Below are 72,089 nucleotides of genomic sequence, written 5' to 3' on the forward strand. Positions count from 1 at the left end.
GCAGCTCCTGCGTTGAGCGTCTGCCCCCTGGTGGTCAGTGCATGTCATGGCGATCGGTCGTTTGCAGTTCAGTTGATTTGCATATTAGCTTTTTATTATATAGGAAGGATGGGGAGGGAAGGGAAGCACTGTCTGGGGTGATGGCTGGGTAGTTAGAATAAAATTGGATTTGGCTGCCTCCAATTGAGTCCTGAAAGGGGTTTTAGTCCCATGTGTTAGAATTCACTCTAGAATTTTTAAAGATATCTTTTTACCTTTCATATCTTTGAATCCTCCAGAGCAACAAAAGTGCCACTGTACAACTTATAGCTCATGAATAATACCCAATGGTTGAACTTATGGTGTGCATCCCTGAAATCTGCTGCCACAGACTCACAGATACAGAGAACAAACTGATGGTTGCCTGGGGTGGGGGGGTGGGGTGGGGGGTGGGATGGCTGCGTGAAAAAGGTGAAGGGGAATGAAAAGTACAAATTTCCAGTTATAAAATAAGTAAGTCATGGGGATATAATGGACAGCACAGGGAATATAGTCAATAATATTGTAATAACTAGAGGCCTGGTGCAGGAAAATTCGTGTGTGTGTGTGGGGGGTCCCTCAGCCCGGCCTGTGCCATCTCGCAGTTCAGGACCCCTTGGAGGAAGTCTGACGGCTTAGGCTCGCTCCCCAGGGGATCGGGCCTAAGCTGGCAGTCAGACATCCCTCTGGCAGCCCGAGAGTCCTCAGGGGATGTCCAATTAACAGCTTAGTTGGACATCCTTAGCGCTGCTGCGGAGGCAGGATAGGCTCCCGCCACCGCCGCTGTGCTGGCCAGCCATAAGCCAGCTTCTGGCTGAGTGGCACTCCCCCTATGGAAGCTCACTGACCACCAGGGCGAAGCTCCTGCATTGAGTGTCTGCGTTGAGCATCTGCTCCCTGGTGGTCAGTGCACGTCATAGCGACCAGTTGCTCCCAGTCATTCAGCCATTAGGGTCAATTTGCATATTACCCTTTTATTATATAGGATTGTATATGGTGACAGATGGTTACTAGACTTATCACAGTGATCACATCGTAAGTTATATATAAACTAGAGGCCCGGTGCACGAAATTCATGCACGGTGTGTGTGTGTGTGTGTGTGTGTGTGTGTGTGTGTGTGTGTTCCTCAGCTCAGCCTGCACCCTCTCCAACCCTGGACCCCTTGAGCGATGTCTGACTGCCCATTTAAGACTGATTGCTGGCTCCCAACTGCTTGCCTGCCTGCCTGCCTGATTGCCCCTAACCGCCCTCCCCTGCAGGCCTGGTCACCCCTAACTGCCCTCCGCTGCTGGCCTGGTCACCCCTAACTGCCCTCCCCTGCCAGCCTGGTCCTCTCCAACTGCTCTCCCCTGCAGACCTGGTCCCCCCGAACTGCCCTCCCTTGCAGGCCTGGTCCCTCCCAACTGCCCTCCCCTGCAGGCCCAGTCTCCCCACAACTGCCCTCCCCTGCAGGCCTGGTTGCTCCCAACTGCCCTCTCCTTCAGGCTTGGTCCTTCCCCCCCCTCCCCCGCAACTATCCTCCCCTTCAGGCCTGGTTGTCCCCAACTGCCCTCCTTTGCCAGCCTGGTCACCCCTAACTGCCCTCCCTTGCAGGCCTGGTCCCTCCCAACTGCCCTGCCCTGCTGGCCTGATTGCCCACAACTTCCCTCCCCTGCCAGCCATCTTGTTTCCACATGGGGGCAGCCATCTTTGACCACATGGGGGTGGCCATCTTGTCATCATGTGTTGGAGTGACGGTCAATTTGCATATTACTCTTTTATTAGATAGGATGTTGAATCACTATGTTGTACACCTGAAACTACTATTTTATGTCAACTATAATTTCTAAAAAATTAATCATCCAAATCAAATTGCATGTGGAAGTAGTTGATTTCAGGTACCTGAGAACAAGCCACAGGAATCCAGGTTCCTCTCATCCCCTCAATGGAGCTGAATCCAATTAAAACAGGATAAAGACAGATTTTTGATGCAGCTCATCTTGAATAATCAACTGATACTTAGCAAAACTATCAAAAGACCCAAAATCCCACACTTGTACGGTCCTGTTTGAGAAAAAGGATAAAAACACAAGCTTTAAAAAAAGATAAAAGCACAACCTTTAGCAAGTTTGACTAAAAATCCCTGTAATTAAGCTGTCTGTTTTGAAATGAACCTTAAGTAGAAACTAGACTAGCACCAGCCCCGGCTCTAATCCCTGTGGGTGTGTAGCCACATGACAAACCACCACAGCTCCAATCCCTGCATTTACTAGAGCCTGACCACACAGGCCAGGCAAAGGCCAGCCCCTCCCTGTGTGCTGTCTCAGCCTCTGCATTATAAAACCCAACATTTATTGAGCTCTTCCGTTTCAGGATCTGTGTACCTTTTTATTTAACCCTCACAATAACCTATCAAGGCAGGTATTGATTATCTCATTTTCTATGTCCACTCTCAGGAAATTTCTGGCTTGTGTAGAGGTTTATGTCAATCACTTATGCTTCTGTCCTTACTGGTTCTAACCAAAAGAGTAGGAATGCAATGAACCGATAACCAGTCAGGGATCAACGTTTTCATGTACTTTATGGAGGCTAATCACACCAGCTATAGGGTCCCTGCAAGTGCTGGATTAGAGAAAGTAATTTGGAATTGAAGCCAAAACAAACAAGGCTTCCTATTCCCTTCTGCCAAATCTGAACCTTCAGACCAGCCACTAGAGTGTACTGGGTCTGTAGGTAGACTCTTTTTTTTTTTTTTTTTTTTTTTTTTTAATTTCTTTATTGATTAAGGTGTCACATATTTGTCCTCATCCCCCCATTCCCATCCCACCCCTCTCCCCACGCATGCCCCAATCCCCTGTTGAACTTAACCGTTGGATAGGCTTATATGCATGCATACAGGTCCTTTGGTTGAACTCTCCCCCTCCCCCCACCCTCCCCTACCCTCCCCTATCCTCCCTCTGAGGCCCGATAGTCCGATCGGCCTCCTTGCTTCTGGTTCTGTTCTTGTTCCTCAGTCTATGTTGTTCATCATTTCCTCTAGATGAACGAGATCATATCTCACTAGATATATACTAATAAGAACTGAATGTGAGACGAGCAATAATATTTATGCTGACAGGCAAATGAATCAATCTGTAGCGAGCTTCCCCCTGGACCAACAGTTCTTTTGAGACCCAATTTCGATGTCCAGTAGTTCCTTATGTGTACATGTCAGCACTGACCCCTCAGCTCTGGATGGTGGACAAATGGTGGTAACGGAGGTCCGACTCCCTCTGGTTTGGTCTCGGCCGAACCCAGGGGCACGGCGTCACCTAGACTAAGGGGCACGTGGCCTCACCCATACCCAAGGGGCGCGTGGTCTCACCCGGGCCTGGGACCCAGCCTCACCCGGATGGATCCAGGGGCGCACGGCCTCACCCAGATCCAGGGACACATGGTCTCACCCGGACCCAGGGACGCTTGGCCGCTCCCAGACCCAGGGCCACTTGGGCTCACCCGGGCCTAGGTGCACGAAGCCTCACCCGGATCATGGGACACATGGTCTCACCCGGACCCAGGGACGCTTGGCCTCTCCCAGACCCAGGGCCACTTGGGCTCACCCGGGCCTAGGTGCACGAGGCCTCACCCGGATCCAGGGACACATGGTCTCACCCGGACCCAGGGACGCTTGGCCTCTCCCAGACCCAGGGCCACTTGGGCTCACCCGGGCCTAGGTGCACGAGGCCTCACCCGAATCCAGGGACACATGGTCTCACCCAGACCCAGGAACGTTTGGCCACTCCCAGACCCAGGGCCACTTGGGCTCACCCGGGCCTAGGTGCACGAGGCCTCACCCGGATCCAGGGACACATGGTCTCACCCGGACCCAGGGACGCTTAGCCTCTCCCAGACCCAGGGGCACGTGGCCTCACCCGGGCCTAGGTGCACGGGGCCTCATCCGGATCCAGGGACACATGGTCTCACCCGGACCCAGGGACGCTTGGCCTCTCCCAGACCCAGGGCCACTTGTAGGTAGACTCTTCAACACATCTCCAGCCAGCAGGGTGTGATGGATGGGGCCGACTCACACAACCAGTCATCAGCAGGAGAGAGTGCTGGGAAGCACAGGAGAGATATGGCTCCTAGAAAGGAGGCACTGTGCTGGGTCTATCTACTTGACAGAGCCCACTGTCTCCTCTAACAATCTGCCTGGGAGAGAAACTATAAAGCAATTCTGATTTTAAACATAGCTTTCATGCATATTTTTCAAACATAACTATCCCACTGGCATCATTTAGATAGGTTTAAAAAATTGCAGTGATCTGGCCACACCCCAGACCAACAAGATCAGAATCTCTAGAGCACAAGTATTTTTAAACATTCTCCAGGCAATTGCAATGTGTGGCCTAGGCTGAGAACCACAGCTTCCTAGGCTTGGTAACCTATTCCCTCTTTATGCCTCCAGTCATAAGTAGCATTTTTTGAGTGGCTACTTTTAGCTGAGCTATTGACAAAATCCTCATCATAACTCAAGAGGCAGATATGATAGCATTTCACAGATGGGAAGAGTGGGGCTCTGAAAAGCTAAGTGACAGACCTGGGATTGCAAATTTAGTATTGTCTCCTGAGCTGGATACTTAACCACTATACAGTTTTTTGACACTTTTTGTGAATGCCCTGATCCCAGCAATCTCTCCAATCAGATCATACAATTTCTCCTTTTGTAGGGAGGAGCAAGTGAGATTTGGAGAAACTGGAACAGTTTATTCCAATACTCCCTCATTACAGAATACACTCTTTTTGTGGAAGTTAAGGAAGAAGAATTCTAGATTCTACTAGCAATTTTGGAAAATGTGTGGTAGGGAGTAATAATCAATAGTCAGAGATGGTTACAATTGTCAAGCAGCTAACACCAAACAGCACAATCTTTTAACAGAATTGCTTTATAGTTTTCAACAGGCATTCTTGATATCTTGAGACTGAAAATAAGAAAACTGGATAGCACATATGAAGATAAGGCTAAAAATCCTGAAGAAAGAGGCCAAGGGAGATTATGGGGATAAAAGAATCAAAGTCCCTTGTGAACTACCAATGACCTTACAAGCTGAGTTGAGAAAACCAACAACAGAAGCCTAGAAGACTGGGAGGGGCTGAAAGGCTGCGAAAAGGTAAGGTAAAGTTCACATTCTGGGGTAGAGTCAGAAGAGGAAAGGTCATGCATTATCCAATAACTCAGATATTTTAAAAGGCAGAGACAAAACAAGATCTTTCTCTCCTTATTTCACATTTTTAAACTCAGCAAAAATAAACATATAAATTGGATCTCGCTTTATACGGTAACTTCTATATTGCAAACAATCATTCTTATTTATTCTTTTAGCAAGTAGGAATTTTCACATAGTGAATTTGCAGGACATTGGCATGTCACGTGATCCAAGGGAAAACTGTGTGGTAGGGGGTATCTCATGACAACAGTGTATTAGAACAGTTGATGAGCAACAGACAACAGAATTCCTGTCCATAGATGTGCCTCCTTGTTTTAATTCTTTCTTTCCAAGCTATGAATCCTTATTCCTGAATGAGTAGAAAGCTGAAAGGAGGACAAGACTCCACCCATCTGTGCCAGGACAAAGCTGCATCCAGCTTGGGAAATCATCTGCATCTGCAGAACTGCACCCATTACCTGCTCCTTTCGCTGCTAGGAAACGCTGGGAAGTGTTGCAACTGGAAAATCAGGTTAATTCAACAGGCTGTTTTCATTTCTGATGAAAGGCAACACACAGAGTTACATTTTAAAATGCCCTCACGTTATGTATTTTATAGTCAATTGAAGATAACTGGATCTATATTTTAAGTTTTAACTGCCAGTCTACAATTTGATGTCATCTTTGGGATAGGAAAACAAACTCCAAATTGATTTGTTGTATGATCATATCATTCTTCTCATTTGTGTGACTAAATCAGGTCACCTATAAATGACTTATCAAGTCTATCCTTCCCCCAACAAACACACACACCAGACATACACTAATATTTATAGCAGGTAAAACTTTAACACATTACTATAAATTCTTGAGACTCTGGTGTATCATGACATGGATAGCAAGCACAGAGTTAATTGAACAAATAAATTCTTCTAAAATAATGCCATTTTGTAGTTTTAACTTTTACTATTTTTATGGCTATCCCTAAGACATTTTGAAATGAGTCTTTTGCTAAAAAGCATATAGAACATATTCACATCATTTAGTTATTAGGTTAGAAACCGTAAAATTAAGATTTTAAAACAGGTTTCTTAAGTTGCCATAAAGCTCATGTTCTGAAAAATCTGAAAATTATTTTTTTACTTTGGGGGTTACTTTCAAAAGTTAGATGAAAAGAGATTAATAAGACTTTATTTGCCACTCACTTTATGTATTAGTTTAACTTTAAAAGTAGCCAAATATCAGTAATTCATATGATTCTACCTCTTTAGAATCATGGGGCAGCTGAAAAACTGTAGTTCTCATATCAAATGAAACAACATGGCACGATGTATTCCACAGAAAAAAGTCCTCACAGGAGAGGATGGCCTCAGCTACTCTGCAATGTGCTTCAAGTATCAACTACAACACACATTTAGCACTAGGGCTTATGGGCTAGCTTTCCATTTTACAGGATGCTACTGGTGAGGCTGTGACACAGAAGGCCAGTTCTGACTGAGTTTCCAGACTACAATGACAGTCACAGATAACTTTGGAGTGACAAGAAGCAGGGACCACTGTTTGAACTTATAAAAAACTAGCCACATTAAGTATGATAGAGATCACAATACAACTTTGAAAACATGTTTTAAAGCTGTGAAACACAAACCAAGAGCTGGTTCTTTTGAAAGGATAAACAAGAATGATGAACCTCTAGCCAGGCTCACCAAGAAGCAAAGAGAGAGGACCCAAATAAACAAAATCAGAAACAAAAAGAGGTGAAATAACAACAGACCCCACAGAAATACGAAGAATCGTAAAAAAATACTATGAGCAACTCTACTCCAACAAACTGGTCAACCTAGATAAAATGGACATATACCTAAAAAAATATGACCTTCCAAAACTCAACCAGGAGGAATAAAAAAATCTGATAGGCCAATAACTATGGAGGAAATTGAAGCAGTAATAAAAAAACCTCCAACAAACAAAAGCCCTGGACCAGAAGAAATAAAACCATCTTCCTCACACTATTCCAAAAAATTCAAGAGGAAGGAGCACTTCCAAGCTCGTTCTACGAAGCCAGCATTACCCTAATCCCATAACCAGATCAAGACAATACAAAGAAAATTACAGGCCAACATCCCTCATGAACACAGACGCCAAAATCCTCAACAAAATTCTAGCAAATCGATTCCAGCATTACATTAAAAAGATCATACACCAATAAGTGGGATTTATTCTGGGGATGCAAGGATCGTACAATATCCACAAATCAATAAATATGATACACCATATAAACAAACTGAGAGATAAAAATCATATAATCATATCCATTGATGCAGAAAAAGCATTTGACAAAATCCAATACCCTTTCTTGATAAAAACACTCAGCAAGGTGGGAATAGAGGGATCATACCTCAACATAATAAAAGCCATATATGACAAACCCACAGCCAACATCATACTCAATGGGCAAAAACTAAAACCATTTCCCCTAAGAAAAGGAACAAGACAGGAATGCCCGCTCTCACCACTCCTGTTCGACATAGTACTGGAAGTACTAGCCATTGCTATCAGACAAGAAGAAGAAATAAAAGGCATCCAAATAGGAAAAGAATTAAAACTGTCCTTATTCGCAGATGACATGATATTGTACATAGAAAACCCCAAAGACTCCATCAAAAAAAACTATTAGACTTAATAAATGAATTTGGCAATGTAGCAGGATACAAAATTAACACCCAGAAGTCTATAGCTTTTCTATACACCAATAATGAACTCACAGAAAGAGAAATTTAAAAAGCAATCCCATTTACCATTGCAATAAAAAATTAAGATACTTAGGAATAAACTTAACCAAGGAGATAAAGGGCCTGTACTCAGAAAATTTCAGAATACTGAAAAGAGAGATAGAGGAAGACATAAACAAATGGAAGAATATACCATGTTCATGGATTGGTAGAATCAACATCATTAAAATGTCCATACTATCCAAAGCAATCTATAGATTCAATGCACTCCTCATTAAAATACCAACAGCATACTTCAAAGACCTAGAACAAATTCTCCAAAAATTCATCTGGAATAAAAAAAGACCCCGAATAGCTACAGCAATCTTGAGAAAGAAGAACAACGATGGAGGGATCACAATACCAGATATCAAGCTATACTACAAAGCCACTGTTCTCAAAACTGCCTAGTACTGGCACAAGGACATATAGACCAGTGGAACAGAACAGAGAACCCAGAAATCGACACAAGCCATTATGCTCAATTAATATTTGGCAAAGGAGGGAAGACCATACATTGCAGTCAAGACAGTCTCTTCAATAAATGGTGTTGGGAAAACTGGACAGATACTTGCAAACTAGACTACCAACTTACCCCATACACAAAAATAAACTCAAAATGGATAAAGGACTTAAACATAAAATGGGAAACCATAAAAATCTTAGAAGAAGCTATAGGCAGCAAAATAGCAGACATTTGTCATAGCAATATATTTAATGATACACTCCTAAGGCAATGGAAACTAAGGAGAAAATAAACAAATGGGACTACATCAAAATAAAAAGCTTCTGCATAGCAAAAGAAACCACCAACAAAACAACAAGAAAGCCCACTGCATGGGAGAACATATTTGCCAATGTTATCTCAGATAAGTGTTTAATCTCCAACATTTACAGAAAACTCATGCAACTTAACAAAACAAAGATAAACAACCCAATCAAAAAATGGGCAAAGGACCTAAATAGACACTTTTGAAAGACTTTCAGAAAGCCAAGAGACATATGAAAACATGCTCAAAGTCACTAATCATCCAAGATGCAAATCAAAACAACAATGAGGTACCACCTCACACCTGCCAGAATGGCTATCGTCAACAAATCAACAAATGACAAGTGCTGGAGAGGATGCGGAGAAAAAAAAACCCTTCTGCACTGCTGGTGGGAATGCAGACTGGTGCAGCCACTGTGGAGAACAGTGTGGCGTTTCCTCAAAAAATTAATAATGGAACTTCCATTTGACCCAGTAATCCCACTTCTATGAATATATCCCAAGAAAACAGAAACACCAATCAGAAAGGATATATGCACCCCTATGTTCATAGCAGCACAATTTACAATAGCTAAGATTTGGAAACAGCCTAAATGCCCATCAGCAGATGAGTAGATTAGAAAACTGTGGTATATCTACACAGTGGAATACTATCCTACCTAATAATAGACAGATATGCAAATTGACCGTACTTTCGCTATGCCCATGATTGGCCAGGAGGCGCGGAGGGGCGGGACTTGGGGTCGCAGGGGTGGCTGATTGGGCCAGTGGGACGCTGAGCTCGCGTCGCCAGCGGCGGCTCTAGCTCAGCATCTGCGCCATGGCTGTGCTGTGGCACAGAAGGGGCCTCTGGGGCAGCGAGCCCACGTCCCGCCGTGGACCATCAAAAGCGGGGGAGCTGGGTGCCTGTCTGCTCCGGCACCAGGCCTTTCAGAAGCCTCCGCCACACAGGAGGCTTCTGAAAGGCCTGGTGTACCAGAGGACAGGTACCCAGCTCCCCCGAGATCGAAATCGGGGAGCTGTGTGTCCGCTCTGGCACCAGCAGACCCCCTGCCATCAAAAGCGGGGAGCAGGCTGCTAGCAGTGTCCGTGGAGCGTGCTAGGCTTTGTGGGGCAGTGGATATGGCCTGGATGGCAGGTTAGGCCTAGGGGACCCTACACGTGCATGATTTAATCATGCACTGGGCCTCTAGTGCTACTATAAAAAAGAAGGAATTCTTACCATTTGCAACAGCATGGGTGGAACTGGAGAGCATTATGCTAAGTGAAATAAGCCAGTCAGTGAAAGAAAAATACTACATGATCTCACTCATTTATGGATAATAAAGAACATTATAACCTGATGAACAAAAAGATCGATACGGAGGCAGAGAAGCATCGAACAAACTGTCAAACTACAGTGGGAAGGCTGGGGGGCAGGGTAAGAGATCAACTGAAGGACTTGTATGCATGCATATAAGCATAACCAATGGATGCAAGACACTAGGAGGGGGGTGAGGGCATGTGCTGGGGGGTGGGGGAGGCTGGGGGAAGGTCAATTGGAAAAAAAAGGAGACATATGTACTACTATTTGTAATACTTTAAACAATAAAAAAAATAAAACTGTGAAACATATGACATAGAGTCTCTTATTTTCTAGTAGGTGTTAAGAGGTTCACACAGTTCTTGGAAGATAAAACAGAGACCCAAACACTGGGCATAAAGATAGACCTATAAAGCAACAAAGCGTTTTCCACAGAAATGCTCATTCAGAATCTTTTATTTCTTTATCCGAACGTATTGAGATTTAAATCAACTGAGTCTCTTCTCATTTTTAAGTTTATTTTATATAAAAGACAGATTTAGGATATTGTAAGAAATCACTAAGTTACATTTTTAAAAAAAATCTGTCAAGTGCTACAGTAATGAAATAAATAAATAAGATTTTTAAAAGTTCAATGCTTATAGACATATTTATAAAAAAATGACGAATTAGAAGACATTAAATAATGCTGATACACACCAGGAAGGGACTTAGGCAAGGAAAGGCACATCATTTCACCACAAGAAATAAAGACCATGTTTGGAAGTTAATAACCAGCTGGTTGTGGTAGTTTTCCTAACTCCAGAGGGTCTTTATGGTGGAACGTTCTTTATGGTACTTAGTTGAAATAAAGAGATAGCAGTTGAAGAATTTTACTCTGTGAACCCAATGTAGTATTAAAAAGAAAGCATTCTTGTAATAAGTCTGGTGTATTAAGGGGGAAAAAGCAAAAATCCAAATGTTTTGGTGGTACTGAAAATCCTATGACACACTAAGGAGATTAAAAAAAAAAGTAAAATAAGGTTAATCTTCTTATCTGGCTGAATTGGAATTCCTGTAGTTCCAAAGTTAAAACTTCAAGTAAGATTATTTTCCCCTCTTTTCTTGTAGACAGACACTGTGTAGATCAACAGCTGCCATATTTCATCTTAATGAAGTTATATGCCAATATTTAGGAAAAAGGATCTTAGATAATTTCCCTATATATGTAGCTTAAGTTTTTGAAAACAGCATTAATAACTCTGGCTGACTGGCTAACTATAACAGCAAAGTGAACATAAGTTTTGACAATGATGAGGTTTCCAAATGAAAATAAAATTTCCAGTTGAGTAAATATAATTACTTTACTGAAAAGTCTAACAGACATCAGCAGAACTTGTTCTGGGTCAATTTCCCACTATCAGTTATCTTTCACAAAATTGTGCCAAGTATCTACCCATTTCTTTCTGTCTAGACTCTGACCCTAGATTAGTTTGTTTGAAATATGGAATCACTCAGAGTAATGCATATAAATTTTAGTTGTATTAAAAAACAACTGTGTTTTTTCATCTGCAAAAAAATAATTAAAACAAAATGGGGGAGGGAAAATATTACTCTTAAAAAATAATAAAAATGGCAATTGTACAGCAGCTAGCTTCCCACTCATGCCACACGATATGCCTTCATTAAGGTGTACTCTTTCTGGTTGGTATGAGCTGCCCAGATGAAGAGAGCAGAAGCCATGAACTGTAAGGGAGCTGAGACGCAAGCCAGGCAGAAGGACCATCCAAATTCACCGGATACATTCTCAGGCAGCTTCAGTTTCTGGTGGAGTAGCTCAATTCCAGCAACAAAGCAACTCACTGAGCCCAGTGTGCACAAACCTTGGAGGAAAATGTAGAAAACAAAACAAAACATTGCTAGATAAGAGCACTGTAAGAGTTTTTCAGGCAGTGTGACAGAGCATGAATGTTTAAGAATTATAACTCTTTGGTCTCTAAGGAGACAGAAAGAAGATAAAATGTTAAGTCTGATGACAAGACCTACCTGCAAGGAGATGGAGAATGCCTGTGGCAATGGCGGGGTACAAACTTCGGCAGATACAAGCACAAAGTCCAATCAAAGCCCCAAAGCACATCAAACCTAGACTAACAAAAGGCAAAAGGAACTGGCAACGCCAAAGATCTGGAAGAAAAGAAGAGAGGAAAAACATGTTACCATGATTCCAGACAGTTTTCAATGGAAATTTCTTTCCTCTTCTATGTAGATCTTTTCTCAAAAATGAGAAAGGAATATTGAAATTTGTTTTGTAAAGCACTGTTCAAAAATAAAATGCTCACTTTGTCCTGATAAATGTAAAAGTAAAAAGACACTAAAAGTTAACAACTACTGACCTCAGCAGGACAGGTCTTACCAAGTGTCAGGTACTGTTCCATAGATGCTTTGTGCATTAACCCTCCCAACATCCCTACAAACTAGTAGAGCCAGCATTTGAGGCAAAGCATTCTGGCTCTACATACAAGCAAATCTAAGTCCTTAGAGGATCTATGGCAGTTATAACAAGTCAAGGAATGGTGAGGATAAAAAACAAACAAAAACCTGTTGAAAGAGTATACATAAAGTGCAAAGTAGAGGATCTGGTATATACCAGGCACGCAATAAAATGGGAGATTTGTTGTTGTTGTTTGTTTGTTTCTAAAATCCTCACCCAAGGATATTTTTTCCACTGATTTTTAGAGAGAGTAAAAGGAAGGGAAGGGGGAGGTGGAGAGAGAGAGAAACAATTGATGCCAGAGAGACACATCAACTGAGAGAAACATTGATGTGAGAGAGACACATCGAATGGCTGCCTCTTGCACGTGCCCTGACCAGGGCCAGGGATCCAACCTGCAACCAAGGCATATGCCTTAACCGGAAATCAAACCTATGACCCTTCAGTCCTCTGGCAGATGCTCCAACCACTGAGCCAAACTGGTCAGGGTGATAAATGGCAGTTTTAATTATCATAAATCCCTTCAACTACATGGGAAGAAAGCTGGTGACTTTACAAAGCATTCTATTCCATTTTTTAATTATTTTAATTATTAGCAATGTATCAATATCAATACTAAACCACATCTACCTTCTAATCTAGCTTTACTTCTAGAACTACATAAAAGTCTTTTCTCTTTCCTTCAAACTGTTAGTAATAAATAAACTTCTTCCTATGCATTTGCAGGGCAAAATTAAATACTTGCCATTTTATTCAATGTTTCTTCTCATGACATGGTCATTCTTCCAGGCAAGCTCTAGTAAGTCTTTATAGGTTGGAAACTAGGTTCAAATCTAAAGACAGTATTTCCTGGGTAGTCTGACCCTCAAGGAATAATAAATACTCCTAATAAATACTTTCATTTATTTTTGACATCTACAGTTCTGTTACTATCACCTAAGACTGGATTAACACTTGGGGCAGGCCTGACATTCAATTGACTCATATAGAACTTGCAGTCAACTGTGTTCACACATCCCTAACTGAACTCAGGTAGCTGAAGTGTTTAACTCAAATACAGGAATCTATTATTTATCCCTATTAAATTTCCTCTTTAAATGGGCTCACTAAAAATACCTTTTGAAGGGTCTGGATTTTGTCATCCAATGTGTTATTTTGCCTCTCTCAACTTCCTATTTGCAATTTGGTAAGTATGCACCTAACGCCTAAAATATGTCATGAACGGATCAGAGTTTGTTGAGATACTGTTAGAGGTCTTATTTCAAGTTGACACAATATAATAACTCATCTTGTTCCAAAATCAGAGTTCATAAAAAGGCAAAGTTATTTTCTATTTTTCCCTAATTGTCCTGCTGATATCAAAGTACTCACAGGTTCGAAGCAGATCAATCCCAGTATTGTGGTTTCCAGGATCAACAAATTTTGCCATGAACTGCTCATTTAGCGTGAAACTCGTGCATCTTGTGATCACATCAAATGATTCTGGAACAAGAATAACCATGATTGCTTGCTGTTTTAATACTAAGCATTTAACAAAAAATCTCTTTCGAGTAACTATTCTCTGAAATAAAAAGTGATACAGAGATATGTTCCCAGGGGAGATAACAAATCTTTAGCTGTGACATGTAGGATCAATGCCCAATAGATACCAATAGTTCTCAGTGGCAGGCTTAAGACCTGGGCACAAGAAAGGCGGGGGGGAGGAATAAGAGCAGTGAAATGAATGAGAATAGATATGTAAGAAGACTAGGAAGGAGAAGGGGACAAGAACAAATAGGAACTTTGATCTTGTTCCCTCCTTTACTCCGCCAGCCATCTTCCCCATTTCAGGTAATGACAATTCTACCCTTCCAGTTCCTCAGCCTAGAGATTTTAGTCATTCTTGTCTACATGTATTCCATCAGGAACTCCTAGAGGCTCTACCTTCAAAATATATCTAGAATCCAACCAATACTCAGTACTATCACCCTGGTCTGAGTCACAATCATCTCTCACCTGAATTAGTGCATAAGCCTGACTTGTCTCCTGGCTTCCACCTTTGCCTGACCTATGTATTCAACCTATCAGCCTAGGTGAGCAGATCATCTCTCCTCTGCTCAAAGCTCCCCAATGACTCCATCACATTCTGAGTAAAAGCCAAAGTCCTCTTCATGCCTAGAGAATCCTGCATGATTTACTCTACTCTCATCCCAAGAGTACATGTCTCTGATAGAATACCCACTCTCCCTCTCCCTCCATTCCAGTCAAGTGGCTTCCTCACTGGTCCTTGACTATTTTAGGTATGCTCCCAACGTAGGGCTTTTGCAGTAGTTGTTTCTTCCAACCTAAATGATCTCCTCTGTCTCCCAATGACCTATTTGGCCAACACCTTCACCTATATCAAGACTTTACTCAAGTGGTGTCTTTCATTGGAGCCTATATTACTGAATATCGTAACTTACTCCCAGCAACATCATGTTTTTCCAACTCCCCTTTATTTTGCTATATTTTAGCATGTGTCATCTTCTAACATTTTATATAATTATTTATTGCTTATATTGTTATACCTATGTTTATTGCCTGTCACACCTTATTAGAATATAGGTAGTTTCTCCAGAGTAAGAATTGTTATTTTTATTTTTCCTGATGTACTCCTAGCTTCTAGGCCCTGGAATATGGAGGCATATAATAAATATTTGTTGAATGAAGGATAAATAGTTGCTAAGATTCAAATATCAAGTACTATGCTCTCCTAGTTAAATGTTTTACAATAAATTTTAACCTACTTTCCCCTCTTACAAACTACTTTTTTTTCCCATATAAAAGCACAACCACCATCTTCGGATGTATGGCAACTCAAATCTGTGCTGGGATCTGAATACAGTGATTCCCACCAACAGGCCAACAGAAGTAGTCACAAATTAAAAAAAAAACCACAACACAAAATGTAAAGCTGTTCCTTACAAAGAGCTCTAAAGTTTCCATTTTAATAACTGGAAATTAAAATTTTTAAATGTTAAGGATGCTTGCAAAATAAACGCGAGAGACAATTTCTTAGGTTATTTTTCTTCTGTACATCTTTAATCTATAAGCTCTATTAAGATTGTTGTAAAACAGTCCTGACTGGTGTGGTTCAGTTGGTTGGGCGTTGTCCAAGGCACAGAAGTGTTGCTGGTTTAATTCCTGGTCAGAGCACCTGACCAGGTTTCGGGCTTGATCCCTGGTAGGGGATGTGCAGGAGGCAGCTGATTGATGTTCCACTCTCATGTTGATGATTCTCTCTCCCTCCCTTCCCTTCCCCTCTCACTAAATATCAATTAAAAAATCTTTTTTTTTTTTTTTTAAAAAAAGGTTGTTGTAAAATAGTCTCAAATATGCACAGATATAAATGTAGAGTTGGTCAAATTATACCCTCTAAGATTTAGGGGGCAAATGATAATATCTACTAAAACACAACCAACATATAAAAGAACTATCAAGTCATATTTGTTGGCCTGATTTTGGATACTAGTCCTTTTTACCAGTTACCAAGTATTTAAAGTCTTATCTGTACTTTTCCATTTATTTCCTCATGATGTGTGAGATGAATAAAAAGGCTTTTAATAAATAGGTAAATAAGTACAAAGATTTAAAATGTCTTTCTCAAGATAAGGACAGTTACTCACCCAACCAATATTTATGAGTACAATGGTAACTCATGAAAGGTGGGGGGTAGAAGGTGGTATGGAGAGAAGAAACACAGATTTATTTCTTTGAGGAGAGAAAGAACTCACAAACCAGTTTATACATAATTGGGTCATCATCATATCACCTTGTTCCTATTTGAATAGGTAAAGGAGACAGAAGTTAAAAAGAGAAATACCTGTCCTTTCTTGGTTATTCCAATATACGTTTTGGGGTATATTGATACACCGTCTCCACAATCCCATGGTGCCATTATATCGAAAAAGTACATCATTGTAAGTCTTTTCATCTGCTTCATCACTAGCAAAGTCGCTCCAGAGGCTTTTGTTCAAATCACTGGAATTTTCTTGAACGGGACTTCGATATTCATACCAGAAGTCTGTGCCAATTGAGGCTGCCATGTAGATGGTGGAAATGAGGCTAAGCACACAGGCAATTACAAATGCTGTAGCAAAACGGTTATCCATTCTGGCATTCACACTGCTCTGTATAAAAATTGAAGAAAAGTTAGACTCCATCAAGGACAAAGATCATTTTGAAAGAAATTATCTCAAAAATCGCCCATTACTCTATTTCCCATCCCTTGGCTATTTAAAGTAATGTGTAATCACGAAGAAGTTTTTTTTTTTTTTTTAAAGCATGTTTTAAATTAAGTTCAAAACGAAAGTCATCACGAAAGTACTTATTGAAAGTTCACATACCCAGGACGCTATGGAGACAGAGGTCTTGTTCTCTAGTCTACCACCTGCACACTAAAACAGACAACACTGAAAAGGACATACACATTACAGATACAGACAACAGACATACCCAGAGTCAGCAATGTGCCATGCGCAGCAAATGTGTAATTACAGACTGAGCTTTTACACGGGCTGCGGGGCAGTAAGTGTCCCGGGTCTGAGTGTGAGAAGGGCACAGGAAAAGGAAGCGGAGGGAATCCGCTCCTCCCAGTTTCCTCTGAAGAGGGAAAACCTAAAAACGACGTTTAGTTGGGAGATATTTGTGAGCCCACAGAGAAGGGTTGTTGAGGCGCGGAGAATAGCAAGGAGACCAAAATTGCACATAATGCTGGACATCAAGCTGCCCTAATCCATTCAAACGCTAAGCCAAGCTCCCTTCCCCTGGCAAATGCTTCGCTCCCAGGTACTCTCTCCGTTCCTGATACTTTTGAACCTCCTCATCTGCAAACGAAGTGAACTCTCCTCAGCCACAAAGAAAAGTATGAATAAGGCGAAATAAGAACACTCCGGAGGCGTGGACGCGGGCTGCACGGCAGTAGTAAAAGGCCGCAGTAAAAGGACTCGAGGCGGATCCAGCTGAGTCAACACTGGCCCTGTAACACCGTGACCCCACCAAGCGCCTCACACAAAGGAGCTCGGGGACAGGCTCGCCAGCCGCGGGTGCCGAGTCTGGAAGCTGGGGAGTGACTCAGGAGAGATCAGGGCAATTGCAATAATGCACGGCAACGCCGGGAGTCGGGTTTGTATCTGCATTCTGTGGATGGAACCCTCTTCCATCCTGGGGCTCTCCGGTGACCTTACAAGGTCCCGGCACCGGGAGGGCGCTTCTCCCAGGCCGGACGCCTGGCGCGGGCCCCTCGCAGGGCGCACCTGGGGGGTTCGGGGGAGGTCGACGCGGGTTGGGTAGGGATGGGGAATCCCTGCGCGGACCCGGCCAGGGGCCCCGGGTACCCCAGCAGGCCCCTCCCCAGACGCCCCCGGCCGAGGGACAACCCCCGCCCAGCTTCGACGCTCAGAACCCGCCCACCCCAGCGGCGCGAGGGGAGGGGACCCTCCCTAAGCCGCTGGCAACGTCGCACGGCTACGCGACCCCCGCCCGGCGACGCCGGCCCCGCTCACTCACCGCCCATCCTCCTGCTCCGCCAGCTTCACCCTTAAGCTCTGACCACAGCACCCTACTCTCCCCGCGCCTCCTCTGACGCACTTCCCTGCAGAGCCCGCCCCCTCCATAACTCCCGCGCCTCCGCCTCCACCGCGGGCCTGGTCCAGGCCCGGAGCCGAGGGGGCTTGTGGGAGTTGTAGGAGGGACGGAGGGAGAGCTGAGAGAGGAGGAGGACGGCATTCACAGCGCAGCGCGCGGCGCCTTGTGGGGGATGTAGTTCAGCTCCCGAGGGACAGCAGCACGCAAACGGAAGGTCTGTCTGGACTGATGGATTCTTATATTTGACAAGGAAAGGTCTAGGGTCCACAGAACAAGGCGAACTGTCTCCGGTCACTGCTAGTCATCGATTATGACCTGTATAACTGAGGTTTTACCATTTAAAGAGGAAGATACCGCCTCAAATTCAAAGACAAGGGAACGGAGCTCAGGGTGAATAACTGACTTATCAAACTTGAATGTTGGAGTGAGCCGACTCGTTTTGTGACATTAGACAATTTACTTCTTTAATTTTTAGTTTTATTTTCTCCAAAATATGGGTGTTCTCCAAAATATGGATGTTGAGAATAGCCCCTATCCAAAGTGATCATTGTAAGGACTGAATGAGAAAAAATACATATAAAACGCCCAGCACAGGGACTGAGGCATAGTAAACAATTAAGTTATTAGTACTGGAAAATATGTGTTGTGGAACATCTAAAATGTTTAAGTAGGGTCATTATATACAGCTTTTAAAAGTTCCTGATTCCAAAAATAAGCCATTTATAGAGGTAGGAGTCTGTTCAGTTCAGTAGGTTTTATGAACCTCTGGCCTAACTGTCAGATGACTAGGAAAGACTTACCAAGACCGGATTTCGGGCATCCTTATTTAGCTCTGTTCAAGGAGACACAAGTCTTCATGATTCAGGGTGGTTGTTTTTGGGGAGACCTGCCAAGGAGGATGTCGCTTTCATCCATCAAGTCTGCAGAAACCTTAGAAAACACACAAAACACATTTCACTCAGCAATTTAGAATGGACCTAGAAGTGTCTTGCCTTTTAGAGGCTGTGACCATCCTGCCAGGTCAGCACAGAGGACTTGCACTGTCCCATCATATGCAGTAACTCCAAGCACACAACTGAACTTCTGATTTATCTCTGCATCTTGGGTGTTTTCTGTTTATACTTATTTGTGTGGGTAGGCAATATAAATCCTTAATAATATAATGGAGTTAAATGTCTGCTTCCATTTCTTACTCTGTTGTTTTGGAAAACAGTAGCTGGTCTGAAATGTTTTTATAAAAAGTTAAAGATAATTTAAGGCAACTATGTACAGATTATGCAGTTTACATTTAAAAGCAAAGTTGAACTAGACCTCTGCCTTAATTTGTTAAGGGTGGTTCCAGTTTCAGTAGGAAAGTTTTGCAGTTACATTAGTTTAAATAAGCCAACAACTGCAAATATAGATATGCAGATAATATTTGCTTATATTATGTACTTACAAAACAATTCTTAATATGAGAATTCCCTTTCATACCAAATTCCCTAATCTACTTAAATATTAATTTTTAATTGCACATATTTTAGGAACTAAAAAATTATGTTGAGTAAAATATATCTACATTATATTGTTCTCATAAAATTTTGTTGTTTTTTCTTGTGAACCTAGTAGTATAGGAAAGAAAAAAATAGGAATCTTTGCAAACTCTCAGTTGCAATAAACAACCACCCTAAAAAGCATCATTTAAAAATTTTCCTTGTATCAATTCACTATAGAAAAATAGTTATATTCACCAAGAACAAGGCAAATAGAAAAGTGCATCTAAAATGGATCTTTCCTCAAGATGGCAGAGTAGAATGGAGGGAGACTTGACTTGGGGTGGTGAATACACAATACAGTGTACAGATGATGTGTTGTGGAATTGTGCACTTGAAACCTATGTAATTTTGTTAAACAGTGTCACCCCAATAAATTAAAAGATGGCAGAGTAGGAAAATGCTGTGCTCACCTCCTCTCACAACCACATCAAAATTACAACTGCCCTAGCCAGTTTGGCTCAGTGGATAGAGGATCGGCCTGTGGACCAAAGGGTCCTGGGTTCGATTCTGTTCAAGGGCACGTATCTTGGTTGCAGGCTCCTCCCTGGCCTGGGCTCTGGTTGGAGGCAACCAATCAATGTGTTACTCTCATATCGATGTTTCTGTCTTTCCCTCTCTCCTCCACTCTCTCCAAAAATCAATGGAAAAATATTCTCAGGTGAGGATTAAAAAAAAAAAAATTACAACTAAATGCCCTGGCCAGGTAGCTCAGTTGGTTAGAACGTCATCCTGAAATACCAAGGTTGTGGGTTCAACCCCCAGTCAGGGCACATATAAGAATCAACCAATGAATGCATAAATAATTGGAACAAATCAATAAACATGTCATCAAATAAACTCATGAAAATTTTAAAGAGAAGTACAAATTGACAGTTATAAAATTAGTCATGGGGATATAAAGTACATCACAGGAAATTCTATATAATAAAAGCGTAGTATCAAAATTGTCCTCTCAACTGCGAGTTCGACCAGGGGGCGGGGCCTGCTGGGGGAAGGGAGGGAGGCTCCCCGCTGGCAGTCGGCAGCTGCTAGGGATCCTACCAGTGCACGATTTTTGTGCACTGGGCCTCTAGTATAGTAAATAATATTGTAATAACCATATAGGGTATCAGATGGGTACTAGATTTATAGGGGTGATCACTTTGTGATGTATATAAATATCTAATCACTATGTTATACACCTGATGCTAATATAATGTATATCAACTGTAATCTAAAAATAAAAAATTAAATTAAATGAATACAATGCTGTATATTCCCTGTGATGGACCCTGATAACACTTAATTTGGTAGGATATATTACATTATATTACAGAAAACTCTCCAAGAAACTGTTAAAGTAAAAATAAATCATTAACTTTTAGTGTATAAACAGATCTCTTAAACTGGACTACTTAAATTGTTATACACTTTATAATACTCAAGTAAGAAATGGACAAGAGTGGGTTTTTTCCTAATGAAAATATATCATCATCTGATAAAAATTAATAAAAACCAATTTGCTTCATGATATTTGCCATTTATTATAGGGCTCATCAGGAGAGCATACATGAGCAGAGATTTCTTTCTGCTGTTCTATATGCTACATAATCTGACAAGTCCCTATTAAATATGGGGACCAGAGTGGTTGACAGAGAAGAAGCAGAAGAAATATATCACAATGCCAGTTGGGGCGGCTGTATTCACAGAAAACCTCAGCCCACCTGTGAAGCAGAGGATGCAAGTCACAGCTATGGCCACATGATACATGATAATAGATTCTCTGTGGAGAAAACCTTACTGTCTCCTCATCTTCAACATCTGACCCAATTCTGAACATATCTCAGGAAGTGGGACACAGAATAGAAAGAGCTCTGAAGTCTAAATTTCTAAAATTTTGTGAGGTCCAAGGTAGAAGCCTTCTAAGAAATTCAAATTTAGAGGTGATTTTTAAACTTTTTTAAAAAAAATTAGCCAAAGTAATAACAAAGCATAACATAAGAAGTTGGTTAAGATAAACGAATGAGAATAGTGATTCTAAACTTTAGTGTGTATAAGAATCACCTTGGATGTTTGTGAAATATAAAGTCCTAGACTCCACTCCTAATGATTTTGATTCAATAGATCTGGGACTGGGTTCAGAAAGCTACAGTTTAGTAGGCACCCAGGCGGCTCTCATGTGGGTAATGTGGTCTGGCACCCACAGGTTCAAAACAATGGCTGCGAGAGTCCATAAAAGTCTTTAATTGGGCAGCTACTAGAGGCTAGTGGGGAGAGAACGGATGGTCTCTCCCTTCAACTTGCTCATGATCAGCTCAGGAGGTCAGAGACCAAAAGAACAAATCATGTGGAATGAGGTCATAAGCAGTGTTGTAAAAGGTCTCAGAGAACATAAAGCTGGAAGCAATTATCTGCCAGGAATGGGGGAGGAAAGTTGAGCGGCTTGGAAGGCAAAATCATTCTTGAGATGGCATATACGCTGTAATTCAGTTACTAATATTTACATCCTACTCCTTTTTTTAATCATCCTGTTCAGACTGCCTTTTTTATAGGCTGTATATGCGGTGTTGTTTTGAGTTTTGGTCTATGTGTACTGGTTATTTTATTGTTAATTAACTCATGTTTATGTCAAAGAGCATTTGAAGCCCGAGAATGACCATTGCACCCACGCTTATTTAGAGCGATGTCCTTCCCTACTTTGTCTTGTCAGCTTCTATCATGGGTTCTGTCTTATAACAGCTTTGTATTCGTTGAGTTATTAAAAGCTCAGAACAATTCTATTTGTTTCCTTTTGTGGCTCAAAACACTTAATTTGTTTTCTAACTTGGGTCCCAAGATACTGTTGATCCGTGTTGGATATTCCCACATCGCAGCATTCAACCACTAGTTACTATATTCCAAGTGACCATGTATCATGAAAAAAATCACTTTGTCTACAGCTGGCTTAAAATTTACTGAGCAATTCAGATTTGTTTGACATAGTTTACATCAGCAGGCCAACAATTTTGAATGCTGCAAGAAAATTTAAGGCCTACAGAATAATTGTACAGCCTATGAGCATCAACTCTTTTCCATTTTATAACTTCTATGTGGAATTTTTGAGACATATCTAAAAATATTTTTTAAAAATATTTTGGGCCCCAAATCAATCTTATCTTCTCAAATGCCAAAAGAACTTCTGTTTGCATAATATAAAATTCTAACAGTACAATTAAAGTACAAATATACATATTAATTTAAGACACATACACATAGATATAGTGGTTGAATAGTCTGTGTTTACTCCATCAATGATTTTCAAGTTAATACTGTCCTGCTTCAAACTATTGGACAAAATAAATCATTCTGTTAAATATTTAAGGCTTACACATGGGAAAGACTTTCATCCCAGAAACGTCAAAGCATTAGTTCTTCTCATGTGCAGCCTGTACTTAGTAAAGGGTGTGCCCCCCGCCCCCTCCCCACCTTTCATGAACAACACAGGACAGCTAGGGACACAGAAGAAGACAGATCCAGACCAAAAAACAACTTGTAGGTGACTTCCCGGGGCTTCCCCAGATCAGGGGAGCCCTCATCTTCCCCTGACTTAGACTGACGCCTAAGACTGAGGTGACGTTCAAGAAAAAGAGAGAAGGAGGGAGTACAGCAGGCAGGATCATTCTTCTCAACATATCAAGTCTGAAAGAAAGAAAAATTCAGTAGAAAGAACTTCAAATGTTTAACCATTGTATTTTTATCTACAGGCATACGTTCTTCCATGTTTTCGTAATATCAATCTGAAACTAATGTTGGCGATGAAATGAGATGGAGGGAAAGAGGGAAGGAGAGAAGGGTGTGAGAGAAGCTTGAGCCATTTCGGCCAGTAAAAAGTTGAAATAAATGGACTCAGCTTCAGAATTTGTTATATTTTGCTATGGTCTTTCTAATATAAAAGAGACTAGATAAGAAAATATGATAAGATCTTTCCTATGTCAGCCTATTTCTCAAGTGTTTTGAATGAACCAAAAATCTTCCTTTTATAGTGCCTATACTGGCAACTCCATTATAATGTCACTTAATATAGGTCTCTCTGTTGCCAGGTCAATAATTTCCAAAGTGAAGTGCACTGATGTGTGGAGGTACTTAAGGAAAAGTCATAGCTCAAAAGCTAAACAATCACTGCTACAAAGGTGAGGGGATCTAGAGTCTGATGAAGGGTAGGTGCTTGAGGGTTAGTAGGAGAAAATCTTTCAAACAAGAATGTTAATCCTACAAAAGGAATGTTATTGGTTGAATTATAATAGCAGAGAAGTTGAAAATATCAATTTGTGATTTTGAACCTGTATTTGTAATAAGAATGCCTGCAGTTAAACCCAATGAATTCACCATTGCTAATAATACTGAATCACAAAAATAAGAGCTTTTCTAATCAACTCAAATAAACTAACATTCCCAAAGCACCTACTATGTGCAAGGTGTTGTGCTAATCATAGTGGAATTTTTTTCCAAATAATAAAAGCATAAGATATGGCCTCAACCTTTGAAGATTAAAAAAAAAAAAAGCAAACACACAACTTATTGAGTGAGACAGGATTGGTTATATATGAACTAAAAGAGTCAAGTAATTGGGAAAAATCTCATAACCTAACTGGGACTATTATGTTTGCCATTGATGCAGACTGGCATGGTTTAGATTTTCAGTTCACTCTTCATGCAACGGAAGACTATTTTCTTCACATTTCACCAATGATGTAAATAAAAACAGTATCTTCACCATCATCACCTTAAAATTCTAAAAGTAAAACAGTATCCTATATGTGAAACAAAGGGCTGGATCAAAAGGATTCTCAGTGTTAGAAAAGCAAAATATGTCTTTAACGTAGGTAAGGAAAAAAAAAGTTAATTTATTTTCTAATTTCTGGATTTAAAGAAACAAGTTCAAAACCTTGAAGAAAGAAGTCAAAAAGCAGCTCAGTTTCCTGGGCAAATGTAAATTTAAAAAACCACAACCACCCAACACCAATCAGGGTGATGTTCCTGGAGGGCCCTTTCTGAAGAGTGGTGGAAACTGCTTTTCTTAATCTCTGTTTTTATGCTTGTCCCAAGATCTTTTAAGGGAGGGGTGAGGTGGGGGAAGAGGTGGCACTGTATAAAAGAAGCTGCCCTGAGATTTCTAAAATTCACACAGAAACTTCCTAGGTAAGGGAACTTACCAGATTTTGCCGCCTGATCTTTAGGGATGGACCCAGAAGCAACCTCTGTTTATTGGGATTATTTATATGGGACAAGCCCAAATCCGGATGGTCTGGAGGAGACCCACTTCCATGCTCCTTACACATCTGTTTTCCTTCCCGTCTTTTACACAACCGTGTTCCTGATCGGCGTGCTGGGGAACCTCCTCCTCATGAGTGCGTTGCACTTCAAACGGGGCAGCCGAAGACTGATCGACATCTTTATCATGAACCTGGCCGCCTCTGACTTCATTTTCCTCATCACGCTGCCTCTCTGGGTGGACAAAGAAGCCTCGTCAGGACTGTGGCGAACAGGTTCTTTCCTGTGCAAAAGCAGCTCCTACATGATCTCAGTCAACATGCACTGCAGTGTCTTCCTGCTCACCTGCATGAGCATTGACCGCTACCTGGCCATTGTGTGTCCAGCCGCATCCCGGAAACTCAGAAGGAGGGACTGTGCGTATGGAGTCTGTGCCAGTGTCTGGTTTATCTCCTGCCTCCTGGGGTTGCCTACTCTTCTGTCCAGGGAGCTCACCCTGATTAAGGATAAGCCATACTGTGCAGAGCAGAGGGCCACTTCAATTAAACTGACTTGGGCCCTGGTGTCCTTAATTTTTACCTTTTTTGCGCCTTTGGTGAGCATTGTGACCTGCTACTGTTGTATCACAAGGAAGCTGTGTGCCCATTACCAGCAGACGGGAAAGCATAACAAGAAGCTGAGGAAATCCATCAAGATCATATTTATTGTCGTGGCAGCCTTTGTCATCTCCTGGCTGCCCTTTAATACGTTCAAGCTCCTGGCCATTGTGTCTGGGTTGCAGCAAGAACATTACTTTTCCTCGTCTATTCTCCAGCTGGGCATGGAGGTGAGTGGGCCCTTAGCATTCGCCAACAGCTGTGTCAACCCTTTTATTTACTATATCTTTGACAGCTACATCCGCAGGGCCATTGTGCACTGCTTGTGCCCTGGCCTCAAGAACTATGACTTTGGGAGCAGCACGGAGACATCAGATAGTCACCTCACTAAGGCTCTCTCCAACTTCGTTCATGCCGGGGATTTTGCCAGGAGGAGAAAGAGGTCTGTGTCACTCTAAAAGGAACGGTGACTTTTCAAGCTCTGTTGGTGGATTGGACAGTTCATTTGGGTCATTGACAAAGAAAGGAGAGTATTGCTAAAAGTATTCATATTGCTTCATAAATGCAAGGAAGAGTTAATTTTTATGAAAAAGACAATCGAAAAGTCTTTGTGGTTGTGGATATAATTAGGCTATATGCTGGTGTTTTGTTTTGTTTTGTTTTGTTTTCCAGCAGATTGGCCTTATTTGACCCTTGCCAATCCAGTTCACTCGGCAAAATACAACTCCTTTACACCCTTGAACTCTGAGATAAAGGCTCCTGCTTGGACTAGTTTCTTTCTTCATGATTCTTAATGCACATTTAGGTTTTTTCCTCTCTCAAGAACCATGATACCTTGCCCCACATCACCCTTCATACTGGGCTCCAAAGTGGACTACAGTTAAAGGATTCTGCCCACTTTCATCTGGTGAGACATGTCAATGTAGGCAAGCAGAAAATATAGTATGTCTGTGCTCTGAAATTAATTGTTCCTGAGTAATGAAGTAAGGTTCTGGTCTTGCTATTTAAAACCTTGTATGGTGATTCTTTACCATCTTCCAATATTGGCCTTCATCCTGTGCCATTCAAAATAACTTTAAACTTGCGGCAAAAAGCTCATGGGGGTGAATCATTTTGTATTATGTTTATGACTTGAGACTTACATTATTATCTGGTCTTCTAGAGTATTTTAACAAGAAAGCATATGGCAAGTTTGACATTTATTTTCTTTATAAGATATGTTGATAAAATTGTATCTCATTATAATGGTGAAGTAAGTATTTTTCAATGGGGTTTTGCTATGCTCTTTTGTTTTTATTGTCTTTATAAATTAGGACATGACTTTGCTTTAATTATATGTTTTTAATTTATCCAGTTATCTAGTTATCAAATAAAAATGTTACTAATAATATAATTAGGGGTCATCAAATGCTTAGCTACAGCCTTGTGCAGATTATGCTTTTGTAATTTAATTAAAATGTTAGTGCTACACATTCCTCATAGTATCATTTGCTGGAGTATATAATTTCAAGATTTGATCCAGTAATATAGGAAGGCAGGATACTCTGAAGTAAAAAAAAAAAGAATTCATAACAATGTTGATGTTGGTATTTTATATAGATTTTTACAAACCCATTGACTATCCTGAATTCCTTCACCCAATAAATGTTTATTTAGATGGTTTGTACCTAATATTCTTTTTAAAGACTTTGGAGTAAAAAACTAGCAATGTAATTAGCAGTAAACACAAAAATAGCAAACATACTATTGGAAACATCTTTTAATTTAAGAAGTGTTATATTTTTCACTCACTGTTTATTCGAATTACTGTTTTACTTCTAAGTATTAAGTTTGAAAATCAGAGAAAGCTTATAATTTTTTCAGAGATGAAGTAATTCAAGTTCATTCTATGTATGTATCTTTCACATTAAAAAAATCTCAAATATTGGGCATCTTATAATCCATTTAAAAGTTGAAAATATAGTTTTTTATTTTATAAATTTGTTAATTTCTCATAAGCTTTTATTAAATAAAAATATAATGTCCTTATATAAGTATTCTATGTTGTATTAATTTTTATCAACACATTAATATTAATTAATATTAATATTCTTAGTATTTTAGTAATTAATCATAAATATAGAAAAAAATGACAGTGTAAATCATAAGAAATAAAGTTTCTTGGAATACTTCAAAACTGAATTCAAAACAATTAAATAGCTCTCCAAAGGTTAGATGAAAACAAAATATGAAAGGTAGAGACAGTCACATTTTTAGAACATACCAATAAAAGCACTATTACTAATCATGAAAATCATTGTCTTTAAGAAATGCTACCTATAAAAAATAGCCCAATCACTTAGCTAAGGTATTTGTTAGGAAATGAGAAAACAGATTATTAGGTTTAACTTCATCTTTAATGTTGGAACACTGAGCAAATAATTTTCATCTTTCATACTTAAATTTAGTTGGTACTATGTATGTATAGAATTCTCAAGAATATTATAAGACTAATATAATGGTTTTTAAAAATACTGAGTAACAAATTATTATATAAAGCTATTGGGTTTCTATTATTAATTATTGAATGTTGCTTAGAAATTTCCAAACTAAAATATCAAATGACAATCACTCTCATTTAACAAATATTAAGAATCTAACTTCTGTTTCATCCTTTTAGTTTTTGATGGGAATATTTAAAATAACATCAAAAAAAGACATATTGTTGTACTTTCTAATACTTTAAATAGACATGCTAATTTTATGCCTTTAAAAAATCTTAGTGTATTTTATATTCATAATATACCAAAGAGATTGAAGGAAAAATACATAATTTTATAGATGGCATAACTGTCATAGAAAAAAGTTCAAAACTTGTTTAAGTTGGTAAGTTACTATGTCATATGTGGATTCCTCTGGTATAAAATATAATTTATATTATAATAGCATTAAAGGTTTTATTATAATTTATTTGGTTAGATCTCATTTTGCATAGTTTTAAACCATAATAGTTCCACATTTTTAATATGAACAAATTCTATGTATATATGTAGATAAAAATATATTCAGAAATATAGACATATATTAATAACTTTTCAAGATTTTTGTTATCTCAGTTAAACTACTCTGAGGGATACTTTGTGGTAATTTAAAGTCATTATACAACAAATCAACACACATTGCCATAAGTTCTAGAAAATTAATCCTTAACAGAATCATGCCTTGCTGTTTATAGCCAAAGTTAGAAAAACAGACTACAATTTAGTAAGAGTAAATCTATAAGAAAATCTTTGCAGATTAACATTACCTGTTGTTTATTTAAGCAGTCCAAAGCTATTGGCAAATGTCACTGACAAATATATGACAGAAATCTTCAACCATTTCTCAAGAAATTTTCTTGAACTTAACACAGAAAAGCTCTCTATTATAAAGCCTGAGTAAAATGTCATCTATAAGTTAGAATTAATTTAAAAATAGATATACTCAAGGTGCACATAGTCACAAACACACATTTACTCCATTTAGATTATATTTAAACATTAAAACCTACCTGGTATTCCTGGGAGTACCTTCCTTTGTCTCCTCTAACAAGTCAAAATCACCTCTGAGTGAGAATACAGTCTGAAAGGGAAGCTATGTGCGTGACTACTACTCGAGGGTCACAAAATAATTTTTAAATAGATGAAGAAATGCACAGTATGATGGTAAGCTGAGTGAAAGAAGTCTTCCTTTATGATTCATTTTGACTCCTCAAATCATTCTCTATTCCTTCCCCTTAGCAATCTCAGAGGTGAGAAATGACTCGTCAAATGTGTGTCACAGAGAATGTGTGTCATTTTACTTGCAGAACTCATTCACAAAAGTCCAGCAATATTAAAAGAATTACAAATTTATTTTAAACATGCCACTGGTATAGCCCGCTAGCAAGATGATGCTTCCAGCGCCATGAGAGAGAGAAGCACCATCTGGAAAAAAAGCAGAAGGACAATTCTACCAGAATATTTTGTAAATGCTTACTGGATTTTGCCTTCCACAGAGGTTGATGTGGATTGAATTCTCCCTTGCAAATGCCTGTTCTTATTTTAAGTTCTTTTCTTGGCATCTACATTCTTTATTTTTGTCAGTTCTATGAGTAAACAATTATGACTAGATGTTACATACACGTGTACAGGGGAAAAAAACAGTACCAGTTACCTGATTTCATACTGTAGATATAAAAAATCCACCTTTGAATAAATTACTTTTGTCTCTTGCTTTCTTTGCCAATTCTTTAATAGAGTTGTATTTCCTAAATGTAGTCAGTAAATGGGATTGTATCCTAAGATTAACCTACAGCTTTGCAAAAAAATACTGATTTAAAATATCCAATGTGTCAAACTGTTAATAAAGATTTCCAGCCAGTGTGGTTCAGTGGTTAAGCATCAACCCATGAACCAGGAGGTCAGGGTTGGATTCTTGGTCAGAGCACAGACTCGATCCCCAGTGGGGAGCGTGCAAAAAGTAACCAATCGATGATTCTCTCTCATCATTGATGTTTCTATCTCTCTCCCTCTCCCTTCCTCTCTAAAATCAATAAAAAAATATTTTTTAAAAAGTGAAGGTTTTTTTTAATCCTCACCTGAGGATATTTTCTCCATTGACTTCCAGAGAGTGGAAGGGATGGGGAGAGACAGGAGAGAGAAACATCTATGTGAGAGAGACACATCAATTGGCTGGATTGTCTGGGGATGAGCCTGCAACCAAGGTACTGCCCTTGACCAGAATTGAACCCATGATCCTTCAGTCACCGGCTAATGTTTTAACCACTGAGCAACTGGCTAGGTCAAGGTGAATTCTTTTGACAAGTTAAATCATAGTGAAATATAAACTCACATGAAATTTCCATTTATTTATCTAAAAGTGTTTGCGGGGGTAGTAAATAAAAGTGGTGGGAAGTATTCTTTAGTTGGCAGACATTGTTAAACTAAAAATTCTTTGTTGAAATATATAAGTAAACTAGAGGCCTGGTGCACAAAATTCCTGCACGGGTAGGGTCCCTAGGCCTGGCCGGTGATCAGGGCTGATTGGCTGCCAGCTGCCAGCTGGGGTCTTCCTTCATTCCGCGCTGCCCCCTGGTGGTCAGTGCACGTCATATTGAGTGATCGAACTACATGTCTCCCGGACGAACTCCGGAGGGGACACTTTGCATAATATAGATACCAAATTTCTAAGATACTCATGAAACACAAAAACACAGTGTACAAACAAAGCTGATAAGCACCTAATGAATCTTGTTGCTAATATTCAGACTAAAGTACTTGACAGAATACAAGAAAGGAGAAGATAAAGCAAAGAAAAATATAGTAAATAGAAAATACAAAATAAAATGGCACAGATAAGTATAAACATATCTATCAGCAATTACAATAAAAACACAAATGGATTAAAATTTCCTATTAAAAGGTTGAACAAGAGCCTGTTCCATAATCATCTACTGTACAGGGTGGGGCAAAAGTAGGTTTACAGTTGTTTGTATGGAAAATAGTACAATAATTAATAAATAATAATACAAGAGTTAACTATGTTTCCCAGACTCACAACTGTAAACCTACTTTAACCCCACCCTATATATATATGGTACTATTAGACTCTGCAGGATTTTAAGAGGTAGATGTAGCACTTGTTTCTTCATCCAGTTTACAGTCCCCATAGCTACTTATTGTTTGAATCAAACAATGAAGTACTGACACCCAAGAAGAGCTTCACAGATAAAAAGAAAATTACAAGTCAAATCACTTTCTTTGCTCTCTTCCAATGTTTAGGGAAAAGCCCATACTTAGTCCATATACAAGTCACTTCATATAACTGCCATTTTGACATGGTTATTTCCTAAATATTGTCACATTTCCCTAAATTGGTATCTCCAAATGAAAGTATTTTTGTTGCCCTTAAAGATTGTTAGGTGTAAAAGATTATTTTTAACACAAGAACACATCGTGAATAGTGTTATATTTGAATTTATTTTGAAACAACAAACTAAAGAAGATATATAAAGTGGGTAACTCTGCTGGAACCTGGTCCAAAGACAGTGATTTAATGAGATGCCCTCTCACTTACCCTGAGTTTAGACCAAAAACAAAACTGACAACTCAGGTGGAGAAGTGGTAAATGAGAAATGAAACTTGGCCTGTGGTGTCGTGTTTAAAGCAAAAAATAAAAGATTCAGAAGAATGGAGGGTAGGTGGAAATGGCTACTCTATTTTTAATGAAAAAGATGCACATGTACTAACTCGGTGTGCATTAATAAAAATAGTTTAAAATTAGAAAATCAGTAAAGAATTGAAAAAAGTCAATGCAGCACTGCATAACAGATAGTTACAAATAATTTTACTTCTATAACTCAAACATAAAAAATACTGCCACCCTGGCCAGTTTGGCTCAGTGGATAGAGCGTTGGCCTGCGAACTGAGAGGTCCCAGGTTCAATTCCAGTCAGGGGCGCATTCCCAGGTTGCAGGCTGGATCCCCAGTGTGGGGTGTGCGGGAGGCAGATGATCAGTGTTTCTCTCTCATCATTGACATTTTTATCTCTCTCTCCCTCTCTCTTCCTCTCTGAAAGCAATAAAAATATATTTTAAAAAATACTGCCAATAACAAGAAAATATTTAGCATGATAAATAATCAAAGATGGCCAAATTAAAAGAACAAAATATAATTTTTACCTATTAAATTGGTAAAGTTTTAAATATTAAATACTAAGATTGACCAGGATTGGGTGTGTGGAGTCTGGGGGAGACCTCATGGACTATTGAGTATAATTTGATTAAGCTTTTTAGAGGGATTTAGAATATTTTACTATAAAATGTAATTATGGTTGAGGTTCAGATGTTTTTACATTTTTATTACTACCTGTGTTTTCCAAAAAGAAGCGCATTAATTTTGTAGTAAGAAAAAAGCTGTACTTTTAAATTAAGTACACAAAAGAAAAATAAGAGCTAAAGTAAATTTGTTGTAAAACATCAGTTCTGAATCATAGGTCCTCTGGTTCTTCATTGTTCATTGTATTTCTGATTTCTGAGTGAGTATTACTCACTCAGAGTAAAGCCTTGAGCCCTTTCTGATTCTTTTGAAGATGGCCTTTCTATTACTTGTACAGGTACCTGACTCCTTAAGAGTAACATTTCCAGAACTGTTATATATTTAAATTTTTTAATTGGTCATGAGGGGTTGACTACTCCAGCATTCAAACAAGAGCCCAGTCTCCCCCTGCTCTCCTGTAGCACAGCAGCTAATGCAACCTGCATATGGAACCATTTGATGGATTAGGGAGAGAGCTCCCTGGCAGAGGGAGGGAGAGCCATGTCTTCATTGCTGTATGTCCATATCCTTGTTTCAAGTAAGGCACACATGATTGTTGAACTAAACTGAATGTGCTAGAAATATCACACTACTGGCTAAAATGAATATGAAAAATATTTACAAATGTTAAATATTCAAGTTTTGTATTCTATCTTCCTTTGCTTTTACTATGTTGTAACTATGGGGGTCTAGAACCCTGTATCATTTATACTTCATTTAGGAACAGTAATCTTGCCACTGTCCTTTAACTTTTTATAAAATTTAAGTATACTTGGTATATAATATTATCTTCATTTCAGGTGTACAACATAGTGATGCAACTCATGTATCTTATGATGTGATCACCATAGTAAGTCCAGTAATCATCTGTAATCATGTGAAGTTACCATACTACTAGAGGCCCAGTGCATGAGTTCATGCACCAGTGGGGTCCCTCAGCCTGGCCTGTGGGATTGGGCCGAAACTGGCTCTCTGATATCCCCTGAGGGGTCTCAGATTGCGAGAGGGCACAGGCCAGGTCAAGGGACCCCACCAGTGCACGATCAGGGCCAGGGAAGGATGTGGAAGGTTGGCCAGCTGGGGAGGAACTGCAGGAGGGCTCTAGGGTGTGTCTGGCACATCTTGCTCAGTCCCAATCTGCTGGATCCCAGCAGCAAGCTAACTACTGGTCAGAGCGTCTGCCCCCTGGTAGTCAGTGCACGTCATAGCAACTGGTTGACTGTCTGCCCCCTGATGGTCAGTGCACATCATAGCGAGTGGTTGAGCAGCCTTAGCATATCATTAGCATATTAGGCTTTGATTGAACAGCTGACCCGTCAACCAGACACTCAGCATATTAGACTTTTATTATATTGGATATTCCTCTTCACCCTTTTCACCCATATCCCCATACTTCTCCCTCTGGCAACCATCAGTTTGATCTCTATTTCTATGAGACTATTTTTGTTTTGTTTTATTTGTTTGTTTGTTTCTTTTCTTTTGGGATTCTACATATAAGTGAAATTATATGTATTTGTCTTTCTCTGTCTGACTTATTTCACTTAGCATAATACCCTCTAAGTCCATTCTGTTGTAAAAAATGAATTCAGTAAAGTAGCAGGATAAAAAAATAATATACAGAAATTCATTATGTTTCTATCACTAAAATGAATGATGAGAAGTAGAAATTAAGAAAGCAATCTTGTTTACAATAGCATCAAAAAGAATTAAATACCTAGGAATAAATTTAACCTAGAAGGTGAAAGACTTGTACTCTAAAAACTAAGACAGTAAAGAAAGAAATTGAAGAGGATGCAAATAAGTGGAAGGATATGCAGTGCTCAAGGATTGGAAGGAATAATATTGTTAAAATGTCCATACTACCCAAAGCAATCTATAGGTTTAATGCAATACCTATCAAAATACCAATTACATTCTTCTCAGAATCCTAAAAGTAATCCTAAAATTTATACAGAACCACAAAACATCCCAAATAGCCCTAGAAATCTTAAGAAAGGACAAAGTTGGATGTAGCATGTGCCTAGATTTCAAACTAGATTACAAAGCTATAATAATCAAAACAGTATGGTACTGTCATAAAAACAGACACATACATCAGTGGAACAGAATAGAAAGCCCAGAAATAAATCCTTGCTTACATGGACAATTAATCTATGACAAAGGAGGTGAAAATATACAGTGTCTTCAATAAGTAGTGTTGGAAAAACTAGACAGATACATACTTTAACTTTTTAGGTAATTCTAGCTGTATTATGATTAGAGAAATAAGTGAAGCAGTAACTTTTACTCGATTCCTATTCAGCTCTTTATCTCTGTGACATTAATTTCCCATTTGAATGGTAGATTTTTCTTAATGTAAATCCAATATGATTTGTAATTTTAAAAATAGTGATTTATCAATTATAAACATGTGATAATCAAAACTCTTTCTAGTTATTACCAGACTATTATGTCTTTTCACAAACTCCAAGCCTATATGACTACACTTTGGAGAGGAAGTCCAAATAGCATTATGGGTCAAATAATTGATTGGAAGATAAACTACATAAAGACTGTGAAAAACACTAAACCAGTTAATAGTCTCTTTCTAGCACTGCCTGAGAAGAACACAGCTAACTTAAACACTCTCATATAAAATGTTTAAATCATTGGTTTGTAATTTTCATTATGATGTAGCTCTACCACAGGCTGGATAGTATAGCATTGTGGCTAAAGAACACAGACCTGAATGTGCCATTATTGTCTGGGGGGGGGGGGGGAGGGTTGAAATAGTTTAACTCTCTTGAAACTATTTCTCTCTGTGAACTGGGGAGAGTTATGCAGCTCTAACTAATTGAAGTGTGAGTTTAAGAAGTTTGTACCACAGTATTTGGTACATATTAAGAGCCTAATAAATGATAGTTGAGAAACAACTTCATTTTCTAGATGAAAACAGTAGGATTCAAATAAATGAGATTTCACATAATTCTTAATGAACTGAACTAAAAATGAAACCTCAATGCCAATTAAACCCGGGCCTATATAATTCCAAAACTCATGCTTTTTTTAAAAAAAATTTCACCATATATATATTTTTTCTGATACCAAGATTCTTTTTTTTTTAAATATATATTTTATTGATTTTCTACAGAGAGGAAGAGAGAGGGATAGAGAGCCAGAAGCATCGATGAGAGAGAAACAACGATCAGCTGCCTCCTGCACACCCCCCACTGGGAATGTGCCCGCAACCAAGGTACATGCCCTTGATCGGAATCAAACCCAGGACCCTTGAGTCCGAAGGCTGACACTCTATCCACTGAGCCAAACCGGTTTCGGGTGATACCAAGATTCTTTAATAACTTGTTAACACCCTTGGTTTAGTTCTCATTTTCTCTCTCTGTCCCAATAATTTTTCAAATTCAAACTATATTTCTTATTTTTTCCAGTGAAAATTTCTCAATATTCAAACCCTTTGCCTATTCATGACTAACAGAAAGAAGATGTTGCTTGAGGGAGAGGAAAGTTCATTTTATTGAAAATACAATTTTTTTTCTAAAGACAAATGTTTTCTTGTAACATGTTTTCTTATAACATGATCTCATACTTGTGACCTATCAGAAATGGTATCTTCTGTATCTTCCGGTGGTCACTAAAAATATTTATCTAGAAAATCAAGTGTATGTTGCATGTAAGAAATGGATTGTTTTTTTATTTCACTTCCTGCACACCCAATCCCACATTAAAGGATAATAGCACCTATGGCAGTGGCCCTCACAGAAAAACTTTTTTAAAAAAAGAGCATATACGATATGTACTAAGTAAGAATTATAGTCTCACTTTCTTTGTCCCTCAAAATTTTTCTAGTCACAGATTTCTTATATAATGAACCTATAGCAAGAAGAAAAAGTACATCTAATGCCCAAGCTCACCCTACAGACTGTGTTGGTATTAGAAGGTTAAACTTCCACCACCTTTCTTATGAAATGCTACTTGCTATGACAAAAAGCTGTGCTGTCTGTGTTCAAAAGAGATTCATTAGATTACTTTCAGCCCTGGTGGGTTAGGCTCAGTGGATGGCGCATCGGCCTGCAGACTGAAGGGTCCCGGGTTTGATTCCAGTCAGGAACATGTACCTAGGCTGCAGGCTTGATTCCTGGCCCTGGTCAGAAAGCATGCCCGGGGCAACCAATCAATGTGTCTCTCTCATAGCATTACTTGTCTCTCTCCCTCCCTTCCACTCACTCTAAAAATCAATGGAAAATATCTTTGGGTTAGGATTAACAAACCAAAAATAAACAATAAAAAACTTAAAAATAGATTAGTTTCAGGAACTTTGCACATTTCAGAAGGTATATTTATGTAAGTGACTTTCTAATTTTAAAAGAGATTCCCAAATGTAGTTTTAAGAAAGAGAGGAGGGGTTTTGCAAATTAGAAATATTATAAACGCCCCAAACATAAAGCAAAGATTTGATTTAAATTTACTTTAAATGAGAAATAATATTTTCCATGCAGCATTTTTAGAAAGGGGTGGTGAAGACTGTTATGAAGTAAAGTGATAATAAGATTCATAATTACTGACTCACAATCAAGGACAAAAGGAAACATAATTTTTAAGAATAAGAGAACTTGGCATTTGAGTATTAAATCTGTTACTTTAAAAAATATTTATTGTTGAAAGTATTACATATGTCTCCCTTTTCCCCCATGTTACTTATTTTTTAACATCAAAGATAATTTTCTTAGGGAGTACATTGAAATGTTAACAATAGTTGTTTTAGGTAGTAGAACCAAGGAAAAACTCACTTTTAATTTATTTTTCATTATATTTTATGAATATTTTATGTTTTCTATAATGAATGTATATATTTTTTTAGCTTTAAGATAAAGTATGCCAAAATAAATGTCACATGTGGCAAAAAACACATTTTAGTACATTTTTTCCCTATCCTCTAAAGTCAAAATAAGAATTTCTTTGTTCCATTAAATTTTGCATCCATATATTTGGGATGATTAAACTTTGGAAAAAGCCTCATCAAATTAAAATTAAATCTTATTTGAATGTAGACATTTATTGGTTCAAAGCTTCCAATTTACTTTTTGCATATTGATTTATCCATTAAGCCCAAGGTCACACTACTTTGTGTATATAGAGGCAGTTTTTATCTTATTTTTAAATATGTCAACTTTTCAATTAAGTACAAATTGGAATTGGTTAGATAGGATAATAGATGACTATGATTTTACCATTTATTACAAATGCTGTATCTAAACTATTTACAAATAACATATTTCTAGAAAAGTACAAATATTTCCAAAATTTTCTAAAATAAAAATTTTAGAAATGAGTTTTTTATCTGTATATATGTGCCTACACATATATACATACATATATATATATATATATAACTGCTTGTACATACACGTTTAATAAATAATATGAAAACAAATGCTACTCATTTATTTAATCCTTAATAATTCCAAGGAAAATAGTGTTATCTTCATATATATATGAAAAACAAATTTTAATGTAAAATAATTGTGGAGACTTAAGATTTATCAAGTCATTATTGGAGTATACAGTATATAAACCATTATAAGGTTATATATTGGACATACTGTATACATATCCAAACATGCAGATCCAAAGAACCAGGGTCCTCATTCATGGTTCATAAATTTATTTTAACCTCTGGGCAGCAAGTTTTATAAATTATGTTTGAGAATTATTTTTGTTCAAAGTATTACAATACATTTATTTACCTAGCCCTAGCTACCGCTGTAACAGAAAACACCATTAAAGGAATAAGATGATAAGTTTCTCTCCCTGTGACTCTATGTCTATTCTTAGAAGTCTCTGTAAGTAGTTTTCAGCTGGATTAATTAACACATATGTTAATTAATAGTATACATGTAACTATCAGAAATTCTATATAAAGAGGGAGGGAGGGACTTAAGAACCTATCAAGTCATGGTTTTGCTCTGAAGATAGGAGAAAATGCTAGCTCTAGGCAAGAACTTTTCTCTTTGAAAGTCAAAGCTGTGCTTGGCTTTGACATTTCTGATATCTTAAAGTGCAGAACAATTTATAAATGCTGTATAGATCTACAAATGTTTAAAATACTCCAGACAGACCCAAAATTTAAAATATCACAAACATTTCATGCATGTCTCTACGTAGAAAAAAATATGATATTCTTCCCTCTTGGCTATAATCCTGGTGCCTACAACAGTGCCCCCTGGAATCATCACTAGGTTTAGGGGCTGTAGTGGGGGTGGGGGAGGACGAAGAGGGTGGGAGATAAGAGACAGCATCATTGTTGTTGCTGATTTCCCACTTATTTTAGGAAACAATGTCCTCCTCTGCGGTATTTTGTATCTAAGTCAGCTGAGAACCTAAGAGGTTTGGAAGGCTTCTCAGGGAGTGTTGTTAGAGCAGGCAGGCAACGCCCTGGAGAAAATGCATGTTCTCTAACTGGGCTTCGGCTCTGCCCTGCCAGGACACTCACAGGGTAGGAGAGGGAAATGGCTTGTGGCCACTAACCCACCCTGTCTACCCTCCACCCTTGGGTAGACGCGACAACAGAGGCTGCTGTGCCCGAATTACTTCAGCCACTGCACCATCTTCAGGTGAAGGCCTGGCTTTCATCCCAACTCCAGTTTTTCTTAAACAACCTTTGTCTTGTGTCTCTACTTTCCCCTAAGGTCAAAACAACATTCATGTGTGTTGTATGTTTTTTTTAAACATGTTAAATGGTTGTATTTCCCCTTGTTTTACTGCAAAACACAGAAAATGAGGAACCCCTCATGGTCTTCAGAAATAATGTATTTGTAAATTTCGATGTAAAGATCTAGTTAAATTCAGACTTAAATTCAGTTATATTTAATGTGCCAAATTTCAAAGGGAGTTTTTGCATTTTAAATTTCATAACAAATGCTTACAATATTCTATTTAATGCAGACATATCACAATGTACATAATAGAATTAAGGCTTATTTGTATAAATCGTTCTGGAGTAGGACACAAACATTGCTGGCAAGGCAACTGTAAAATCATCTCATTCAACCCACTTATTTTTCAAATCAGGAAATTAAGTGCACGTCTTTCAGAAAGAAAAAAAAATCCTTTTGTTTATTTTTTAAAAAAGTCATTGAGCCTGTATACACGGGTACAATTATAACCGTGTTAAGATAATGATATGTTTCTGTTCCAGCTGGCATGTAGTCACTTCCCGAGTCCTCTGAGTGCCCAGCTTTGATAGCCTTCTCTCACCTTCCCTAGGAGCTCCTGCACCTTAAACATCAACCAACAAAAGGGTCAACACTTTGCAAGCAAGAAGCCTATGGGAGCCTCCTGCACTGACAGCTGTGTCCTTTCAGACTGCTTGGTGCCCACGAGGGTGCAGGTTTCATGCAACACGTGAATCTACATGAAGAGATTATAGTTTGCAATAGTTCCCAAATGCATTTGACTATGTAGACTTTTTCCTTTTTTCTTTATTTTTTCAGGAGCTTTTAATAATATTGGTGTTCTGGCCACAGGCTTTGGAATTTTTTTAGTGATTAAGAGTAGGAGCTGTGAGTCCAACTTTTGAATTCTGACTTGGCTACTTACAGCGCAACCTTAGGCTCTGTGCCTCCGTTTCTTTAATTATAAGTAATGGTATCTTCCTCACTGAATTATTGTGGAAGTGAAATTAGTCAAAATGGAACAGTGCCTGGCACAGAATATGGGCTTAATAATCATCAGCTGTTATTATTACTAGTAATAGGATCAGCATTGGTAGCAGCAAAAGTAGTAGGTCTGGGCTGCTTGGGTAATAACTATAAAATAATAAACAGAGTTTTAATTACATGGCCTGGAAAAGCAAATATTTATATATTTGAATATGAATAAATAAATCAAAATGCACCCAGAGTCCTTTAAATAACACTACAATCTTTATATTCTCTTATATTTAGTCATATAAAATGTATTTTGAAATGTTGAACATAATTTTCATAGAGTTAGGAGATCTATAATTAGGAATTACCTTTATGGTAATCATTAAGTAACTTTTAGTGAAACAAAGATGCTTAATCCAAAAGAAGAAAATACCATTAGCAATTTTGTGTCAGAATACAATAACTGCAAAGCACAGCATCGTCTATTTTATAACCAAATTTTCCAAAATGTGCAATCATTTTTGTTTGGTGATTTTTTCAACCAGTACAACTCTGCCAGAAGCCACAGTCGAATGACTTCGGGTGCGAGACATGCACACCACTGTCATTACTTTTGAATAGTGTCTCACTCGCACATGAGACTCAGGGCAGAGAGAACACAGCAAGCCCAACCGGCACACGCCTCCAGACCACTCATGTTAAGCACTCAGTTGCATCCTCACTTGTGGTTAGCAGCACATCAAGCCAAGATGGACCCTGGTTGAGCTGAGGCAAAGTCCCAATCACAACATTTGGTTCTGTGTAGCTCTAAAACCTTGAGTAGCAATTCCATTCACAGTTTCAACAGACTATATTGTTATGGGTTGAATTGCATCTCCTCAAAAATATATGTTGAAATCCTAACCTCTAACATCTTAGGGGTATTGTACCTACATGATATGAAAAGACACAGGGAGAAGATGGCCATTAAAACAAGGAACGCCTGAAGCTACCAGAAACTAAGAGAGAGACCCCGAACGGATCTTTCTCCAGAGATTTCAGAGGGAACATGGCCTTGTGGACAACTTGCTCTCAGAGTTCTGGCCTCTATTGGGCTAAGCCACCCAGTTTGTGGTACTTTGTTACAGCAGTCATAAGAAACTAATACACTGTATGGACGTATGTCCCTCCAGACACACACATTTCTAAAAGCAACTGCCCCATACTTTTTCCCTGCTCACTTCCAGTGGTTCATCAAATCTGAGGACCTCCTGCTTGAAGTTAGTAGAAATTTATATGTAGAAGAACCTTACAATATGAAGATACAAAGGAGATAAAATTAAACTGACAAGACTATCATTTCAGTATTCTCAATTTTATTTCAAATGGTTAAGAAAGCATCACTTTTACTGAAGGGGTAACTGGTATATGCCAACTCTGAGGGTTTCCACATTTAAAAGTAAAATGTTAGTGTTAGAATACAGCCACATTGCATTAAGAATAAATTTTAATTACAGTGAATAATCCCGGAATCCAAGGAATGAGAACAACCCTACTTTTACTGGGTCCACTTAGAGGATTATTCCCAGTAACAGGTCAAAGCTCCATGCAGCCCAGCTCTGTGCCCACCAACCTTCTAAGCCACCCTGCGGCCCTCACTTACTCGGCTTGCCTAAAGCAGAGCAGAGGGAGGAAGTGAGATGCTTTTCTGGGCTCCCTGCCTCATACATGACCCTGACCCCTGACTATTTGCTGAACATCTCCTCTCTATTAAAAAAATACATATGGCAGAACATTTTGGTGGCTGAATTATTGTAGGATTCCTAGTAAAACACAGTCCTCAAAGCATACCTCAAAAATTCCCACAGTAGTTAAAAACATTTTCCCTTTTTTTGGTATTATTAATTTCTTCTCATTCATTCTGCAAAACTCCCCAGGCCTCTAATCTGAATAGTGGCATTTGTCAAGTCCAAAGTTTCTAGACAGAAAGAGCAGGCCAGGGCAAACAAGGGCGGGGTTTCACAGCATCTGACACTTGCAGTAACTACTCTCTATGGGGCTTTGCATAAGGGCCTTCATGCCTGGTTACAGAGACCTCATGTGAAAGGACATGGCTGGAAACAGTCCTTGCAACTTGAAAATCCTATGACTTTGATTCTAAATTCACAAAGGAGTAGTTCATGGAGGCTGCAATGAGCTCACACCTTAGGTTAATTTTAGGAAGATCAAAAAGAATAACCTTCACTGAGAAGATGGTAACATTACCAAAGGAAAGTAGAGGGCTTTGTGGTAGATTCCTAAGGAAAGTGTTCAAGTTTTAATAATCCCACATGGAAACAGAGAAGTAAGACTTCTCACTGCAATAGACCGAGCCATTCCCAGGCAGTGGGTCCCACTGGGCAAGAAGACCTGGTATCCCTCACCCTACCTGGCCCACTTTCTGTACTCCATATTCTGCCAGGTTGGAGTCCAAAGCCCTATCACAAGTTGGATGACCCATGAGGGGACTGTCTCGCTCCGTCTCTCTCATTTGATTGCATGAAACTCTTACTTCACACTGAAGATGCCTCTTATATTCTTTCATGATATTAGGTGATGTATTAGGATCCCAGGAGGAAAAGGATGGCTTGCCAAAATTATGCCAATTCAAGGGGAGGTGGTTAATAACCATCACATGGGACAGTGGAATAGCCTGGGGTTGGTAACAACAAAGCTTGTATTTATTTCCAAAAGGAAGAGGAGATGGAACAGTTGCCAGCCACCTAAACTATCTCTAGAGAGGGCTGCCAGCCAAAAGCAACCCCACAGGGAGAGAGAGGGAATAAATACGCTTGAAGCCGATACAAGGCATTTTGAAGTATTTCCTGAAGTAATTCTCTTAACGTCCCCAATCTATTGAAAATGGATCCTCACTGAGGAGAAACCAGAGGAGGAAAATTATTTTACCACTCTCGAGGCAATGAGCTTTTGGTGTGGTATGGGTTTAAGTATACAAATCTAAAATGACTCCTTAGTCCCTGAATATGCACTTCTTCCAGAGATTAAAAATTTGCACTCCCCTTCCACCCTGCCCGGCAAAAAAGATTCTAAAAGTTTGATACTTGTTATTCTTTGTAATTAAATACATGAGAGGCTGGTTATTCTTTGGATACACTCAGTGTAAATATACTTAACCCATGAGCAAACTCCTACATTCAGAACTGGAGGGAAGTCACTCTAGAGCCCTCTGGTAAACTCGCAGTATTGTTTCAGAAGTCCACTGGGGCCAAACTCCGGCAGTTGTAATATTAGTTGTAGAGCTATTTCAATCTGAGAATATTAAACCGTGTCCTGCTTTATCCGGTATATTTCTTAATTAAAACCTCGCAGTTAGAGCTATACTCTGAACTGAATTTCTACTCCAAAGAAGAAGCCAAATTCTCTGCAGCATCTAACCTAGAGTAACAAATATATGGCAAAGTCTTCTAATCTTCACTCCTGCATTCACAGCAGATGTGACTAATCAACCCTTCTCGGTTCTTGGAAATGGTAAAATAATGGTAGTGAGTGTCTCTGTCAATAAATTCTCTGTTGGCTAAAGGAATTAGCTTCTGCTTTCTTCCTGTTTTAGTCCCTGGAGGCCTCTCAAAATGCTATTAATCTATGCTATAAAAGCATTGTCAAGATCTATTGCAATGAATTATTACCACGTAATAATAGCTCACTCCCCTGTAATTAACCTCCTGCCAGCTTTACTTATAAATCATGCTTCTCTTTCTTACCTGCTTCTGTTAATCTTGTAACATCCCTGGTGCTAAGAAGTAGTCATAAGTAATTAACATTTATCCTTCAGGTAGGCCATGCTCTAAATACTCTGGTAAACAGTTTGTTTACTTACGGGTTTGATGTTTACAACCTAAGCCAGAATTCTTCCACTTCTGGGGTTCAGCTGAGGCAGGGGGTATAACAACTAGGGGATATATCATTTATTATCTGTTTTATGCTTCAAGACTAATCAAATCAAATCCTGGAATAGCAGAGTTGGAAAAAAACAAACAAGCCCACCTTTCTGAATGCCGAAGATGAGTGATTTTTAAGATAATGCAAGACACTTAAAACAAAACAAAACAAAAAACACTTGTCATATACAGTTGGTAACATAAACTAAGATTAGCTTCAAGGGAGTGTAGGTAATTATATGATGGTTGGCTCATCATTTATTCAACAAATATTAATCATTACCAAGACAAATATTTGCCAGGCACAGTTATCAGCATTGTTTATCAGGTCTTTCTGAACTTTAGAAGTTGTCTGGAGGGCAACCAGCAGGGCACTACACATATTACCCGCGAATCAGTCTGAAACAGGTAGGATTAGGGTGGGTGGATCATAGATACGGACAAGTTTGGCATTTCTTATAATCTTATAACACTTTTATCAAAGCTGTTGATTTACCCAAATACAGAAGCATGATGTTCTCTAACCCAAACCCTTAGATCTGAGTGATTGTAACAAATGTGAATACACAGACAAAAGTACACATTCTTACCGAAGCCCTGCCTATTCCCTTAAACTCTACTTTGGCCCAATAGTTGAATTTTTCTATCCTGTGTATTGGGCTGAATCAGTTTCCCTGTTATCGAAGTTTTCTTTTGCACCAACTTTAGCTCTCTTGCTGCCCAAAGTCCTTATCTCCACAGCCTCACTTTGTCCAGTGTGATGAAAATACAATGAATTCTTGCAAACAAGAAAGAATGCTCATGGAGTCAATGATTAGTGAGTAAACAATTTCAAAATGTTATTGATTTGCTCTATTTCTAGAGGATACACATACAGAAACAAAAATAAAAGTTCAGAAGAACCCAAACCCTTTTACCCCCTCCCACCAATAAATTACCACCTCCTTTATAAACAGGTGATTATTTACAAAACTGATTTAAAAAGTAGCTTAGATTTGGGGTTTTGTTTAGAATTTCTCGCTCACATATTTTGTTTTTCTCCTATTATTTAAGAATCATTTTGTTGTACATATTAATCCAAGTACTTAACACAAAAATTGTGATTTTAAAAAAATGTTGTTAGGAAAACAACATAGCAGAAAACACAGCACCAGTTATCAAAGCAGTCACTGAAACACAATTTATCTCAGGAACAAAGGACACCAACAATGCAGCATAGCAAAAAGATCTTTCTAATACCTCTAATACTGTTGACTAGCAGGTGACAAATAATTAGGAGAATAGACACACCCTCCCTCTCCCACTATTCAAAATACCTTCTATTTACACATTATTATGCAGAATCTTACCTGAATGGAAAGATCACACGCTACTATATCACTGCTTTTTTTTTTTAACTAAAAATCATACTTTGATTTTTAAAAAAGTTAAATGAAATCTAGAAAGCCGAATAAGAGGCAAATTGAATTAAAAAAGAAGGAAGCCAGATGTGTGCCTGTATTGCTGGAAGAAGGGTTTCTGAGGGCTTTCTGTGAAATCTGTTTAGTTACAGATAAGACCGAGGTTAGCCTGAGCATCGCGTGCCATTCTTGAAGGGCCCTCAAAGCTGACTCATTTGCTTTACCATTTCTTGTGAAAATGAGAGGTGGCAGCCATCCCTGGAGCGCACAGGGTGACTTGGTGACTGATCTCTTTACTAATCGGAGCAAAGCAATTACACGCGAGGTTCAGAACCTCCCTGCTCCCAGCAGCTTGGTAGAAGGGGGTTATTTCTGTCCAAGAAGACAGGTGGCAACTGAAAATGCAAACATGAAGAAAAGAAGAACAGGCATCTTTTTCAGAAACATAGCAACAGTAACCTACAATCAGGATTATTCTTCTCACCTATACTGATCCTCTTAACTATATACTGCAAGTTAAAATAGAATTGGTTGCTGTTCTATGTTTTAAAAATTCGCTCCCTTTCTAAATGCATTACTTCACTTTTCACTGTCCAGAGAACGCTTTATAAGTTCACTTCCTCTAAAACAAGTATAATTTTAGTAAAAGGGTGGGGACAAAAGCCACATACTCACCCAAAGGGTTGAGGAGTGAGCAATGGGAACCATGAGCAGAGGGAGGTAGAAAGTGATACATGCCCATAGGAAAGTAAGGGTTCCTTTATTTCCTGGGACAGTGGGGCATGAGTTTGGATGGAGCTGAACTTCAGCGTCAGACACTATTTATTGTCTTTTCTGTGGATTTGGAAAGGAATTAATTTTTCTTGAGTACTTACTGGGGTAGGAGTGATGAGCAACAGACACTTTTTAAAATAGGTAACAAGCATATCTATTTTAATCCGTACAACCCAGAAAAGTAAATATTGTTATCCCAATTTTAGATATGAGAAAGTAGAGACGCTTGGTTAATGGAGAAGGAGAGTAAAACCGATGGAATCCAGGGAGACGGCTCCCCACAGTCATTGTGGAGTCTAAATGTTGCAAACACACATCTGTGTTCTTTGGAACAGTCAACATTTTAATGTTACTTCAATTAATGAAGCATGTCCTCACGTACTATCTCAATTTATCTTCATTCAGCACTGATAGAATGCTCTATTTTCAGACTTGTTGTTCAGGTGAGAAAAATTAGTTTCAGGGAGTTCTCAAGATCACTCAGCTGGGAAGTGACTGAGTCATGACCAGAACACAAATCTTGTGCCCTAATTCTTCTGCTCTTTCGTTTTGGCTCTTGCCTTTCATCTCTGCTCCTCTCCTCTCCTTATGACTCATGGGAAGGCTGTGATGTCCATCAATTCTCACATCCACCTGAGCCAGAACCAAAGCTTTAAAAGCTCATCAGCTTTATAGCTCTGTTAAAACACAAAGGCCCATGGGAGAGGTAGCACCTAAATCTTTCACCGGGCATTTGCACATTACTATCACAAAGGTTCTGAGATTTTTTTAAAAAATAGACTTTATTTTTTAGAGCAGTTTAGGGTCACAGCAAAATTAAGTGGAAGGCACAGCGATTTACCAAATACTCCCCCACCCTACTCCTCACACACACCTCCCTCCATGTTCAACGTCCCCCACCACAGTGGTACATTCACGACAGAATTAATGCATCCTTGTCATCCAAAATCTATAGTTTACATTAGGGTTCACTTTTGGTGTTGTATATGTTATGGGCTTGAACAGATGTATAATGACATGTATCCACCATTTTAATGTCATACAGAGTCATGCACTAAGAATCCTCTGTACTATACCTATTCCTCTCCCCCTTGACCCAAACCCCTGGCAACCACTTCTCTTCATACTGTGAGATCAGTTTTTGATGGGGCAGTGGGGAAGGGAATGGAAATTAGAATAACAAACAATCAATGTAAACTATAACTGAAAACGATAACAATGAAAAAATACCAATGCAAGGAAAAAAACAAACAAAAAGCATAGAAGACGAGGGAGTATAGGACCTAAGGCAGATGGGGTGTTGTTCATGGGGAAATGAAGAACTAATGAGAAACTAACAACTTTTTCCATGAGCTAGAGAGGCACCTCTTTTTGCCGCACCCTTTCCCAGATTTTTGTGAAAACTCAGCTCAGTAGATTTCAAACATTTCTAACAGTAGAAACCTATGTTGCTATAAAAGCTTGCACTTGTATACACAACATCTTAAATAATTTATATAAATTTATATTAGAAAATTTAGATATTTTAATGAAAATTATAGTGTTATATACACCTTAGCATCTACCTCAACTGGCAGCATGCAATCTACTTTTTATTTCATTTAATGCATTGAGAAAAATCCAATTTGCAATAATAAATATTCACAAATGGTTCTTTAAAATAACTCACATTACAGTCTACTCCCATTAAAAGGAATGAAAAGTTTTGAAGGGCATTAACAACTTGCTTGCATTCTTTAGTATATATATGAAAGTTTGACACACACCGAAAATGTACAGTCAGCATTAACATCATTTATATAAAAATATTAGCAAAATAGGACCCAGTTATATGTTCAATTGTTTTTATCCAACTGAGTATTGGTGCCTGAGGAAAGCATTCACCAAAAAGCATTCCTGAGTCTTGCCAGGAGCGTGATCGTGTAAGCATTAATATAGTATACTTTTAGTTGTGCACATTTATAGGTTTAAAGCTATAAATCTTTCTAAATCAATGGCACATCTGTACAAGCAATATGTGAACAGAGCCAGGTAAAGCTCTGGAAAAGAAGACTATTGGAGGGAATAGCCTTGTCAGAGATTAAAAGTAATTGAAACTGTTTGTGTGCTGGTATTGATAGATAACCAATGAATGAGAATACAGGGTACAGAAATAGACCCAAATACATTACAACATATGAATGTGATAAAGTTGAGCACTTCAGTATAAAAAAAAATGGATTTGCCATATCTGGGGAAAAAGCCATTTAAAAAGCTACATCTCTCTCTTCCTCATGTCAGAATACAGTTCTGGTGCATTGATGTGCTGGAGCTGATGCGAGCCAGCTGGCAAGAGCCAACTGTGCACATCCTTTCCTAGCTAACTCTGTGTTCAGTGAAGCCACATTGGTAGCTTGCAACTGGGCATGGTGGGCGTGTTTACACTTCAGAAACGGGCTTTTGTTTCTGTTTCTGAGAGCCAATTCTCCAGTCACCACTGCTGGTAGGAAAAAATGCGTAAGAAATGAACCAGGAGATAATATGTTTTTCTTTTAATAATTTTAGAGATGATACAGAGAGCTTTTTATAAAATCCAACATACTCTTAAAATTCAGTTTTCTACAAAAGTTAAAAATTTTCTACTCTGAAAAAAATCATAAATAATATTAAAATAAAAATTTCAAAATGGTGAAAAATATGTACACATTTTTTAAAGAGCTATTTTTTTTTCTTATATAAAAACGTCTAACAAATTAAGAGGGAAAAGGGAAGCAATTCAGTATAAAGTTGAGCAAAAGATAGTAATTGATAGATATATACATATTACTGGCCAATACATATATGGGGGAAAATGCTCAACCTCATGCATAAAGAAGAAATTCAAATTGAAAAAGAAATATTTTTAAACCTATAAAGTAGCAAAAATTTGGAGTGAGGTGCCAAGTTGCGGTGGATGTAGGGAAGCCCGTTCATTTACTGTGGGACATTGTTAAATTAAATTTGACATTATTAAGTGAAATTTAAAATTAATATTCTTTCAACTCAGGAATTTGTTTTATAGACTTTCATAATCGCACAAAAGTGAGCAGACATGGGTGATTATTGTGGCATTATTTGTAGAAGTTATCAATTGCTGCTTAAGAAATTACCCCAAAACTTAAAACTATAATGTCATAAGAAAGCTTATTATTTTTGCAGTTTCTGTGTTTCAAAGAGTTAGAAAACAGCTTAGCTGAATGGGTGTGTCCTGAAGCTGTAGTCAAGGTTGTTGGCAGAGGCTGCAGTTGTTTGAAGATCTGACTGGGGCTGAAGATCCAGTTCCAATGTGACTCATTCAAGTGACAAGTTCCTTACTTCACAGACCTCACTCAAGTACATTGCTATGTCCCATGACATGGTCACTGGCTTCCACCAGAGTGAGTGATCCCAGGGAGAGCAAGGCAGAGACCACAATGCTTTTTACGACCTAGTCCTGGAAGTCATACACCTCATTGCCACAATATCATCATTTACACAGGTCAGCGCAATGCAGAGAGAGAAGGGAATACACAAGGGGATGAATGCCAGGAGGGGAGACTCATTGGAGGCCACCTTTTGAGGCTAGTTAACACATTGCTAAGGTACTGGTTAAATAAAAATTTTAACTTACTGAAATGCTATAGAACCATTGAAAAGAAGGAAGTAACCTATATGTTCTGCTATGGGAAAATTCCCCAAATACATAATAAAGTATGAAACACATATTTATATGTTTATAATAAACTAGTGTTCCCATTGCAGGAAAAATCCTGCAATAGGGTTTCCTGCTGCACTCTACCCCACCCCGCCTGCTCGCCTCCCTTGTCCCCCACCCGCTCCACTCCTCCTTTCTCCTGCCACCGGCTTGCTTGCTTCTCCGCAGCTTTGCTCCCTTCTGCAGCTCTTGGCTTCTTTCTACGCTGTCTTGATATGCAAATTAGCAGCCATCTTTGTTGGCGTAATTTGCATACTCATCCTGATTGGTTGGCGGGCGTGGCTTGGCTGGTGGGCGTGGCTTGGTCATAGCGAAGGTGCGGTCAATTTGCATATTTGTCTATTATTTGGTAGGATTCCCTTGGTTTCTTATAAAAGTAGGCATAGATGCATAATTACTAGTATATGTTTAAGAGCATGACATTTCTGCAACAATGTATAAAAATCTATCAAATGGGCAATGGAATTGGAGTGATATTGGTCAGGGATATATAAGTTACTTTATGTTCTATACCTATACTAGTAATGTTTGAAAAAATGTTAGTATGAACATATGTTACATTTATAATTTTAAAACTAGTTTAAAATATGCTCCACAGATATTTACAGGACAGACAGCCAAAGAGGGTATCATTTCAGCCAAGCTCAGACAGCCTTCCTCCTCACTCTGTCTTCTGTTCAGGGGAACTGAGTGGTAAGCAGGAGAAACATAAGATAGTTTTCTGAATTGAGGACTGAGTGCTACCAGCTCTCTATATCCTCCAGGTCTCCAGCCTCTGCAAAGCTGGATTAACATAAGACAAGCATTACCCCAAAGTGGAAATCTGTTGTGATGGGTTTCTTCCTATTCTGAGGCCACAGGATTCTTTGGAGAGTCTGGTGGCTGGGACCGTGCAGGAATGGCAGGGTTCGCAGTGGGCAGCAGTCACCCGGGGTCACAGAACCATGGAAAGCCTCTCAGCACTGGTGTTAGCGGCGCTCCTGTGGATCCCCGCACCAGGAGGGCTGCGGCATGCGAACACCTGTCTTAGAAGATATTCAGGCACTGCAGCTGCTGAAGTTGAGTCATCAGTCTTGATGGATTATCTTGAAGAGGATGTGGATCCAGGAAAGCTCATGCTTAGTTCATCACAAGGCCAAGTTTGGGGTTTAAACCCTTGGAAGAAGTCCTTCACTGGGTTAAGGAAGAAGATAGCTGAGACCTGCCTGCAGCAAGAACAAGATAGAATCACAGAGCTTTAAGGAAGCTTTACCAAAATGCCAATAATACAATGATAATAATTTTAAAGAGGCAACCAGTATTTATTCAGTGTGATTTATTCATTTACTAATTATCTATTTGACAGATTAAAAAGCTGAGAATTAGAAAAGCTAAACAATCTTCCCAAGGATATTACATCCTCTTATTTTTTTTTTTTGAATTTCAGTTTTCACAACTAATTAAAAATGTATTTTAAAAAATAAGATTTGAATCAAACATTTTAATGGCTCCTGAAGCACTTCTGCCCAAGAGATTAGAAAACTACTGCTTTACTGATCCACCACTGGCACCAACATGTGGAATTTACAGAAGGGTAACTTTCCATTCAATACACAGCACAAGCTGACTCAGTGATGGCGAACCTATGACACGCGTGTCAGCACTGACACGCGTAGCCATTTCTGATGACACGTGGCCGCTGAGGCGGCCGCATGCCGAGGATGAAACATTTGCTGCTCCTGAGGATGAAACATTTGCGAAATAATGTTTTTTCCTCAAAGTGACACACTACCCGAGTTATGCTCAGTTTTTTGGCGAAGTTTGACACACCAAGCTCAAAAGGTTGCCCATCACTGAGCTAAGTGATCCTGAAATGAAATTTCCTGTGAGGTGGTAAGCTCTCCATCACTGGAAATGTTCAAACAGAATCACAATGACCACCTGTTAGGAATATTGCCATTTCTGCCTTGCTCTCTCTGGGATCACTCACGCTGGTGGAGTGGAAACACAACAGTGTACTTGAGTGAGGGGTCGGTGAGGTAAGGAACTTGTCAGCCACTTGAGTGAGTCAAGTTGGAAGTGGATCTTCATCCCCAGTCAGATCTTCAAACAACTGCAGCCTCTGCTGACAATATACTGAGCAGCATGCAGTTGGGTTTCTTTCCAAATCTAAGTTCTTATGTTCTTATTAGAATAGAGCAGTGGTCGGCAAACTCATTAGTCAACAGAGCCAACTATCAACAGTACAATGATTGAAATTTCTTTGGAGAGCCAAATTTTTTTAACTTAAACTTCTTCTAACGCCAATTCTTCAAAATAGACTTGCCCAGGCCGTGGTATTTTGTGGAAGAGCCACACTCAAGGAGCCAAAGAGCTGCATGTGGCTCGCGAGCCGCAGTTTGCCAACCATGGGAATAGAGGTTTCATTTTCTTATTCTTCAGGTTGAACTGAGTTGAAGCTTCTGAATGCAGAAGGCTGGACTAAGTATCCTTGCCAACATTGTGTGGGTTTAAGAATAATAACAATAAAAAAATAAACACTTTAAAAGCACTTAATATTTGCTTGGAACTCTTTTAAGTGCTTTACATATATTAATATAGGTAATCCTTTCTACCACACTAGTGAGGTATTCTAATACAGACTTCTAACCTCTAAATCTGGTAAAGTCCATGATTTTCTATATCTGCGATATTTATGCTCCATGTAGTCAGGCAGTTGCAATTATATGCCACTGCAAGTAAAGAAAGGTTTAGCTAAAACACTGCAGATAAATAAATAAACAGACAACGGAAGTGGTTTGTTGCGTAACAGGGAGTTTCTATCCATGTTTCTACAGTTAAGTCAGCAAACCACAGGATGATACTTAGAAAAAAAATCAGTGCCAGAAAAGCCTTATACCATTAACACTCCTTGATTCTGAACTCATTACAAGTCAGCTTAACCTAAAATTTTAAATTTAATCTATAATAATAAAAGCGTAATATGCTAATTAGACCAGACATCCTTCCAGACGTCCTTCCAGATGACCTTCCGGGCAAAGCCCGGGTTGCGAGGGAAGCCTGGGTCCTGGGTGCCAGAGGGAAGCTGGTGCCGGCAGCTGGGGGAAGGAAGGCCTACTCTTGCACTTATTTCATGCATTGGGCCTCTAGTATAGAAATAAAAGAGGCTCCAGGAGCCACAGTCTTTGGTGCAGATCTGGCGGATTCCAAGAACCACACCATGCACAGCTAGTCCCAAAAATGGCACAGAAATAGCATCAAGAAACCCCAATCACAAAGATATGAACCTCTTTTTTTAAAAGAGAAATTATTTTTTAAAAAATATATTTTTTTTATTGATTTCAGAGAGGAAGGGAGAGGGAGAGAGAGATAGAAACATCAATGATGAGAGAGAAACATCCATTGGCTGCCTCTTGCACACCCCCTACTGGGGATCTAGCCCAACCTGGGCATGTGCCCTGACTGGGAATCGAACCATGACCTCCTAGTTCATGGATCAATGCTCAACCACTGAGCCACGCCGGCCAGGGGATATGAATCTCTTAAGGGGCAGACCCCACGGTCCTGAGGAGCATGTGCTTTGCCAAGAAGCACAAGAAAGGCCTGAAGAAGATGCAGGGCAGCAACGCCAAGGCCATGAGTGCATGTGCTGAGGCTATCCAGGCCCTCGGAAAGCCCAAGGAGGTCAAGACCAAGATCTCCAAGGGTGGCAGCCACAAGCTCAGTCAACTTGCTTACATCACTGACCCCAAGCTTGGGGTCAGCATCGCCAAGGGTCTCAGGCTCTGCCAGCCAAAGGCCAAGGCCAAGGGTCAAACCAAGTCCTGGGTTGCAGCTGCAGCTCTGGCTCAGGCTTAGGCTCAGGCTCACAAAGGTGCCCAGGCCCCCTCGCAGTGAGGCTTCTGTCTGCCGTGTGAGTGAGGATGGAAGGACTGGTGTGATTTCTGGACTGCTGCCTGCATGAGGCTGGTTTCCTTCTGTGCTATTTGTACAAATAAACCTGAGGCAGAATCGGGGGGGGGGGGGGGGGGGGAGGGGAAAGAAAGACAAGATAAGGGAAAAAAAAACCCGTAAAAAATAGCTTTAGTAGAATCAAAGTTGACTAGCCTTTTTTTTCTTTTTCTTTCCCCCCCATATCATTAGGATTTGTTTTCACAGAGCAATAAGCATAAGACATTTCAGGTCCCTTACGGAATGCAAATCATGGTTAGGCGCTGGAGGTTCCTGAGCCGTGGGGCAGTGTTGATTCCTACCAAGCTTTCGTAACTCAGTAGTTCAGGGTGTGGCCTTGGAGCCAGACTACTGGTGGCCAGACACTTGGCTCTGTGGTGCTGAGCAAATAGTTCATCCATCTACCACTCAGTTTTCCTCATATATGCAATGGGGATAATAGTACCTCTCTTATGGGATTACTTCAAATAAGTTAACTCATATAACTTGAATAAGTTAACTCATATAATTTTAGAACAGTGCCTGGTACATAGTAAATTTCTGACCAGCATTAGCTATTAATATTAGCTGGTATGAGGGAAAATGGAGCATTTAAGTGGTAATCTAAATTTACAAAGAGATAAGTAATGTTACTCGGTGGTATATGAGAATCAGATGAGAGTTACAGATACTAAATATGCCCGAGTTCAAAGTGGGGTGAGATGGCTATGGTTGGGAGAGACTGGGGCAGACTCTAAAGGTGAGGAGAATTGAGCAGGGCCAGGAAGCAAATTCTTTTGCCCACCTTTGATGTGGGATCCTTTAAAATGCTGTCGCAAGTATGATGTTCTCAGCTAAGCTAAGGCGGTCGATGATGTGCACTTGACCACAAAGGAAAAAAAGAAGAGATCTAAACCGTTAAACAGTAGGTAGGAAATCAATGGTAAATAAAAGAATTAAAATGCACAGAGGGTAACATGTTATTTCCTTCCTAAATAAAACATATAATATTTTTACATATGACTAAATACCTATAACTCAATTGTTTTCCACTTTTCTAGCAAAATTCCTCCATCAGAATACTCAAATTTCTTAGCTTAAAAAAATATTCTTGTTGTTGATGTTGAACAGAGAAAGTGAAAAGGAATTTACCGATGCACCTATCTACATAATATACACATGCATGCACACTTATATTCTCCACAGGGAGGGGAGCAAGCATAATGTGCAAATGACTAAATTCTTCTTCCTCACTAGTCGTGTCTGTTCTTCGCCCCAATTTTACATTGAGGTAAGTTAAGAGCGGAGTGTATGTGTCTTTTCCTGGATCACACAGGTGCGACTGGTCTGAGATGTGGGCTCGGATCATGTAGGAACATTCCAAGTGGTTTCAGAACTGAATGTTATGCATTTTAGGGTTCTCCAGTGCCTGGTGAAATAAAGAAAAGAGATCGCAATACGGACTCATATTTGAGTCTCTGCCTATAACATTTCTTGTGTTGTCACTTACTTGCCTTCTTTTTATTTCATTTTGGTTTTTGTTCTCCCTGGTGAAAGAAAGTTAGCGAGTTGTTCCTCACAAACTTCAGAACCCTGCCAGGAAGAGCAACGAATTCCCCAAGCCCCTGACTGTGGTCTGACTCTATTCTTCGGAGGAGCTAAGAGGTGGAGAAATGGAACAAGATCCCCGCTAGTAGCAGAGACACACGGGACCTCTAGGTCCTGGGGAACTTTTCTCAGGCATGTCCTATTGCTTCAGCCTTATTAGGGATTAAAGTAAATTGTGAAAGCCACAACCTTGTGTGCTGGCTTCTTTAGCACCCAGAAAATGTGAGCTAGGCTAGCAAAGCTGCTGTCTACTGTGAACCCCTTTAGAAGAAGGGGGGGTTCCTGTTAGGCCTGTAACAATGTAAATACAGGGCTGGAGGGCGGGCAGGCCCATCCCCCCGGAGCAGGGTTGTTGGAGGAGAGGTTAGAAAGAAACCCAAGATAACCCGTGTGCCTGTTCACTAGCAGTCATTGGCCTCCAAAAAGGTGAGACTTCCCCCCAATCTTGAAATATGAACTTGTGGCCTCATGGCCACTTTAGAATCTTCAGTGTGAGAAATAAAAGATTAAGAGAAGCTTTGTGGATTAGGGAAAAATGGTAAAGGGGGGTGTGGGGGCGGGGAGGGGGGGTAAGCAAGCGGAGGGTTAAGGCAAAGAGCAGGCTTCAGCGGTGTGATGGTTAATTGTATGTGTGAAGTTGGCTGTGTCTGTGCGTAGACAAGGAGTTAAAAATTATTCTGGATGTTTCTGTGAGGGTGGTTTTCAATGATATTAACACATTGCCTTCTCCAATCAGCTAAAGGCCTGGATAGGGCAAAAGGCCCATCTCCCCTGAGCAAGAGGAGATTCTGCAGTAGGTGGCCTTCATTCGAACTTGTACTGCCATGTGGGCTCCTCCCCAGGTCTCCGGCCCGTCTCAACCTCAGGACTTGAACTGCTGATTTGGGACTTGCCAACCTCCATAACTGTGTGAGCTAATTCCTTAATGTAAACAGACAGACAGACAGACAGACAGACAGAGAACCTATTTGTTCAGTTTTTCTGGAGAACCCTGACTAATACAAGTGAGTTGTAGTATCCAGGCTACAGGGAGGGGACTTAAAGCTGGTAAACAAAAATCGGAGATATAACCCTAAACCAAACTGTGGCTTTATTTGGAAAACATTTGAGTACTGACCTCACTCTTTTTTTTTTTTTTAATTTCTTTATTGATTAAGGTATCACATATTTGTCCTCATCCCCCCATCACCATCCCACACCCCTCCCCACACATGCCCCTACCCCCCTGTTGTCCTTAACCGCTGGTTAGGCTCATCTTGCACACAAGTCCTTTGGTTGATCTCTCCCCTTTTCCTCCACCCTCCCCTACCCTCCCTCTGAGGCCCGACAGTCCGATCGATGCCTCCTTGTTTCTGGGTCTGTTCTTGTTCATCAGTCTATGCTGTTCATTATTTCCCCTAGATGAGTGAGATCATGTGCTATTAGAAATACACTTATAAGAACCGAAAATGAGACAAGCAGTAATGGTTATGCTGAGAGGCAAATGAATCAGTCTGTAGTGAGTTTCTTTCTGGGCCAACAGTTCTTTTGAGACCCAATTTCAATGTCCAACAGTTCCTTATGTGTACATGTCAGCACTGACATTACAGTTCTGGATGGTGGACAAATGGTGATAATGCAGGTCCGACTCTCTCTGGTTTCCGACCTCACTCTTAATTTTGTCTTCATTGCTAACTTTTCTTACTTTAATTGAATTCATCCCATTATATTGTATGTGCTATTATAAATCACCTTAATTCCTTTTTAGGATACGTTAGAAGTACAAATAAGTAAATAAATAGTTTATCATCATTTGAAGCAATTACATAAGGCTAGATTTAGATTTCCACATGGAAGGGACATAAGAATTATCCAAAGCTAAGAAGAAAATGTTGGGAGGATATAGATAATAAGTGACATGGAATTTAAAAAGATGTGTAATAGTCCTAGCTGGTTTGGCTCTATCAAGCGTCAACTTGCGGTCCGAAGGGTCTTGAGTTCAATTCCGGTCAAGGGCATGTACCTCGGTTGCAGTCTCCTCCCTGGCCCGGGCCCTGGTTGGGGCACGTGCAGGAGGCAACCAATGGATGTGTTTCTCTCACATCGATATTTCTCTCTCTCTCTTTCCCTCTCTCTTCCACTCTATCTGAAAATCAATGGAAAAATATCCTAGGGTGAGGATTTTAAAAAAATAGAATAAAAAGTAAAAAGATGTGCAATAAAAGTTCAAGTGTGTGTGCAAAGAAAACTTTTTTAGTAACAGAACAGAAAGTATTAAAATGAATCCAGAGGATCAAACATCAAACTACAGAATGTAAGCAAGAACCAAAAACTGTACACTAAAAAAATAAATAAATAAAAGGTGTTACATAAAAAGGGGAAAGGAGTTTTGTGTTAATATGGCCACCTAAATTTTTATTATATAATTATGTAATTTAAAATGTTTTCTGATAAGAAAAAATTAAGGGGTTCAAGGATAAGAAATATAAGTAATGAAAACATGATGCTATATTGTCTTTCTACATATAGATGGGACAAAAGTAGGCTTATAGTTGTGAGTATGCGAAACACAGTTTATTGCATTACTATTTACTAATTGTTTTCCATATGAACTGTAAATCTATTTTTGCCCCACTCTGTATAATTTTCAAAATGTGTATACTTCTAACTCAAATTTTTTAATTAATAAAAATTCAGGTACAATTTCATGTATGTCAACAAGAGGAATTAATCCATTTCTGACTTTATCGAAGATTATCACTAAAAATTATGAGGAACAAACAACAGTGAACTCAGAAAGTTATACCACAAACGTAGAGTAAGAATGAGAGGACTCCACCCTACCTGCCCACACTAGAACCTGGCCAGGGTGAAAACCGAACCATGTAACAACATTGAGAAAGAAGCATTCTTCAACTTGTAACTCATTTTTCCAGAAAGTGTTTTTCAGTCCTATCTCTCTGCTCACCTGGGTCGTATCTCCACCAATCTGACCTTGAAGCAATGACCCTGCAGTGGCAGCACATAGATTGTGTGATCGTCCAGGGAGGAGGCCAAATACCTTCTCCAAGCATCAGGTTGGCTCATCCTTCCATCAAACTTCCTCTAATTTTGTGGGGACCAAAGGGAAACAGTGAGGGGTTGTGGGGTTTTGTTCTTTAATTGGGTAACTTTCCTTTTATTTCCCTATTCTAGTGATTTCCAAGCCACATGGAGGTTTTTCAGCCATCGGTAGCAAGTCCTTCAGATTGTCACTAAAATATTTGAGGAAAACATAAAGTAGAGCTATGAAACTGGAATATTTTTTTTAGGTTTCTTCACAAGCACAAATATGCTCAAGTTCCTCTATAACTCATGAGATGCCTTTGTGGTTGAGCCAGAGGCTGCTATGTTTAGAAGACATAACCCAAGAAACAGTGGTCAAGCCGTTAGATGGTCATTGATCTCCATGTAATTTCTAAATTGCCAAATAAGAACTTTGAAGAGGTCACACACATGGGACATCATCCAGCACCCACCCTCTGGAATACCTTCCCCATGTACCTTGATGTGTATGAAGTCTGTGACTAAACAGTTTGAGTTTTATGAACAATAATTTTACTTATTAGCATAGGCAGAAAAATACTTGAGTGCCACACATAAAGTTCTATGGACCTTGAAGAATTATTAGAACCTGTTAAATAATTATTTCCTCTGAGCATATCTGATCTCTTCAAGGTAGAACTAATTAGAAGGTAACCTGCATTTAATTAATCTTAACAATGAGGTTAAAAACAGGAAGAGGTTTTTAGAAACAGTGATAAAGTAATGGCAACTCATGCTAAAAAAGTTAGTGTGACAAAATGGAAAATTCTTTCTGATTAAAAAACAACAAATGCGATGTGAAAATGTGCATAATGAAAACAATATTTTGAGATCTTAAAAAAAAAGTCCATGGCCTTTACTTTCTAATATTTTATTAGTCTAATAAATGCCTGCAGTTTTAAAAAATCAAACAGTAGTAAAGGCTTATAACAAAAACCAATAATTATCTGTCCCATTTCTATCCACCCCCAGACCTTCTCCCAAAAAACAACCATTTAAAAATTTATTAGATCTATCTTCTGTTTACCTCTGTATTTCTAAATAACAAGTTTAATCTACTATCTATCTAAGGATATTAACTCGAGGTCTGTCTGTTCTCTCTCATTTTCTCTCTCTCATATTTGGAGATTTTTCCTTCAAATATCTGATGATACATTCTCCTAAAGAGGCAGTAATAATTGGATTGAAAGCTTTGGGGGTTGAAGTGGATGAGAGGGGAGCAAAGAAAAGAGCTACTCATTTTATGGTGAAAACACCAAAGCGCTCAGTGGTAAAAATTTGTTTTGTTTTGTTTTGTTCTTTCTCTCTCTAGAACTATTCTGGAAAATAGTTTTCTAGAAAATAGCCCTTGCATCTCCTGCCCATACGGAGGACAAATTCCCTTGGAGGAAAGGGATGGGTGATGATGTAGAGCCCCCAGTAAGAGTTCATTTTCAAGAAACCCCTATTTTCAGCCCCATCCTGTCCTCTGCCTTTGGAGGTTTTAAATAACAGGGGAAATTCTTAAGATAGAAATTTATGGGGGGGGGGGGAGGATGAGATCAGCATACAAAATTATATATACAGTATTATTTAACTAGTATAATCAAATATGCATGAAAGAGTTACAAAGAAATTCACCAAAATATTGAGTAGTTATGGTTATTTCTGAGTGGAGGTATAAAATGGGATGGTTATTTCCTTCTTAATACTTTTGCTTATTTTTTAAAATTTCCACAAAGTATAGGAATTAATTTCATATTAGGAAAAAATACTTGATTTTTAAAGAAATGCATATCGGGATGACAACAAGAAAACCCCTAGAGTTGCATGTAGATAACAGAGTAAAAAAGTTTTTCCTGCTCCTAGGTTAAAAGGTTTACAGTTAAATATTTAATATATTAATGTTCAGAAAATAAGAGAAGGATATTAAGAACTGTTCTATTGAATAAGAAATGTTGAAAATGCCCCTTGTGTACTAAGAACTTTAAAGCCCTACCTCAATCCTTTTACCCACTCACTTGAATTTGTTTGTCATTGGTTTTTCTTCAGTTACATTACCCAAAAACACTCTATGACATAGTTTTGCATTCTTTGAATATTATACAAATGGAACTATAATATATGTATTATTCTACAGGTTGCTTTTCTTCACATGTTTGTTAGTTTTGTGGTAATCTGGTTTCTGTTACTATTCTTGTGAATACCTGCATTATCACATTTTTAGTTAGTATCTTGTTCTCCATTTCTTTAGACAGCATCCTTTTTTAAAAAAATGTATTTTTTATTGATTTTTTACAGAGAGGAAGAGAGTTAGAAACATCGATCAGCTGCCTCTTGCACACCCCCCACTGGGGATGTGCCCACAACCAAGGTACATGCCCTTGACCGGAATCGAACCTGCGACCCTTGAGTCCGCAGGCCGACACTCTATCCACTGAGCCAAACCGGTTTCAGCTAGATAGCATCCTTTAGATCCCTCTAAAACCGATGGGAAATTAGCAAATTTCCATTTCATCCTCTGTAACTCTAGCAAGAGGTAAGAAGTTCCAGCGTTATTGTTGTTTTCTCTCTTTGATTTATCAAGATATTCCGTTTTCTGATTTCTCTGTTTTCATTTTTAGTCCTTAAAAGTGTAAACATGTTTCCCTGGCCAGATGGGACAGTTGGTTGGAGTATCTTCTCAAATACCAAAGGGTTGCAGGTTTGATTCCCCATCAAGGCACATGCCTGGGTTAAGGTCTAGGTCAGGGCGAGTATGGGAGGCAACCGATGGATGTTTCTCTCTCAAATAGATGTTTCTCTCCCCCTTCCTCTCTCTCTGAAATCAATGGAAATATATCCTCAGGTGAGGATTTTAAAAAATATATAGAATGTACAATATTTATTTGGACAAGCAAATTTTTTTTATTGTACTGCTAATTCTGTACCCCTCAAATAGCCTTGCTTACTTGTGAATTAAATATATGCATTACTGTATTAATTTATTGTGGACAAATATTTAAATTCTGCACAAAAAAATAGAACTTTTGAATGGATAAAAATGTTTTTTTACCTTTTCTCACTGAATTATCACATGCTCCCCCTGGGATATAGACATCTTCCCAATTTATGAACTAAGTAGCCCTCAATCCTTTCAGGATCATTCATCCTTTTGAGAGTCAAATTAACATTATGGACTCTAAGAAAAACGTACATGCTTTCTCATGATTTCAGGCAACTAATTCACAGTTCAGGAACTCCTTAGGAACTCAGATGAAGACCCCTGCCTTAGACATTCAACATTATTGGGATTGTAAACATTGCCAACTTCAGAATCTCTCTGTAATAAAGAGAGAAATGAAACATGAGCCATTTGACAAGATATAAACATCATACTGAAATTAACAGTATGAACATTATGCTAAGTGAAATAAGCCAGTTAGAGAAAGTACCATATGATTTCACTCATATGTGGAATTTAATGAACAAACTGAACTACCAAGCAAAATAGAGACAGACTCATAGAGAGCAGGAAGACAGTTCTGGGGCGGGGGTGGGGGTGGGGATGTGTGTGGAGGGATTGAGCAAAAAGAAAAAAAAAAAGAGAGAGAGAACTTATGGCCATGGACAACAGTGTAGTGATTGGGGGATGGGTAGAGGTGGAAGAGGGCATCGAGGGGATAAATGGTGATGGAAAAAATAACAGTACTTGATTAAATATGTAATAATTCCTTTAGATAGTCATTCAACAATACCATAATTCAGTGAAGGAGAGATGTTAAACAGTTCTCTTTCATCTTCTTTCCTGCCTCATTCTCCATTTTTTTTTTTTTTTTTTGGCCTTTTCTCTCTCACCCTCTCCCTCTCTTTCCCATTCACTTCTCTTCTCTGTTTCTTCCTCCACTCCCAGCCTACCCGCCAGAAAAACAAAAACAGAAATCCAGAATTAATTTTCTCGAGTAAATGTGCTCCACCTGCTGGTTCTTTAAAGAATTTCACATTTAGACACAATTTGAAAAACTTGAGACACTACATACATGTTAGTGGAAATAATTTTATTACCTAAATTTTAGTGCCAAAGAAGACCTTGCTAATTTAGAGACTGGGATCATTTCTAAAAGTCTGAACTTAATGCCTGATTTATCGAACATATTATATACTAGTGGCCCGGTGCATGAAATTCATGCACATTAAAAGGGGATTAATTAGAGGAAATAATTTAATATTGTTATTTGCCCTTTCTCTATAATAGAAGTGTCAGAGATGAAAGAAAATTAGTAAAATGTATATGAAAACCTTCCACCTATCAGAGTCTGGGGCACACCATGGGACCCAGAGTCAAGTCCCTGCCCATCCACATGCACCTCAAAATCGCATGAGACCCAGACCTGGCCGCCCGCCGCCCCCCGCCTCCCCCCGCCCCCCTGCATTGGGCTAGATCCAGGCCTGGCCAGTTCCACCCTTGTCAAGCCCTGCCGGGCAGGGGGCGCAGCCTCAGGTTCCCCATCAAGTCCCGCTGGGTGGGGGGGCGCTGCCTGAGTTCCCCCCACCCAACACTGGGGGTGCACCTTGAGGTTCCCCATCAAGCCCCGCCAGGCAGGGGGGTGCAGCCTCAGGTCCCCTGGCCCAGTGCTGGGGTGGGGGTGCAGCCTGAGGTCCCCTTGCCTGGTGCCGGGGTGGGGGGGCACGGCCTGAAGTCCCCGTCAAGCCCCGCCGGGTGGGGGGCGTGGCCTCAGGCCCCCTGGTCTGGTGCTGGGGCCGGGGGAACAGCCTGAGGTCCCCTAGCCCAGCACTAGGACGGGAAGAGCATCTTGAGGTCCCCTGTCAAGCCCCACGAGGGTGGGGGAAGGCATAGCCTCAGGTCCCTGCTGATTGCTCCTTAAGGCTCCTTATGGGAACTTGGCCTCAGCTGTGGGTGCAGCCATCTTTGTGATGGAGTGATGGTCAATTAGCACATTCCCTCTTTATTAGATAGGATAACATGTATTATTTCAATATCTTCTATATATAGAAGCATAGCTACTGTAATGTTTCAACCCTTACTACAATCACACCCAATTTGTCCCTTTTAATTTCCTTTGTTTCTATTCCATTTATTCAATGAGCTGCTTCTTGGACTCCTTCCCTCACACCTTTTTCCAAGCTCATTTCTCTGGCCCCAGTTCAATCTTCGACTCTCCTTTATTAATCTACTTTTTCAATTAGCACCCTTACACAAATAATTGGTAAATATTTGTTTCTAGACTTCTCTCGTGAGCCTCAGACTCACATCTCTAAATACTGGCATAGGCAGCTTGCAGGCATATAAAGCTCATCAAAACTGCTCTCCTCTTTTTTTGTTAAGGGCCTTTAACCTGTTCCAATTATCTATTGCCGTTTAGCAAGCCGCCCCAGCTTAGTGTCATAGAACAGCAACCATTTTATTGTGTTCACAGATTCTGTGAGCTGGGATTCCGATCTGGCACAGCAGGGATGGCCTGATCTCCCCTCCACATGCTAGAGGGTCAGGGAGAAGACGTGCTGCTCGGAGGAGGACCCCATATCTCCCTCACATCACTAAGAGAGTGGGGGAGAGCAGGTGAAGATGAAAAGTGGGTCCTTATTGCTTTCTAGAAATATTCACATTATTCATGTTGAATAGTATATAAGATCAAATACACCTGAATTAAAACGTTCAGCAGAAGTTGCCAAGTTTGCATTGATGTATTTAAAATTTTAAGTAATAAAATCATTATTCTTTGAGGGTATCTACTGAATTATTTTTTCAGTCGAATTACAACTTGAACTATAAGAAATTGGTAAGTGGGGTTGCAGCTTTGCATATTATTTCTATGGGTAGAAGGAGGTCAAGCAGCAGGCTGGGAACATTCTAAAAGCCTCAGGCTGCCTCACCAAATCAGACAATGGGAACAACGTTGACCAGATCTGGGCATGAATCGCTATGAGGACTTTTATTTATAAATGCATTATCCACTTGCTGTTAATAGAGGCATTCAACCGGTTCAATTTTATTTGTGCACTTTAAGTCGATACCTCCCCAACCATTTCATAAGTAAACGAGTCCATGACAGAGCCGATGTTGCAACTGTAAATGACTACAAAGCCAAATGACTGTGATTGTGTCAACTCACTGAAACTCGTTACTCACTGAAACCATGATGCATTAGTTTATGCCAAGTTTTATGTTCAAACGTGTGTTGATGAATGGGAATTAATAGGTGAAGGATTCTTTAAAATACTGATGGATGAGTTAACTTTTAGAATCAAAACAAAGAACCTTGATTGGAAGACGGAATGCAGTTCAATTATCTTGCTCTGCGAGTCTATGTATGTATGTGGTATTAAACCACCTGTAGAAACAGGTCTGTGAGGTTTTCTATTGTACGACCTATGATCTGGTTTCAGGTAAACAATACTAAATTCAGGATTTATTCAAGACGTTTGTAAATGTTTATGCTTCACTAACTTAATTGTGACAATTTAGGTTTATTATGAAATTGAAATTTTACACGTTTCTTTGGGAAGGACCCAATTTTTAAACGTGGGGTTTCAAATACATAATTAATACTTGTGGCAGGGATAATACAGTAGCGGTGGCGGTGAACAGAGGAAGGAAATCAAGAAGCATTTCAAAGGTAGACTCAACAGGATTTTATTAGGACATCGAGGGAGGGAAAGAGGCAAGTGGCTTCTGTGGTTTTGGGTGTGAAAGGATATATGTGTTGGTTTCCAAGATGACCACATATTCTTTGGCACTCCTGCCACTGAGTTAAGGAAGGCCTATTCCCTTCCCTTGAATGTGGAGCTGGCTTAGTGACTCACTTAACTAATGGAATGTGGAGAGAGTGACACCACATAACCTCTGGGGCTGGGTCAGAAGGCAACCATGCATACCTCACCTGGTGAAATTTGAGTCTAAGCTGAGCCTAGCCTTGAAGTGGTCTAACCCAGGCACTGATGTGTGACTAAAAAACCCGCAGATGATTCCAGCCTTGAATGTAACAGCAAAAGACACATGGAAGGATAGTCATTAAAAAAACACACATTTCTTGGCCTTCTAATCTGGTGCTCGTTAGCATGCAGTTTGCTAATTCAAAGGTTGGGTTCAATAGGTGGGAAGGCGGGGGAGTATACTGATGGAAAGTAGTGATCAGAAATTTGTTCCAAAGCATATACATCCTCCCCCAAAATTTCCATCCCTTCTGACCACTAACAGACATATGAAAGAGCAGCACTCAGGTACTCAGGCCACTTGGGAGTACACCCTGGGCCTCTAGAAGATTGAGAATAGACATCAATACAAATTTGAAAGAGAAATTTACTTTGAGTAATGCAATTATGTTTTCCCCCCATCTCATCTGTAACAGAAATACATCAAAGGGTACGGAAAACTGATGTGCACAGAAAATTTTTGAAATTTTACCTTAGTCCAATGCCCAGACCCCAATAGTCCTAAACACAACTAAATATGCTAGTAGATTTTGTAAAAGGTAAACTGAGGTTTATTTGAACATGCCTATATTAGAGGTTTTCAAATTTGTCAGCATTGTTGAAGTATAAATTATATACACAATAAAATTCTTTGATTTTCAGTGTGAAGTTCAGTAAGTTTTGGTAAGTGTATACAATTTGGTAACCACTGTCACAATCAATATATGGGACATTTCCATCACCTCAAAATATTCATTTGTTCGCTTTCCCAATCCATTTCCCAGCTCTATCCCCAGCCCCACCCACTAGAAACCACTGATCTGCTTTCTGTTGTTAGAATTCTTACTTTTCTAGTGATGGAGAGTTAACCACCACTGAATTGTAACACATGTGGAGATTAAGAAAATTTCAATGTAGTAATACAGTGAGTGCTCTTTGTGTCTGGCTTCTTTCACTTGGCACACTATGCTTTTTAAATATCCATCCATGTTGTTGCATTTATCAAGCCATGCCTTCTCATTACTAAGTAGTATTTTAATATATGGCTATAACACACTTTATCCACTCACCTGCTGAAGGGCATTTGTATTATTTCTGTTCCTGGCTATTGTGAATAAAGCTGCCATGAGAATTTGAGTGCAAAAGTTATATTTAGGGAGGTTCAAATATTTAGGTGAGGAACTATGGTGTTAGAACTAAGAAATATTAGTCTTTCCTATGTATATTATCCTGAAAAAAAGTGAAAAATACAGACATTTGTAAGCCATATTCCATAATAAAATTTAATCAGCGGATCTGTTGTAAGACAATTAAAGAATTCATATATTTTCCAGCCCTAAAGAGTCACACACAGTCACATACATTCAACATGTTCCAAGATAATGCTTAATAGTATGTAAGAAGATAATATTCCTTACAAACTTCAATATATTATGAATTAAAAAAACAGTCATATTATTATGTGAACAAAGAAGCCATTTTAAGAATTTTGTGAATTTCTCTTAAAAGCAAATGAGTTACAGAATCTCTTATTTAAAGAGGACAATTTCAACTAGTCCATCTTACAAGAAAAAATATTTATAAAATGCCTACATGCTTCTCACACTCATAACATTTATGTTTACTTTAATTAAAGAAGGAGAAACATTTCCTTTATTAAATGAGAAACATTTCCTTTATTCATAACATCCCCAGGATTTTTTTTTTTTAATTTCCCATATAGAACTGTCTGGAATAGAAAATTCTAAATATCAGAATCTATGGTTATAAACTTTCACATTCAAAAGTTCAGATAACCAATTCTAGTTCTACAAAAATAAAAATTATAACTTAGATGTCCCTTTTTGAAATAACAGTGATGGAGAGTTAACAACTACAGGTAATCACTGAATTGTAACACATGTAGAGATTAAGAAAATTTCAAGTGTTCCTAAATATCTATCATTATATAAAAATGAGCATTTTACAACATTATGATTTCTACAGCAAGATACAGACATACAAATATTATGACTAAAAAAACTTCAGTAACAACAAAGCAAAACTTTTACCTTCATTTCAGGTTGTTTTCAAAAATTACTGATAAACTCAATCTCATTGAATTAATGAAAACAAATTTATCCCACAACAGATTTTTGTGGCAGAAACTAAAATTTTTAAGAAATATAAGAAATAAAAATAACATGAGAAGTTCTCCTGATACAAACTATAATATTTAGATTCCCTTAACTCAATACAGGAAACCCAATGTCATATTTTGTAAACTAGTCATATAAAATGATTCTAAAAGTATTAGATGAGATTTATATCAACCAATGGACTTGTGGTCACTTCCTCATCCGTCACCGACAGCAGCCAATGGAAACCTATGGTGCAGGAAGGCAGGCTCCAGGACGAAGGCTGGGGCTCCAGACACAGGTGACTAACTGCCACAGGGTGGCAGCGGTGCCGGCCAGCGGAATGGGAGCACACGTTCTGTGTCCCCAAACCCCAGGACGGCTGCTTCGCCTCTGTCAATGCACCCAATCCCTTGGATGGCGAAGAACTTCCAGAATTTCCGCTTCTTTGGAGTTCGCTGAGGGTGAATGCATGTACTCCCATCTATGTACACCCAAAACAGAAACAAAAAAATGTGATAATAAGACCTCTTTGTCTCCACTGTGCCTAATATGCCTTTCACCCACCAGGCTTTTTAAAAATACTTGTTGCTAAAGAAATAAAGTTTCTTAATCCCTGAGCACACTTTGGCTAATATCCCACTTTTACTATAAATTAGGGTTTTGTAAAGTTCTAACCTGAGATGACCCATGGGCAAACTATTTTTAGCTTAACACTTACACATTTATTTTGTGTTACTTTCTATTTATGGCAACAATATTGGTATGCCTTTTTAAATAGATTCTCTCTCAGAAAAAACATGAGTATAAAATTAAAGTAAATAATACATCAGATAATATAAAGGGCCACATAATAAATACTTTAAGCTTTGTGGGGCCACACATGGTCTCTTTCATATTTTTTTTGCTTTTAATAAATCCCTTTAAAAATGTAAAATCCTTTCTTAGCTCAAGGTCTGTACAAAAGCACACTTTCCGGTGGACTTGGATTTATCCTGCAGTCTTAACCTTTTGCACTCGGATGTCAAGTGTGACTCGACATGGTTAGCACTAGAATAAAGGAAACGAGAAAAAAACAAGCGAGTGCAAAGGGTTAAGTTTACAGACCCCCAGTATAGATTATAAGAAGCTAAAAGTGACCTGTTGTGTTAATGCTACTCAATTGAGCAAGGTAGTGATTTCTAATCCGCCCACATCTGCTTGAAATATGCATTATACTTAGGGGCCAGCATGATCAGGCTGATCACCAGAGGCCTGATGGTCATGTTTACTTTTCCCTCATTTCTCATCTCTCAAGTGCCAGGAATACCTAACAGTGATGTGCGTGATCTTCTAACCAAGGACAGAAGATCCCTAAACAATAGTCAGACAAAGACAGAGCCAATGCCATTGTGAAGGCATGACAACCACAGAGGGTACTGCTCTCACAAGGCTGGATCAGAACAGCAGAACGAGGCAAGGCAGACTGTCAATGGCATCCAGTAGTTCATTCTTATTTAGACATTTAAATTCATGGAGAAAAAGGATTCTAAGTCTTGTAAAACAAACAATGGTAACTTTGTTTTCTTTCTGATCTTTTCTATTTCAGTCTTGACACACATCATTCTCATTTTCTTAAAAGCAACGAAGTCAGTTGTAGATCTTTATTAACCTAATAGCACCAATGTAAACATATCCATCTGTAAAATTCCCCACACAGATTCAATTAACCTCTAGGAGGCTAGTTCACCACAGCAGCAGGGAAAACGCAGGGAGAATGCTGTGCACATCATACTGTCAAACAAACTTAACACTCCCTATGGGAGAGTAAGACATTTCCTCACACGTGCAATAATTTTTAATAAAGTTAAGTTTTAAAAGTTGCTATGTTCTTCCTAGAATACTACCCAGGCAAGGATAATAATAACTGGCCCTTAGACATCATCACCCCTCCCCCACCGCCCCGTCCTCCCGCTCCCTCTATCCTTTCCCGGCTCTCACACACAAGGCTGTATCACTCACCCTGATACCCCTTAAAATATCCAATTTGATTTTCCTTAATGTTTGACTCTGATTTTTTAATAAAAGCAGCAAAGTCAAAACCAGTGAAGTCTCTGGGTAAGACATTTATAGTGTTAACGTTCATGTTTGGTGGGGCTGAGGGCTCGGGGTAGGGGGATAATTATTATGACGAGTTATTCTTACCGAGCAGTCAGAGGTAAAGACATCAAGATGCTTTCGATCCTGGATCCCGGAGTGAAGAGGCCAAACTTTGTACCCCGATCATACAGCAGGTTAAATTCCACATACCTGACATGCAGACATCAAACAACATTAAGGGTCAGCTGAGTAAAATCTTTCTTAGCCCATAATGAATACTTAAAGGGGGGACTTCTTTCTGCCCACTCTCCCAATCAGCTGGAACTGACAGAAGTCTGCAGTCAGCTGAGTTTTCTCCATCTGGACAGGCATAAATAAAAGGGTATTCTACCCAACAAACAATAGGACATAGATTCAGCCCCAACACAGAGCAGTTATAAAATAAGGAGGTTGTTTTCTAATAAACAAAAAGAATGAGCACAAGGCTGAGAACCTGAAGGCACAACAATCATGAAAAAGAAATGGCATGACTCCTTCTGGGCCTCCCCCACAGTCTGAGACAGTTCAGAGCCACAGACTTCATTTCACTGCCTATACCTCACATGTACTAAGACAGGGCAGCAAACGTGTAATTAAAAGGCCAAATGCAGGTAACAGCAATCTATTAACATTTACTAATATATTCTAGGTATTCCCTTTTATTGAAGTAGTTAGTTAATAGCATTAACAAGCAGTGACATAAATCAGCCTTCCTGCGAATTCATGGCAATCATAATAAAAGGCAGTGGTTGAGTTGCAGTGCTCAATTTTATTTGCTTAGAAAAATATCCATAGCATCAATGAAAACTTGGTTTAGTACATTAGTTTTCCATTAACGGCCAGACAGAGTAAACTCTGTCTAGCTTAAAAATATAATTGCCTTTAACATCATGGCATCCTTTGTAAAAGGGTTTTTTCTCCCCAACTTAAAAAAAAATAAGTTCTACTACCCAAAATAATTTAGAATGATCCGAAAATGTCAATAAACAGTACCCCTTTCAGATCATTTCTCAACTTGTCAGAAACTACTCTAAACTTACTCAGATATTCTTTATTCGTTATCCATTTGCTACTCTCTTTAATCACACATACAAGAAAGTATCTTCTAGAATCCTGGAGTAGTTCAATTTTTAGAAAGTGCTCTTGTGTGTGGAAACTTGCCAAAGGTTCTGAGAAAATTAAAATAAATTATACCCGTCTCTCACAGTCCTTTTCCACTCTGCCTGATAGGACATGGCTGAAACATTATTTAAGGAATGACTGTGGTTCTCTAACTTGTATTGATGCCTGTGTCAAAGACCCTTGTAAGGAGCTCCCTAAATGAGCTTTTTGGAGGATCCCCTGCAGTTTCCTTTTTTGAGTGAATGATGTCCCTATCCCTACGTTAGCCTCTCTGACCCCCATCAGGCTCCGCTTAGATCTGTTCTTCCTGATTCTTTCTATACATTACTCTTCTCTGAGGTACCTGGGAACTATGGACTTGAACCATTCCCTTCAATCTAACTGATGCCTAAATTTTATCCTGTTTCCCTTTCTCAACATACAACAAAACAACGTTAAGTTAAAGATGTTTAGTTTCTGTTCTCCTATGGGGAAGAAAAAGACTCTAAGACTTGAAGTTCAAGGTCTGATGAGAGAATAGTGTAACTGAGGACAAGAGACTAAATGAGTTTGCAAATAAGACTGTACAGTCAAAGGGAAGCAGTCTCACGGCAGGGGAAACTCATTTTGGGCGGAGGTGGGGAAGAGTGACCCCTGAAGGAGACAGATAGGGCTGTAAATGCATTGTAAGCAAGTGAAGACGGTGCTGATAACTGCAGAAGAGCTAGGGTTATCTTTCCCCCAGAGCTTACTGCCATCTGAAGCCCAGAGATAAGCGTGGGAGAAGGAGGCTCTCCTTGAAGAAGAGTCACCCACCACACTTCAGAAAATTAATCTAACACCTCACACTTGTAACTCAAAACACATGAGTGTTTGCATATCAAATCTTATGCAAAACTAGACCACTGTACTTTCCATAGTGTTTTGTTTTTGCTTTTTAAGTTATCCTCTTAGGTATACCTTCCCCACTGAACTATGAGCTTGTTTGTACAGGGCCATGCTGTGCTCACCTTTGGAGTCAGCACAGAGACTAGCCATAGGGGCACGTAAGTGTCAAGTGAAAAAAGAAAGAAGTAAAGGTGTATTTGAAAAACCGCAGGAACAACAAAAACATGTCCCAAAACAGATGCATTGTGTAAGCAATTTCTAAGAAGAAAAGTTAATCAACTCTCATTTTCCCATGTTTATAAACAGAGACCAGATAGCACAGGTGGTCACAAAGGATACACAGACATTTATCTTTAGACCTGGAATGTTATTTAAGTTGACCTTCTTCTGGGCACTAGTCTTACCTCCTTAAGTGCCCTAAACTTCCTATGCTTGATACAGAATGAACACAAGTGAGAAAATCCATTTTACAGCCAGGGACCAGTAGTACACATGCAATTAAGATGGCAATGAGAAATTCCTGTGAGCCGGAAGTGGCTACTTTGGAGCTGATTCACAAGTATACCCCAGCTGAAGATAATCTCAGGATGATCACCCAAATGAGCTCACCAAGCTCAATGCACAGAGCAGGGTGCTAAGATGAATATCATGGTAAGAAATACAAACCTGCTTCAA

General features: G+C 39.2%; 3 protein-coding genes across 6 annotated transcripts in view; 1 reads left to right on the forward strand and 2 right to left on the reverse strand.

Annotated features, from left to right (window-relative positions):
- Positions 1-10,462: 10,462 nt before the first annotated feature.
- CLDND1 (claudin domain containing 1) lies at positions 10,463-18,102 on the reverse strand. 3 transcript variants are annotated; one of them, XM_008158114.3, is made up of 6 exons: positions 18,021-18,079; positions 16,859-16,909; positions 16,336-16,642; positions 13,866-13,976; positions 12,050-12,187; positions 10,463-11,886 (listed from the first exon to the last, which is right to left on the reverse strand). In XM_008158114.3, exons 3-6 carry the CDS (start codon positions 16,622-16,624, stop codon positions 11,666-11,668), a joined length of 759 nt encoding a protein of 252 aa, XP_008156336.1. In that variant the 5' UTR covers positions 16,625-16,642; positions 16,859-16,909; positions 18,021-18,079; the 3' UTR covers positions 10,463-11,665. The 3 variants fall into 3 exon arrangements, with proteins under 3 accessions (XP_008156336.1, XP_008156334.1, XP_054570001.1); XM_008158112.3 differs by lacking the exon at positions 16,859-16,909 and having other exon boundaries at positions 18,021-18,102; XM_054714026.1 differs by lacking the exons at positions 16,859-16,909; positions 18,021-18,079 and adding an exon at positions 16,968-17,129.
- A 6,728-nt stretch (positions 18,103-24,830) lies between these two features.
- On the forward strand, positions 24,831-39,668 carry GPR15 (G protein-coupled receptor 15). 2 transcript variants are annotated; one of them, XM_054712232.1, is made up of 2 exons: positions 24,831-25,688; positions 39,534-39,668. In XM_054712232.1, exons 1-2 carry the CDS (start codon positions 24,831-24,833, stop codon positions 39,612-39,614), a joined length of 939 nt encoding a protein of 312 aa, XP_054568207.1. In that variant the 3' UTR covers positions 39,615-39,668. The 2 variants fall into 2 exon arrangements, with proteins under 2 accessions (XP_054568207.1, XP_054568208.1); XM_054712233.1 differs by lacking the exon at positions 39,534-39,668 and adding an exon at positions 25,766-25,820.
- Positions 39,669-66,459: 26,791 nt separating this feature from the next.
- The window catches only part of CPOX (coproporphyrinogen oxidase), a 12,550-nt gene continuing 6,920 nt past the window's right edge, over positions 66,460-72,089 (reverse strand). The window contains exons 6-7 of the mRNA XM_054714027.1: positions 69,492-69,596; positions 66,460-67,791 (exon numbers count right to left, since the gene is read on the reverse strand). Coding sequence (XP_054570002.1) covers positions 67,704-67,791; positions 69,492-69,596 — 193 coding nt within the window. The 3' untranslated portion in view covers positions 66,460-67,703. The remainder of the gene's footprint in view (positions 67,792-69,491; positions 69,597-72,089) is intronic.

The sequence above is a fragment of the Eptesicus fuscus genome, chromosome 3 (genome assembly GCF_027574615.1).
Source record: "Eptesicus fuscus isolate TK198812 chromosome 3, DD_ASM_mEF_20220401, whole genome shotgun sequence".
NCBI classification, from domain to species: Eukaryota; Metazoa; Chordata; class Mammalia; order Chiroptera; family Vespertilionidae; genus Eptesicus; species Eptesicus fuscus.

Coding starts and splice junctions, on each gene's coding strand:
- GPR15 (XM_054712232.1), top strand. CDS start 24,831: ATGGACCCAGAAGCAACCTCTGTTTATTGGGATTATTTATATGGGACA. Junction 25,689..39,533: donor TTCTCCAGCTGGGCATGGAG/GTGAGTGGGCCC, acceptor CACCTTCCCTAG/GAGCTCCTGCACCTTAAACA.
- CLDND1 (XM_008158112.3), bottom strand. CDS start 16,624: ATGGATAACCGTTTTGCTACAGCATTTGTAATTGCCTGTGTGCTTAGC. Junction 13,977..16,335: donor GAATAACCAAGAAAGGACAG/GTATTTCTCTTT, acceptor TTCTTGTTCCAG/AATCATTTGATGTGATCACA. Junction 12,188..13,865: donor GATTGATCTGCTTCGAACCT/GTGAGTACTTTG, acceptor CTTTTCTTCCAG/ATCTTTGGCGTTGCCAGTTC.